Source organism: Furipterus horrens, unplaced genomic scaffold (assembly GCF_987537825.1).
Source record: "Furipterus horrens unplaced genomic scaffold, mFurHor1.1.pri manual_scaffold_1, whole genome shotgun sequence".
NCBI lineage: Eukaryota > Metazoa > Chordata > Mammalia > Chiroptera > Furipteridae > Furipterus > Furipterus horrens.
In genome coordinates this window covers 17,075,532-17,147,620 of record NW_028327171.1, presented here as the reverse complement: position 1 = coordinate 17,147,620, position 72,089 = coordinate 17,075,532, and positions in this window count along the sequence as shown.

The following is a 72,089-nucleotide window of genomic DNA, read 5'->3' as shown; positions in this document are numbered from 1 at the left end:
AACCAGACTGCGCATCTATCAAGCCTGCGTACTCAGCACTCTCCTCTATGGCAGTGAGACGTGGACCACCTACACAAGGCACGAAAGGAAACTCAACAGCTTCCACATGAGGTGCCTGCGACGCGTCCTGCATGTCGCCTGGCAGGATAAGGTCCCCAACACCGAGGTGCTGAAGCGAGCCAATACGAGCAGTTTGCATGCAGTTCTTAGTGAGAGACGCCTCAGGTGGCTCGGCCATGTCAAAAGAATGGATGCAGGCCGTATCCCCAAAGACCTCCTCTACGGCGAGCTAGCAGAAGGCAAGAGGATGACAGGGCGCCCAAAACTGCGGTTCAAAGACATCTGCAAAAAGGACATGACACAATGCTCCATCAATCTCAACACATGGGAAGTTCAAGCAGACGACCGCCTAGCCTGGAGGCTCGCGGTCAGGCAAGGTACGTCACGTGCAGAGGCTGCGCGCAACGAGGAGGCGGCCCAGAAAAGATCGAGGCGGAAGCAGCGTCAACAGCAGCAACAACAGCCATCTGCCTTCACCTGTAACAAGTGTGCCAGGGATTGTCACTCCCGAGTCGGACTGCACAGCCATTCTCGGTGGTGCAGATAGACTCTCAAGAAGCTACGCCATCGTCTCTCGAGACGGACGGCTGCCGACGACGAGTAATGAAGCTTTATTTCTTGCTCATGATCATGTCATTTATAGATTGATGGTAGGTCTGCTCCACGTCATGTACATTCCAGAATTCAAATGACAAAGCAGTCTCTGGTCATCTTTTGTTTTTTAGAAGCCAATTAGTTTAAATTGTTATATAAATATTAAAGTAACTGGGTCCTTAAAAAAATGATGAGAGACTGCTTTGTCATTTGTATCCTGGAATGTACATGACATGAAGCAGACCTATTGCCAACCTATAAATGACATGATCATGAGCAAGAAATAAAACTTCATTTTCCAGTCTGTTCTTTATTTCCATGCCACTGATTCTATTTTGCTCATTTGTTTGTTTTGCTCATTAGGTTCCACTTATAGGTGAGGTCATATGATACTTGTCTTTCACTGACTGGCTTCTTTCACTTAGAATAATATTCTCTTTAGAAGATGGAAAAGAGAACTGGAGAATCACACCCTCATGCACATATAATAATTGAAAACATATGGATATCCCAAGTTCAACATGATGGGCATAAGCAGTAACCCCCTGAGTGAGCCATGAAGGGAAGGAAATAAGAGTACTTGAGAACAATATTACACCCACCACAGTGCTTTAGCAATCATTTCACTTTAGTTTGCAAATAAGGAAATTAGCCAAGGAAAGCACAGGAGACTTGTCTAATAATACAACTATTTAAAGCTAATTGTCCTAACATGCGCATGTAATCACAGTCTTCTTCTTCTCAAGGTTAGTATATATAAACAGATATGCTTTCTTATATCTCCATCATGTGTTGTGATAGAGGGAGGAAGAGAATACAGGAATAAAACAGATGGCAAAAAATGTGTCTTTGGATATTGTTATTCAATAAATTACTGATAGTAGTATATCCACTTTGAATTTATTATATACTGAGTGAATCACCTCTACTTATTTTCATGTCTAAAATAATTATTCCTTGAGGAAGAATAAATTCTAATGAGTAATAAATATTTAGTGGGAAACCATATGCTCATAAGCAAAGTAGTGCTATAAACTCTAGAAGCCTTTCCCCAATTCTATCTAAGCTCAAGGGCAGACATATCTTTGAGCTTTTGTAGTTTTCCAAACCATAATGAGTTGACATATTTACTCATATTGTTGTTTAACTGTCTTGTGTGTGCCTTCCATGTGTTCAAAACAAATAGATTTTATATATCTATAAAGAAAAGACCAGGACTCCATTCAATTCTGAGCATAAAATTGGCAAAAAAATAAACACTTTCCAAATACCTTTTTATTTGCTAAAATTGTAGACTGGGCACTAAACAAAAATCATATCATACTGTGGTAAGCTGTAAACACTGTGGAAGGAAAAAATGAAATTACTCCTCTCAAAACAGCTCAATGTTTTTAAATGAATTTCGATATAAATTATTTGCTTGAAGTATAAGAAAATCAAATTCTAAGAAAAAAGAAAGATTGAAACTGTTTTTCATGAAAGGATAATGAATTGATGAAGTCTCATTAAAATAGGTTTAGAAATATAAATTTAACTCAGTTCTGCACAATTTAACTGTATGAATCTAGAGAGGTCTTTAACATACTTGTTTTAGTTTCCTCACTGAAGTAATCATGAAAATAAACAACATTATTTCTGCAGTAACTTTTACCTCACAAATGTATAATTTCTGCCTAAACTACTGAATAAAATCTTATCTTTTGGGAGAAAAAGACACTTAGCTTAAAACATAAAGCCACAGAATTCTTAGTCGTCTAAACAGTATAGCAATAAATAATTAAAAAAATTTTTAAATTTCAAAGTGGAAGTACCAACACATTTTTTTCTTGCTATGCAAGCAATATCACATAATTGTTTTGCAATGAAATCTTCAGGTGAAATAAATAATATGTTACAATCAATATAATGAAAAGCAGTGTTTTTATGATTGCTTATCTTAACTCTATTCTCTTTTACAATATTATATTCTAAGCTACCCATTATAAACACATAGTGAAATATCCAATATTAAGGTATAGTTTCTATATTTTGACAGATATATATTTAAACAGGAAGTATCTACCAGGCTAAAACTGTAGGACAGTAAAATCCATTACATTCCTTCTATCTCTCAAGAAAAATACTTTTTTGCAACCTCAGCTATTTCTGCCAATAACAGTTGAATAACAGTCTTGTGGGCAAGACAATACTTAGTTCATAATCAACAACTTAAGTCTGAAAAGCACTTAATGTCTACTAATTAGATTTTCATTTTTTCCCAGGTCCCAGTATCATTTTAGGTGCTGTATCTCAAAACAATAACAATTATCTAGAGAAGAGGGCCTGAGTTTACTTTCTAACTCTATGGTTTTCCATTGTGATTCACTGATGGAAGGCTCTGGAGTTCATTCGAGTATTCCTATTTGCAAAAAATTCTTTGAGTGTTGTTTGTTTACCTATTTTGTGCATTACAAAAGCAGTGTAGCTGCCTAGGGCATCTGGACCTACTGCGGAGCTTCCTCAGCTCAAAGAAGATGGCAGCCTTCCTGGTTACCTAGTACATGTGCCAGAGTAGCTCATTCAGACGTGGAATGCTGCCTACAAAATCCAAAGAGGCTCACTGAGCGCTTGCGTTTCTGTAGTAATGATGGTCAATGGACACTGCACGAATTTTTGCCTTCACTTTAGAGGGGATATCCTGACATGCTCTCAGCCACAGGTCCACTAGAAACATCCCTGAGAGTGTGAGTCCCTGAGTATCTTTTGTGTGTCTCAACTGCTAACACAATGTGTGTTACGAAAGGATCTAAGCTCCTTATTTTCCTTCTGTCATCAGCTCCGGTATCAACACAGTAGTGAAACAATGTGTTATTCTGTGTGGTGTCAAGAAGATCAATCATTTCAGTAGACTGTTGCCGAAGCAGAACTGACATCCAGCTGTGGTGTGGCACTGAAAGAACACTGTAGTTTGCCCGGAAAAGGTGAACTGCTTTGGGTCATTCTTCCAAACCATTATGGAGATAAAAAATATTGGTTGTATCAACAGTCATGCTGCTGGTCACAGGTTTTATTGATTTGCTTCAGTACATATACCGCACATGGAATGGCTGCTTAAATTGTAGTCACCCTCTGATTGTGATCATCTAGAATCATTCTCCAAGGTTTATCTGCTTCTTTTACAGGTGAGATAGTGAAAGAGGGGGTAGAAGTCACCAAACACTGACAATGAATTAAAATTGCTGGCATCTACTTAGTAACAAAGAAACACCATATTCTCTTTTACTCATCTTAAATCTAGTTACCTCTGTGATTTTTTAATAAAGAAGTAATGGTAAACTCACTAAGATATTATCATGCAGGTCTGAACACATGAATTTATCATGGAGCACATGAAATTTTTATAATCATGTTATGTACAATATATTACAAATACTTTGAGAAAAATATTTCCACTCAAATTACGATATTCTTGATCTCCTTATTTTAATGTGATAATGTTTTAAACACTGTAATTTTTAAGAAAATGAACATTAAAAATTAAAATAGAAACCTACCAGTTAATGATTGTGTTTATTGCCCTTCGATAGATTTATGAGAGTAATTAATATATAAATATTGGGACTGAAAGCATAATTTACAACTTTTTTAAAAATATTGTTTCTTTCTTTAATATTTCTAAATATTTAATTTTTATAGTCACAGATTAGAAGAAACTACTCAATTTAATTCTATAAAAGATCTAATTTCTAAGAAATAATGTCAATTACATACCTTATTAAATGTTCATTAGTATTAATAATGTTTTGTAAAATTACAGGAAAATATCTTTTTGGTGTTTTGAAATAGATTTATAATAAAGGGAGACTAAACTTCTCTACTAAGATCATAATGAACGGAACAAATATTGTAATTATTTTTATGCATCATTCACCCCAAATTCCAAATTTTCTTCATGCTATCTTTTTATGTTATGTTTCATATCATGTCATAGTCATGGAGTTTTCTTCTGTTTTGTAACCTACCTGGTGCTTGATTTCTAAATTATTCTGTTAACCCTGTAGTAACTTATGTTCGGAAATGTGCTCCTTCAATGATTTAATTTTTTGCAATAGTGCAATATTTTGCATATTTTTGATAGGCACCCTGCTGTTTATTTATTTTATTTTATTTTTCATTTTTTTCTCCATATATAACAATCTGCCCAAAGCAGGTTTTTATCTAGAGGGTTAATGGCTCCAGATACATCATAAAACAGTCAAATATCGGCTGAGATAGGAGTTCTGATCCCTGAAACATTAACTTGGAGTAACTCCACTTAAATAAGTGGGTTCTTTCTGTTTACACCAACTATTACTTTGATAGATTTTAAAAAGTCAGATCTAGTTTCCTGTCAAGATGGTAATACATGTAAACACGTTACTCACATCCTCCCACAACCACATCAAAATTACAACTAAACTACAGAACAACCATCTTTCCAAACCACATGAAATGTAGCTGAACAGAAGTCTTACTACTGAGGATATAAAGAAGTCCTACAACTAAAGACATTAGGTCACATCTAGACTGGTAGGAGGGGCAGAGACAAACCACAGGCTGGACCTGAACCCACATATGACAGATGAAAACTGGGAGGGGTATCTCAGTTGCTGATGTCTCTCTTGAAGTGTGAGGGCACCCAGCCTCAAACCAGGCCCCCTCCCAGCCCAGGATTCCAGTGCCAGAAAAGTCCCCATAACTTCTGGCTATAAAAACCAGTGGGGATTGTGGCTAAATGACATGGAGGCTTCTAGAGCCCCAGGCAGTTCTTCATCAATGGCCCCCATGCAGACTCACCCAGACTCCCTCTGAGCATTAGCACTGGGGCAGGAGCTTGAAAAGTGTCAGGGACATACAGGGAGGGACTGACCTATCTGATGGCCTCAGGGCGAGAGAAGAAAGGGCAGCTTTTTTTCAGACAAAAGTTCTGGCAGAGGCCATTGCTCCTTTGCTGAGCCCCAACACCCCCTCAAAGCTGGTCGGTAGGTGCCATATCTGAATTACTATCAATCAGGCTCATACTGTTTGCTCTGCCCTGGTGGTTCCTGAAGACTCCACTCTACTCAGCTTGCAGGCTCACCTTAGCTGTTTCCAGTGAATTTTACATACACATGGCCTAACCTGGCTCATGATGCAGACTAAGATCTCTCAAACAGGCAACATTTGTACTGGGCATAGCATGTACTTCCTGTTAATTGGTCCCATGATTGGCACTAAGGGCAGTTGGCCTCAGTACAAAGTTTGGTTTTTCCTGAGCACTTCCAAGTCTGGCACGAGTAGCAGCCACTGCATGTTTCATGTAGCCTCAGAGCCAATGCACCCAGTAGACAACTTCAGACGATGTTGAAGCACCACATAACCACCTTCACATTGACACATTCAAGGAGCAAACTCAGCGGAAGTCATAGCCCCACTGAAGTAAGTCCTGCTCTGTGAGGTGGGCCACTGCACAGCTGATCCTCCACAATGGTCACAGCCAGTCCTTGCAGCTGATCAGCTGGCAGGTAAATCTCTCCCTTACAATTTGGAACAGTGGTCAAGGCTCAACTACAACAGAAACATGTCCACAGACCACACCAGGGTGGGGGCATACGTCGGGTGATCAGCTTGGGTGAACGGGGAGGCTGTGACACTGGACTCTATAGGACACCTACAACAATAAGACCACTCTACCAAGCCTGGGAGACATAGCAAATCTACCTAATACATAAAAACAAGAACAGAAAAGCTGCCAAAATGAGAAGATAAAGAAACACGTCCCAAATGAAAGAACAGAACAAAACTCCAGAAAAAGAACTAAAAAAAAAAAAAAAAAATGGAGACAAAAAATTTACTAGATAAAGAGTTCAAAGCACTAGTTATAAAGATGCTCAATGAACTTAGGTGAAGAGTAGATGAACTTAGTGAGAACTTCAACGGACAGGAAACATATAACCAAAACTAGAAAGCATATAAAAGAACCAGTCAGAAATGAAGAGTGCATAGAATGAAATGAAGATCACATTACAGGGAATCAACAGTAGAGTAGATAAAGCAGAGGATCAAATCAAAGATATAAAGATAAGGAATCAGAAAACAAGCACTTAAAACAGCAAAAAGGAAAAAAAAATCCTCAAAAGGATGAGGATAGTATAAGGAGCTTTGGGGACAACTTCAAGGATACTAACATTTGAATCACAGGGGTGCCAGAAGGAGAAGAGAGAGAGCAAGAAATTGGAAACTTTTGTGGAAACATAATGACAGAAACTTTCCCTAACCTGATGAAGGAAATAGACACACACCTTCAAGAAGTTCAGAGTCCTAAACAAGATGAATCCAAAAGCCCCACACAAACACATCATAATGAAAATGGAAAAGGTGAAATACAAAGGGAGGATATTAAAAGCAGCGAAAAGAAAAGCAGTTAGTTATCTATAAGAGAGCTCCTATAAACCTGTCAGCTGATTTCTCATAAAAACTTTGCAGGCCAGAAAACATTAGCAAGAAATAATCAAGGTGATGAAAAGCAGGGACCCACAACCAAGACTACTCTACACAGCAAAACTATCATTCAGAATAGAAGGACAGCTAGAGAGCTTCCCAGACAAAAAGCTAAAGGAGTTCATCACCATCAGATCTGTATTACATGAAATGTTAATGGTTTTTCTTTAAGAAGAAGAAGAAGAAGAAGAAGAAGAAGAAGAAGAAGAAGAAGAAGAAGAAGAAAAATATGAATAATATAATGACAATAAATATATATCTATGGACAATTAAATCTAAAAAAATAAATAAATAAAACAGCATGCAGAACAGAAACAGCCTCATAGATGCAGAGAACATTTTGATAGTCTCCAGGTGGGTGGGGGTTTGCGGGAATGGGTGAAAAGGTGAAGGGATGAAGAAGTAAATTTGGGGGTGTAAAATACAAGCATAGGCGATATAATAAATAATATTGTAATAACTATGTATGGTGCCAGATTGGTGCCAGGTTTATCTGGATGATCACTTAATTATATAATGTCAAATCACTGGTTAAAAAAATTAATATAATATTATATGCCAACTGTATTGAAAAAATTATTTGAAGTCAAAATAAAGATGTTAAACACAACAAAAAGCATCAGGTTTATTATGTGATTCTTCTTTTCCAAAATATTGTTTACATTAATTAGGTCAGGGGTTGCTTTAGCATTCTGCAGGGAATCTGAAGATTTTGGATCAGTCACATCTCATGTCATTACACAGAAAAACATAAAAGCAATACACTCACTTAGAAATGACTCAAGATTATATTCAAAAAGTATTTTATCCTATAATTAATCCAGTGCTCTTTGGTACCACAAGTATAAAATCTTTGTATAATTTCTCATTCTTGCCTGAATATTTTTCTTCTCTCAACATCCCAAACTATTTTACTGTAACTTCTGAACTTACTTCTCTATATCTTATAAAATGTCCCATCCTCAGTGCCTGTGAAGATTCTTTCTCTACATATATAATGGCATGTCCTATTGCAAGAGCACCAGTTATTCTGAAGCTATTACAGATAAAGTAATGATTGTTTGCTTTATTACAGTCCCTGTTAATTAAAAACAAAATAAAACAAAAATTATATATACCTATATAAAGATTGGTGTAGATAGAAAGATGATAGATAGGTGATATAGATATAGTTATATATGCATTTATTCTAGTATGCCATACAAATTTATCACTGAAAAATATGAAACACTATTTCTTGATTATATTTCTTCCTTAAATTTGAAGCTGTCCTTCTTGCTTGCTAATCTATCTGTTTGGACCCCATTTCCATACACAGCAAATATATTCACCATTTCTCTTGCAACTGCATTTTCTCACTTATTCTAAAATACAAAAAAATCTTTTAACATTATCTGGACCTTTCTAAATATAAAATATTTATTTTTTATTCTTCTTGATATTCATATTTGTCACAATATTTTATTTAACTCCCATCTCCTTTCCTTACTTCCTACTAAATCCTATATCACTTACCAAAAACTACCACAATTTCACCTTCATTGCAGTATTTTTCCAGAGACTTTTAGTTCCCATGTTATTCAATTTCTCAGCAGATTTCATGCTTGTTAAGTGCCCTGTCTTTTCTGTGACACTCTATTCTTTATTTTGCAGGATCCAGTTTTCTCTTTTTCCTTATCTGGCTTCTTTGCTGGTTAATGCTATAACTAGCTAATATTAAAATTTGAGAATTCTTAAGGCTCATTAAAAGCTATCTGTTCTTCTGAAATTACAAACTTTCCCTGGAGAATCTGAAACACACACACACACACACACACACACACACACACACATACAACTACATTTTCCAATTCTGAAAACAAATTGCACATGCATTCCTGCATCAGCTCTCTGTTCATCTAACCTTTATAACCAACTACCTGACTGGCAGGTTTTCTTGAATGTGTTAGGGTTATCTTAAATAAACTCACTGTGTTCAGCTGGGAGTTGATGATCTTCCCAATATAAACCAGTCTGCTTTCTGCCCCATTGAATAGTGTGCTTTTCCATACAGTTTCGCATGCCAGAAGGGTAACACCTTTCATGCCATCATGCTTTCACTTGTCTCCTTCACGATGAACAGCAAATCATGACAATAGTACCCGTGAAATATCTCTGACCTTTGAACTTATCCATCTGCTCACTTTAGTCTAAGTATCATTATGTCTCTACCTGCACATTGCTATAGACTCTAATTAGCTAAGTGACATCTAAAATAGTTTTTGTCCAATATGTTCTTCATATTGTGACAAAAGTTCTCTTCCTAAAGTATGAATTATTCAAGCTGACATTCTGCATAAATCCTGTCAATTTATTCCTATTGTGCTTAGGATAAGTATGGAACATCTATATTTGGCCAGGAAAGTCCTATATTATTTGTATCCTCTCTGCTTCTCTCATAAATAGCATTACCCTCACATTCCTGCTCCAAGGGTCTCCTTAATTTCTCACAAGGTATCTCCACCCACCCAGTGCCTTTGTCAGTCATTTTCTCCCATTTTGCCTAATTAATGTCTACTCGTTTTTCACATCTCAATTCAAATTTTACTTTTTTAAAAAATATGATTTTTCTGACTACATTAGTTATCTGTTATGGGCTCATTATTTATAAAACTTATTTCTATTTAAATGTGAAGTTCCTTAAATTAACTATAAAATTTTAACTGTGCTTGTGATTTTACCATAAGCAAAATAAAAGTAAGTGACTGTACTAACTTTTGCTGTATCATAATTTCCTCATTCCCAGCTCAGTGCCTCACACATCAAGTGTACTTTATAAACACTTTTTCAATTAATAACTAACAAAATGAATAAATGAAAAGAAACTATTTTTTAAAGTTATCATTGTTTTACATGACATGTCCATGATTTTTTTTACATTCTTTGTATTCTTTAAAAGGTATGTGTCTACTAGTCTCTCACTTTTTCTAACCACGTGGTACAGTTGGAAATGGAGTTCTTCAATACGCCTAAATAGAGGAAAGCATAATTTGCTGTGAGACATACAGGTATCACACTATTCTTTTTCATCTATTCCATTGTTACCTGCTGTTAGAGACAAAGAGTCTTAGAAGCTTTTCTGAACTCCTTAGTGTGAACTTTATGCTCTGATTTAATATCTATTGAAATGAATTATTCCTCATGTTATTTAGTGAACACAGAGTGAGCCTGTGGGTAGCATAGTTTTGTTACTCTTCTAGGCTCTTAGAGAAGATCGGTTTTATGAAATAAGCTACAGATTTTACAGAGATTAATTCTTATGGAAGAGGAAGGAAATGAACACATAAGTGAAATAATGAGAAGTACTATTAAAAATCATAAAGCATTGTCATGGCCAACTAGCTCAGTGGGTTAGAGCTTAGTAGTCCAGATATGCCAAGGTCACAGGTTTAATCCCTTGTCAGGACACAAAAAAAAATCAACAAGTAAGTGGACGCATAAATAAGTAAAACAGCAAATTGATCTCTCTCTCTCTCCTTCTTTCTCTCTCTCTTTCTCTCTTTCTGTCTCTGTCTCACACATACAAACCAATAAAAATAAATAAATAAATAAACACAACATAAATAAAATTTTAATTAATGTAAGAAAAAAAAGTTTTTGGAAAGGTTATAATGAAAAAGATTATCCAGAATGTTTTTTCTAATAAACATATGCTGGATGCTGGAGCAGAGCCCTCATGAAGGGATATAATAAGCTATATCGATTTCAATGGAAAACTGACGATAGAAGTAGAATGATTCTGTGGTAGAGTGAATGGTAACAGTTAAAACCAGAACAATAGCCAAGACAATATTCTTTAGAAATGTTTAGTCAAGAAACAAGTATAAAGGATCCGTAGACTTGGACAACAGGGTGGGAATTGACTGTGGGAGCAGTGAGGGGCTGGCAGGGGGCAGGGGCGAACAACTGGGGGAAAATTAAGACAACTATAGTTGAACAACAATAAAATAAAATAAGTTTTAGAAAAGAACTGTGGAGGCCATAAGAAGAACTTTGCGTTTTTGTGTGTGTGTGTAAAATGGAAAGAAATTGGAGAATTTTGAAAAAATAAGTTACATATAATTTGTATTTTAAAAGGATAGTTTTGACTCTTGTATAGAATGGAAGTTACGGATTAAGTGTGAAATTGAGGAAATCAATTTGGGAGCTATTATGAGTCAAAGAGAGGACTATGGGCTTGCAGTAGAATGGTATTAATGAGTTATAAGAAGGGATTAAATACAGAGTATATTTTGAGAATAGAGCCAACAGGGTTTGCTGATGGATGGATTACAGGGGTGAAGAAGAGATTATAAAAACAACTTCATAATGTTAAGTAACCCATATATTATTTTATATTATCTTTCTTTTAAATATTTTTAAATTATTTTAGCATGCTTGGATATTTTTCTTTCTTCAAATGATCAAGTCTTGCATCTGTAATTTAATTAAGTGCAGTTTTCTAATTCTTGTCTTTTACTCATTATTTTTCTCTTTTCATCAAGATGTTATTGGGATTCTGATACTATTGTTAATCCTCCAAAGTTCTGGTTACTTTAAATAAATATTTGTATCTTTCGTGATTATCTGTATAACAAAACATTAATAATGAGTAGAGCATCTTAGCTCGAATACAGCCTCATTAAGCATGGCCTGTAATCAAAAATGTTTATTGGCTACTTTCACCATTTCTTTTTTTTTTTAAGTATATTTTATTGATTATATTGTTACAATAGTTCCAATTTTTTTCCCCTTTGCTCCCCTCCGCCCAGCACCCCCCTTCCCCTACAATCCCCTCTCCAAGTCCATGCCCATGGGTCGTACATACAAGCTCTCCCGCCTCACCCTTTCATATATTCTTCTTCTTCTTTTTTTAAAATTAATTAATTAATTAGTTAAATATTTTAACAATAAAAAATAACAATTCCTCCCTCTCAGACTTAAGACCCTTTACAATCTTATAAAGGACAATGGATGAAGGTCTCGAGCTCCTCTAGCTGCTTCAAGCTGGACATGGTCGTCGTCCTACCTACCCGTGGGTCAAGAAATCCCTAATAAGAGTGGGGATGTGGAGGGGAGGGTGGCCTTCCCACAAGGGGAAGGATCGTGCAGACTCCAGGTTGGTTGGCTGTCTCTGGACAACGGCATGCTTGGTTTGACAGGCTGGCATCCTTGTTGTATTCTGGGGGCAACAGGGTTAAAGGACATCATTTAATCCGTAACCACTAGATGACAAAAGACAGGTATTAATTTTTCAATGTCCCACATTAGGGAAAAGAAGGGCTTCTTTGGAGGAAGGTGTGCCAGGTACATCTCACCTGTCCAAAACCCTTTTGCCCATTATACTTATTTTGGACTGGGGGAAATATTTTAGGTTTCCCCCATCTCAGGCCTCTGGGCTTTTTCTGTCCAAGCCATTAGGATAGAAAAGAGAAACCAGTTTTAAAGTGAAGCCCACAGACCACCCCGTTCTTCACCAACCCAGCCACTTAGTTCAGCCAAACCATTGAGTCTCAGGAGGCAGCAATGCAGACAGGATTAAGTGAGGCCTATGCATACAGATAATCACTCAGGTAATGAGATTGTAGGCTTATGCCCTTTGAAAACAGAAAACACATGTTAATTTATGTAACATAACCCACATACAAGTCTCTAAATCTGTAGGACTGTCTTATCGGAAGGAAAATCCTTGTCCTTCTAATATTCACTGAACTTGCATTTCTATTCTTTATATTTTTATTCCCCCCCCACTAAAAAATTTTCTGTTTGTTTGTTTTTCCACTACAGTTGTCTCACTTTTTTTCCCCCTCTTGCTTCCCTGCACCCTGCCCCCCCCCACAGTCAGTCCCCACCCAGTTGTCCATGTCCATGGGTCATTCATACATGTTCTTTGACTAGACCCTTCCCCTTCTTACCCCTTCTCTCCCTCCCATCTCCCCCTTTGTTACTGTTAGTTTATTCCTTGTTTACATACCTCTGGTTCAATTTTGCTCATTTGTTTGTGTTGTTCATTAGTTTCCTGTAACAGGTGACAGCATAAGGTAATTTTCTTTTGTTGCCTGGCTTATTTCGCTAAGCATAATTCTCTCTAGTTCCAATCATGTTGTTGCAAATGGTAGAAGTTCCTTCTTTCTTTCAGTACTTATTCATTGTCATTTTCCCCCTTTGTACTCGTGTTCCTCTCTGTCTCTCTGTTTCTTCATCTTCTTAAAGCAGACCCTTTAGCATCTCTTGCAATGCTGGTTTGGTGGAGATGTATTCTTTTAGCCTTCTTTTGTCTTGGAAACTCCTTATTTCACCTTCCATTTTGAATGAAAGCCTTGCTGGGTAGAGTATTCTTGGTTGTAGGCCTTTGTTTTTCATTGCTTGGAATATTTTTTGCCATTCCCTTCTGGCTTGTAGTGTTTCTGCTGAGAAATCTGATGATAGCCTTATTGGAGCTCCCTTGTATGTTATTAGTTGTTTCTCTCTTGCTGCTTTTAGGATTCTCTCTTTGTCTTTGAATGTTGGCATTTTAATTATGATGTGTCTTGAAGTGGGCCTGTTGGGGTTCATCTTCATTGGGACCCTCTGTGCTTCCTGGACTTGCGTGACTCTTTCTCTCGTCATGTTAGGAAAGTTTTCTGTCATTAGTTTTTCAAAGAGGTTTTCTATCCCTTGCTCTTCTTCTTCTCCTTCTGGAATTCCTATGATACGGATATTATTACGTTTCATGTTGTCCTGCAGCTGTCTTAGAACCTCTTCAGTCTTGTTCAGTCTTTTTTCATTTTGTTGCATTGTCTGGGAGTTTTTGTGTAGGTTGTCCTCCAGCTCGCTGATCCGATCTTCTGCTTCCTCTAGCCTGTTTTTAATTCCTTCTACTGTGTTCTTCAATTCAGAGATCGTATTTTTCATTTCCTCCTGGCTCTTATTGATAGCTTCTATGTCCTTTTTCATGCTCACGTAATTTTCTGTGAGTTCCTTGTAGTTTTTCTGGAGTTCTTTGAAGTTTCCGCTGAGCTCATTCAGCTTCTCCATAATCCATGTTTTGAATTCCATATCTGATAGTTCGCTCCCCTCTATTTCATTTAGCACTCTTTCTGGGGATTCTACCTTTCCTTTTGATGGGAGGTTGTTTCTCTGTCTCCCCATTTTTTTTACTCCTATTGTTTGTTGGTGCTTCTTGGAATGATCTGCACTTCCTGGATCTGCCTCTGGTGGCGTCAGATCATGTACCAGTCTGGCCCTAGGCAGCCTGTTGGAGACTTCCAGGGATCTACTGCTGTTGTCTGTCTTCTTTGATTGTTAATCTATTCAATCTGTGATTAGCTGTCAGGCTTAAGGACTGTGGGTGTGGCAGCTTAATTCCTGTAGGCAGGGCTTTTGCTTCCCCTCAGGCTGACGCCACTTGGAGGGGAATGGTCTACCCGCAGTACTGGGGATGAGTCAGCACTGGGACCCAGTCAGCTGCTCCTCCAGTTCTTCCCTCAAAGCCACCGTGCCAAATTCTCCCCAAGTGTCTCCAGTCCTCTCTGCCTTCCCTCTGCTTGAGCCCAGGGTAAGTGGTGGCCAAAATATTTTCGTATGTGATCCACTTAAGAGCTCTTTTTCTCCTGCTGTTTCTCTCCGGCTAGCAAGAAAGCCTGTGGCTTTTCGCTTTTCACAGCTGATACTATTTTACTTTCCACTCTGTCGCTGTAGGCTGGGAAGCCCAGCTGGGGGTTTAGACCCTGCCCTTCTCAGGGGGAATCCCCGGCTGCTGAGCTGTTTCTCAGCCCCTTCAGCTGCCACCCGTGGGAGCCCAGCCAGCCCTTCCACGTCTCCGCACTCCCTACCGGTCACGTTGTGATGTAGCGGCCTTTTCTGTCTCTCCGTGGTTATAAGACTTCTCTCCAGCTGGTGTTCGGTTCGTTATTCCAGATGATTTCTCCAAAATTACATTGTAAATCCAGACTAGTTCTAGGAGGAAGTTAGTGTAGCTTCCACTTACTCCTCCGCCATCTTGTTTCTCCTCCTACTTTCACCATTTCAAATAAAAGGCAATCCAGGATATTACCTAAGCCATCACTGCCTGTCTGTTAATTAATGGGATCCTCAAACTGAAACCCAGGCTTAGGAAAATGGTTGGACAGTTAGAGATGAACTAATATTTAGTTATTTGATATACTATATTTGAGAAAAATTAATTGAGACTAATTAAATCTCTATTTTGAACTTGTTTGTCTGTGATGATACTACTTGCCATTTCATAACATGCCTTTCTGCCATTACCTCAGTGGAAAAACAGTCTTTAGTCTGCTGTGGGTTTTACTAATGTTCTTCTAGAATGTACATATACTGAATTGTGGTAGCATGTGCTGAAAATTAAGTATAATTCTATTTCTGAGTCAAAATATATCATGTAACTGTTATTAGAAAGGTAATATGGAAACCTTGAACCAAAACACATAAAATATGGTCATAAAAAGAGAGAGTCAATTATGGCTTTGCAAATGCTATTGTAAAGCAGGGAAATTTGTTGGTATAAAAAAACTAATTTGTTTCTATTACTGGCTAAGGTGTATGGTAATTTTATTTATGTTATCAAGGGTGAGCAAGCAATGGATATAAAAGAGATAAGAACAAATGAACCAATCTCAGTGTTATCTAATATATATCTGCCTTCCTCAGGAAGACATTAAGAGAAAGAGCACTGTTGTTATTCTACTGTGAAAATGAAATTATAAAATTTTAAAGCTGTGCCAATAGAAGCAAAGAGAAATGGAGAGATGGGTGAAAATGATCACTCTAAGCATCTGATTTCAGTAATTCAGTTCTCTCAAAGAAAATGTTTATTATAGGAAGTAAGTAGTACATACAAGGTACTAATTTATGTATGTGGGAACTAACTTTCCTCCAAAGTCCTCTATCAGAAAATATTTTTTGAGGTGGTATCCTATGGAAGAAATGCCTTTGGTTTCCTGATGAATGGTTACTAACAACAGATAAGATGTCATTAATTTTATTTTCCTAAAATTGATATTCTAATTAAGCTTGTTTAAGCATAAAATAATAGAAGGAATAACAAGTTAACATAACACCATGCATTATGAAAAAGTACAATTTAAGAATAATAGATAATTCTATTCTCTCATTAAAATGCAATGCTAATTTGTTACATTTTACATTAGCATTTATAGAAAGGTTTCAGACTTAAAGTTATATGTTTTTATAACAGGTCATTTTTTTAAATGGTCATATAACATTATATTTTAATTCCCAGTTATGCTCACTACTGAGAAAGGCCTCATGACTGAGTATAACCATATGGATAATGGCGAAGTCAATACTCATTGCTATAAATGTAAAGAGTATGAATTTTTATAGTTAAAATTATGTATTTATTATTTCATAAATATTTAAAAGTAGTTTAATAGTATAGTGTGTTGTAAAAATAAGCATCATCGTATAATGATACATTAAAATATTGGACATGGTCAAAAATTTCCAACCATGTACTTAAAAATTTAACTAACATGCTATGCAATTGGCATTAAGTTCCTGAAGTGTACTATCCACTACTCAGCATAGTACTAGACCAGCATCGGGTTCATATCTTATAACACAGCCATAGAGCATTCTTATTATCACAGAAGTTCTATGAGAGAGTACTCTTTTAAAATATTTTAAATATATAAAAATAACTTTCTGACTTTATATTATTTTGTTAGTTCTTTATTAAACATGTGAACCCCTATGGAAGTGTAATATTAGAGTATAATTTGCTTTTCAAACATAAAATGCAAATTCTCACAGAAATGACCTTTATTTATTTATTTTTTGTTAGCTGCTTTTCTGTAAGTTCAGAAACAAAGAAGGTAAAATTAAATCACTATTGACTAAATATCTTTTAGCAATGAGAGTCTCATTTCATCCTGTCTCTCAACTGCATTAAAACTGAAACCAATTAATGTAGGTTCAATAATAAAGAGAGTATAATATATTTTTTTCTATATGTTAAACTATTGAATACAAAACATGTAGCAATAGCAATGTACTGGTTTTATGGCCATAAAGAAAAAAAAAATTACTTACAATGTCCCAGTATTCGTTTACTCAGGTGAAAAATATGATCAATCATATCGGCTCCTCTGAGTTCAAAACTTTTTATAAGTATTCATTTATAAACTTTTAATTTTAAAAATATTAAATTAAGTCAGTGTTGTAAACATTCTTACAAAGTAAGAACTTAAACATCAATCAGACCCTTGCAACAGCATTATACTGTGTGGAATGAGCCCGTCAGAGAAATACAAGTTATGTGTGATATCATTCATATGCAGCATCTAATGAACAAAATAAACTAACAAACAAAATAGTAAAAAACTAATAAATAGAGAACAAACTGACAGCTGTGAGAGAGGAGGGGAGTTGTAGGGCTAGGTAAAGAAGGAGAAGGGAAGAGACTAAGCAAAACAAAACAAAACAAAACAAAACAAAAACAAACAAACAAAAAACCCTCATAGACAGACACCAGCATGATGATTACCAGAAGGGAAAGCTGTGGAGGGAGGAAGCAGAAGGTATAAGGAGGATAAACGGTTATGGAAGGAGACTTGACTTGGGGTGCTGTTATAGAATTATACACCAGAAACCTATATAATCTTATTACCAGTATTATCCCAATAAATTCAATAAATCAAAAAATACATAAATATTAAAAAATAAAGTACTCAGGAATAAAAGCTAATAGCATTTTAGTAACTGATTAAGAATTTACTTTAGAAATTTTTAGATTAAAAATGTTTTGCTTTCTAAATTTTAGCCATACATCTACAGTATCACCTGCGTTTCTGAATACCCATTGGTTCTTGAGCAATACTAACTGAATTATCATTTATAACTGAGTTGTGACCAGCAGTGGGTACAGTCTTTGGTCAGTTTTCCTTCAGGACGTAGACTGATGCTTTTATTCTCTATGAAAGCCAGCATGACCACCCAGCAGAGATTAAACCTTACTTTTTGTGAATAGCATATGATATTAACATTGGAAGCTCTTGAAAAGTATTTAAAACTTGTCATGTTTTCTGTCTTCATTGAGTGATGATTCATGAGGCAGTATTTATAATGTGTAATAAGTTTTATGAGTGAAAGCTGTTGAATAGTAATAGAGTACGAGCTATTCTTATTAAATAATAATTAGTTTGAGGTTTCCCTATTTTATCTCCTTCCTAAAAATCTTGGAAAATCAAGTGATAAAATATTTAAGACCTTTAAGAAAACAAATTAAGGAAAAAAAATATTTTCATTGCAGTATATTGATAGTTCTTGGTTTGTGTGCTGGGATGTTTCTCTTCCTGCAAGTGTCTTAAGAACTAAATGCTTATAGCAATGTATTTATTAATTGTTTTACTTAAATATTTTTTAACGCTACATAACACTATTTTTATAGCCCACTAAGTCTTTTTTTATAGAATTTATTGACCTCCTGGCAACATTGGAGTACAGCGATGCTGTCTGATAATAAGTTTTTGGTGGTTTTGTGGTTATTCTTAAAGTCGAATCATTTAAAAATATCTTCTGAAATTAAATCTTGTTTTTCTCTCTGAAGTCTGTATCTAGGATATATTTTATTGCTATTTTTTCCTTGGGTAGAAATGCTGACTTAAAAACAACTTATAAAAAGAGGGTATGTTCTTTCTCCAAACCCTAATAATATTGTGTATGTTTAATTTCTTGAAAGGTTGAACAAGGAAATTCTGGATTATAGGAACACTTGCCATCTGAAGACCACAGTATCCTATAAAAATAATTACACTGAGGAAACATCTAGTTCTTTCTATGACACTGGGTCTTGGGTCCACAGTACTCTGACTATGTCAGTAGGCCAAGTTTGGAAGATTCTATTCTGGGAAAGGTGAAGGGATTAAACAGTACAAACTGATAGTTGCGGAATAGCCACAAAGATACAGATTGCAGCATGGTGAATATAACCAATAACGTGGGTACAGTGGCAGGTGGGAGCTTGGTGCAACTGGGGGCCACACTGTAGAGCGCATGGATTTCCCATCACTTTGCTGTACACCTGAAACTGGTGCAGAGCAGTGTAAAATACAAATCGTGGTTGACAAATTAAAGAGGGAGGGAGGAAGGAAGGCAGGAAGGAAGAATGAAAGGAAGGAAGGAAGAAAGAAGAAACAAAGGAACGAAGGAAGGGAGAAGAGAGACAAAGACTAGTCTGGTCTAGATATGATTAGAACATCTCTTTAGAATATATAATTTTTTTTGTATCTGAGGAAAACATATAATGATACGCCACACAACTTATAACTGCCATAAAACTTTTCAAACATTTAAGTTACAAGAGATTTTATTATTATATAATATTTTTGTATAAGAAATGGAAACTGATCATTTAGTTAAACAATAATTTATACAATTGAAATTAATTACTCTAGCTCCACATATAATATATTGTGTGAATTTTCTTCCTGCTCAAAATTTATTTTGGCTTCTTATGAATGAAGATGATGATCATAATCATAATAATCATTGTATTTGAAAACAGTAAAATATTAAATTTTATTTCTATTAAATTAATATGATGAGAGAGAAGAAAACTAGAAATAAGTATTTATTTTTCCTTTTTGAATTGTTATTTTGTTGAGGTCATTAGTCTATCATGTAAGTCACTATATGTATTTAAGTTTTGAATAAATTGAACATTATTTGACATAACATCACGATGTGTGTGTCCATGCGTATGTGCATGTGTGTGTTTTCTAATTCCAATATACCACAGAGAAATAACTGTCAGGCATTGTAGCCAAATCTTTAGTGTGCACAAACTAGACAAGAATATTGTAAGTGAATAAACATAAAGTAAAAAAAAGATTAAAAGATGAAAGATATATTCAACTTAATCAAAAAGAATGAAAACAAGCAGTGTCATTTAAATTCAAAAGAATGACATTGATAAAGAATAAAATTGCATTTACGAACATCAGGGATGACAATATACACCAAAGTTAAGCTGGTGCTTGTCATTATTCCTTAAATATACACCAGCTAATAATATTAGATCAGTAAGAAATTCTTGTGATGTATTTTAACTTAATTTTCTTTGCATATTTCAGACAAACTAAAAATTCAAAATCAGAATAAAAGTATAAAACACCAAGAGTAGTCATAAAACAATTTAATATATTTTTATGAAGTAGTATGAAGTGCCAAGTGAATGATAAGTGAATATCTTATATCAAAATTCTATCCATTAATGGGCCAAGTGACCTAATTGTTTACAAATACTTGAAATAAGAAATGCATCAAATATCCTGGAACTTGAAACAGAGATTATTAGGATGACATTAAAACCACTAATTCAATAGTGAGATGACATTGTTATTGAGTATCATTTAAAGCTCATAGATCAGATTGAATTTGGCACAGTGATCTCACTATGACACACAATACTTGTAACGGAGAGCTCGGAAACTGTTTCTGATAGCTCACAGTCCTGCTTCCAAGAAACAGCATTAGTGATAGTAAAGATGATGTTGAGTCTGGCACTGGCAAAAATTATGTATATGGATTTCAAAAACCAATAAACTGAATCACTTTGGGCATGGAAAGATTATTAACATGAGTCCACAGAGCTTATATAGAAACCTTTACTGTGGTTGATTACTCATGATTATGTTAGTAAAAAGTAAACATGCTTGCAGAGTATTTAGAATATTCAGGGTAGTTAAATATGCAATATTCTTTATGCAAAAGAACATATTTTATGCAAATTGGATAAGAATTCAAAATATTTAACTGTATTTTCTACGGGTCAAGTATAGACTTTTAGAGGAGAGAATACAAGAATGTTTAATAAAATCTATAATTGCTTTAGGAATTATTATCTTTATTAATTGAAACATAATTTAGTAATTACCTATGCCATCCTTTTGAGGGGGTCTACCTCATAGCTACTCCTTGAAATATGAAAATAAAACATGTTATTTTGCATACTCTGACAAGGAAATATCAATTTTGTTATTCCACATTGTATTTAGCAATTCTTATCTAGAAGTATTTAATTTTAAGTCCTTCATTAATGCTTAATCATAACATTAATTACTTTACTCATTCACAAGACATTTGGGGCAGATTTTTTTTTTTTAAATGATTTAATGTGTTTTATTGATTAAATTATTACATTTGTGCCAATTTCCCTTCCCTCTGCTCCCCTCCACCCGGTGGCCCCCCTCCCTCCAGTTGTCCCCCCCTTTTAGATTATGTCCATTAGTTGTGCATACAGTTCCTCCCAACCTCTCTCCGTCTATTCCATTCCCTCCTACCTTGATCCCCAATTCCTATATCATCTCCCTCCCTTTCCCCATTCCCCCTCCCTGTTGACCTCCCCCCAATATGCTTCCCGTACCCACAGTTCCTCTTCCCCTCTCGTTGCCTATTTAGTTTGCCTTTGTTTCATCTCCCTAGCTTCTGTTTTTTTTTTAAACCAGTCCCTTTAACATCTCATATAACAGTGGTTTGGATCTAATGAACTCTTTCAGTTTTATTTTGTCCTGGAAACACTTTCTCTGTCCTTCTATTCTGAATGACAATTTCGCTGGATAGAGTATTCGTGGTTGTAGGTTTTGGATTTTCATTACTTTGAATATTTCTTGCCAGTTTCTTCTTGCCTGTAGGGTTTCCCTTGAGAAGTCAGCTGATAGTCTAATTGGGACCCCTTTGTACATAATTCTTTTCTTCTCTCTTGCTGCTTTTAAGATTCTCTCTTTATCTTTAATTTTTGACATTTTGATTATAATGTGTCTTGGAGTGGTTCTCCCTGGGTCCAGTCTCTTGGGAACTCTCCTTGCTTCCTGGACCTGCAGGTCTATTCCCTTCCCCAAGTCTGGGAAGTTCTCCTTTATTATATTTTCACTCAATTTTTCAAGTTCTAGTTCATCTTCCTCATTCTCTGGCAAACCAATGATTCTTATGTTGGGCCTTTTATAGCTGTCCCAGAGGTTTCTGATCCTTTCGTTGTTGCTTCCCATTTCCTCTCTCTGCATTGGTTGACTGCTTGTTCCTTCTCCAAATTCCAGTTTGTTGAAATGAACTCTGGATTTTATTTCCTTTCCTTCTATCTCGTATGTGGTTTTGTTCCTTTCGTTATGAAAGTTTTTCGCTTCTTTCATATCTTTTTCCTGCTCTTTTGTGAATTCTGTAAGCCACCTGATAACAATGGCCCAGAACTGAGCCTCTGACAGGTTTCTTATCTGTTCATCTGTCAGGTTCTCTATCTGCTGCCTGGTGAGTTGTGTTACCGGTATTTCTAAAGTTGCCTGCCTCATTTTGACAGATGCTTTTTGTTTTCTTGGGCTGGCTGTGGGGGCAGTGCCTGCGTACGCGTCACAAATTAGCGACCGGCGCCTGCTTGTCCGCGACCTATTTCGCAGCCCTGTGGTGCTTTCTGTGGGGGCGGGGGTCCAAGATGGATTCACACAGTTATTCAGCTAGGAGACCGGGATCCGTCCTCCCGCCCCCCTGGGCCTCACTGTTCAAGGCGATGCTGCGGCCGCTCTCCCCAGCTCTGGAGTCGCGCACCGCCAGGGACTTGGCCACCGGGACTCCTCGCCGGGGTCGCGCACCGCCAGGGACTTGGCCTCCGGGACTCCTCGCCGGGGTCGCGCACCGCCAGGGACTTGGCCACCGGGACTCCTAGCCGGGGTCGCGCACCGCCAGGGGCTTGGCCACCGGGACTCCTCGCTGCCCGCCGCTCCGGGTGCGACGGCAAACAGCACTGCCCACTTTAACTCTTACCTGCCCAAATGGCACCGTTGGTTTATAACTTCATATGTTGGGCTTCCGTGTAGTTTTATTTTCTGGAATTTCTAGTTATCCTTTGTTTTGAAGTAGTTGTATTCCTGTATAGTTGTAGAGGGAGACCTAGCGTGTCCGTCTAAGCCTCCATCTTGGCCGGAAGTCCTGGGGCAGATTTTTTGTAAAGGCATTTGTATGACACCGAAGCAGTCACGTAAATGGGTAAAGCAGCTCACTACCCTAGAAGGACTTGGGGAGGCTGAACTAAATTTCATATCAGAATTTTAGAACATGGCAGTGATGATAGAGGTGTTAATGTGAAATATACATATATTTTAATATTTAAAAACTATCATTGCATGGAATAATATTTGTTCAGTGATAACTATAGATTCAAGCACATGTTAAGCCCTTTGTGTCAATTATCTCACATAAGCCCTCATCCAATCTGTGTGGCAGTTTATTATAATCCCCATTTTAGTAAAGGAGCTAAAGTTTAAAGAGTTTATGTAATTTTCCCAGGGGTTTTCCAGTTTCAAATTCATACGCAGAATTTAATCCAACTAGTCTGACCCCTGATCCTGCAGTCTTATATCCTGTTACACATTATATTTATCAGAAAAGACTCTATTCGAAAGGCACTGATTATTTTAATCAGTATCTCTCAGTTGAGACGAAAATCCCATAACAAATGTTAAAAAGAAGTATTTTTTAAAAACTTATTTGGATATACAGCAAAATACTTTTCTGTCCAGATTAAGCATTTTAGATGCACTCATTCAATCATTCAACATATAATCAAGATAAAATTTGTAATATTGATCAGAATTAACCATAATTCTAGAGCCCATAAGATATTGTTAGAGATATAACATGTCTCTAAAAGTAGCAATGTTTTTGATATCAGACATTTAAAAAATCTGATGTGTACCACTTGATATGGAAAAGATACTAAAAAGAGAGACCCATGATGGTAGAAGAGAGGAATATGGAGAAAAAATATCCTGCAAAAATATTATCGAGACTAAATTGGAAGGATAGCTTACAAGTAAAAAGATAAAAATGACAGAAAAAATAGCATTTCAGGTGCAAAGATCCCATGAGGGCAAAAAGTCTGGCACATGTATTGGCACATATGACAGTTTCACATGTCCTTCAATGTGCCTGAGTAGTGAGATGAAAGACAGTGTATTTAATGCTAATAGACCACAGAAATGAGTTAAACATCTGGCTGAAGACCAAGGGGAATCAAATATCAGATAACTTTTATCAAGGCATGGAGATGGTAGTGGTGGTCAGAGACCACTATTTGAATAAGTAAGCTAAATTTTTAGTGTCACTTGGGTATCTTTAATGTTCACATAATTAAAGATATGTTGAGTAGAGTTCACTCTGCTTTGCTGTTTATGAAATCCCAGACAGAACTGGTTCTACTGAATGAAAGAAGTTCAATGGTATGTTTTTCAGATAAATAAGACAGAGCTCATATTTTTAAAATATATTCAAATAGACATTGGATGAACCGTGAATATTAAAGCTTACAAAAGATGCCTGCATTGGATGATAGTGCATGAAATATGTATATGTGTACATAAACATTAAATATGCATAAGTATATATACATATATAATATTTATATGTGTATATAAACATAGATATGCCAATATATACCAATAAGATATACATTGGTTCTATTTCTCTGGAGAAACTTGACTAATATAGAACAATATATTGGCTTTACTTAAATTCTGTGTTATTGAAAGAGGCTCATGTAGACAGCCCCAGGACCTGTCTCATTTATTATGTAGTTCAGCAACTTAGCCAAAGATAGTTCATACTTTCTTGACCTTCCCTATACAGGGTATACAAAACTTAACCTGGTGGGAACAGTTTTAAAATCAGAGGACAGTTATGCAACTGTCTGATTTCAATCCTCAGTTTCTCTACTGAGGCTGCAGCCACTCACTTGATATATAACATGAAATGTTCCTTTACGTGCCTTCATGAGCAATAGAAATGGTATTGAAATCTATCACCTATTGCCAAATGTTACTTGTCAGTTATAGAACTTTTTAAAAGAGAGTGTTATCTTTCATAATATTATGAAATTAAAGATTGTGTTACACAAAATAAATTGTTTTACTTCCATGAACTATGCCATATTTAATGACATCCTAGTAAGGACACAAAAGCAGATGTTAACATGCAATATCATAAACTTTTTCTTAGAGGCAAGTTGCTAGTTCCTTTCAGTATGTATAAAGGATGATGGTATAGTTATTGTTGGTTCAGTTAGAATTGCAAAAAAAAGTTAAAAATTATATTTATGTATTCTAAAGATTAAAATAAACTTGTGGCATTGCCCTTTTATGGCTTGGGTATCTGTATTTTAAATGTATATAAATGTGAGGTTTTGAGGTTGTTTTTGCACCTTACTTTCCTGTAATAAATTAAATTTATAACATTATTTGAAAAAATTATAAACTACTATGAATAATTTTAAAACCTAATCTATATGTTTTTGTAAGAAATTGTACATGGATATAAAAGAATATTAGAGGAATCACACATAATATATGTAGTGCATAAATAAAAGGAAAGACATTTGATTGAAAATTCTGTATTCTCCACTATACTTACCTATATGATATACAATTTAAGCAAATTTGTTTTCAATTTATATGTTCTACTATTTATCTTTATAGTAAAATTTTCTTTAATCAAGAATAGTTAATACAATTACAATGACTTACATTTTTAATTTATTCACTGCATTAATGATAAACAAATACTTATTAACTGTTCAGAAAAGGTCTTCAAGAAGCCAGATTGAAAACTATTATAAAATTCTAAAAGCATAGAACTAGAATTGGAAGTTCTTAATTATTTAATACAGATCAAGTGACCTTACTCAAACTAGAAGTGCTTATTTGACACTCTGTTCACTGGAGAATTCTTGGTACGTTTGTCTAGTCTGCCAGATGACTGACAAGGGCTGCTTTTTGTTAAGGGACTTCCAAGATGAACTTTGAGTTCTCTCCTTAGTTCTGAAGAAGGAAAAAAGATGGCCATGTTTGGTCAATTCTAATAATTAGGCCATTGTCAGTTAAGAGAAATAGAATTTCTAATGAGAATTTTTAGATAATAGCTAATGAAAGTTAATTTGGTGGTGTGAAAGTTATCCCAATGCAATTTTTAAGGATCACAGATGTGAGTCATAGTAAACTAGCTAGTGGATAGACAGTGAAAAGATGGTGCATAAAATTGGAGCTGGGGAAATTTAGTGGAGAATAGAGTCCAAATGGCCAAATTTTCAAATAAATAACCATATCAGAGCAACTTAATACTATTTTAGCGGTAAGCAAAATCATAATTGTATAACAGCAGCTTCCTAACACTAAATTGGTGGATAACTTTATATATATTTTAACTTTTATGAAGAAAATTGAAACATCTAAAGTTGACACCAACAATAGTGCTGGCCAAATGGAATTATCTTCACCCAAGTTGAGAAGGAACCAGAAAGTGTGTTGCTATGGCTTTAGAAGTTGAAACCATAGTCATTGCTGCTTTCTCTACAGCATTACTCCACAGGAGACTGAAGAAATCTCCTTGAAATAGTTTGATATTCATAACAAATGACTTAAGGAAGTAATCCATGCTTTGCCCTTTCATACCTTCTTTGAGAGCTGTTACAATAATTGATTTCAAAGCAAATATTAGTGAGGACATTTTATGATACTGTATAGTTAAGTTGGCTGCACCATTTCTTAAACACCTCCAAGTATGCGCATGAGACCGAGTATGTTTACAGTGTGTATGCAAAAGAAGAAGAAGTTTCTGTACTTTTGTTGACGTAAGATATTTAAAGCAACTCCAACCCTTCTTCCTTTCCAGATGCACCACCTTTTGGTATCTCAACACATTACTTCACTAATGAAATTAAGAGTGAATGAAAAGGCAAGAAAATTGATTATAATGATAGTATTCTAAAGATCTACGTTTTTTTGTTGAAAAAAATATATATACATATATTTACTTTATAAAAATACGTATTTCAGGGGTCAATTGAAAAGCCCATATGTTTTTAGCAGTAATTATTACATGTAAAATTGTCAGTAAAGCTTTTTGGTTAGATTTTTAAAAAGTAATTAAGCCTGAATCTCTAATTTAAATTTATATAAATTAACTAGATATCACCAAGGAAAAAATACATCGTGTAAATACCTTCCAAAATTTAAAAAGCATTTAGCATTCATTTGTTCATAAAGTGAAAACTGAGTTTAAATTTTATTTATATTCACAGATTCCTGAGAAAAACACATCTCTCTACATAGGGGAACTTAGGGAAATACTAGGGTTAGTCATCAGGCAGAGAAAAAGAGGGGGAGTCATGGGCAGATGTCTGTAGTGTGGATTTTGTGGGACAGGGAGAAAGAGGCAGGACACGCAGATTTAGGACTGGCTGATTGAATAATTTTTGCAAGTGATAGGGCCTAGGAGCTACCTCTGAGAATACCTGGCTCTGGGGTGTGAAGTGTGAATGCACAGGGACCCAGAGTGTGAGGGACGCCCAGGGAAGTGGTCGGGCGCATGGACTTATCAGCCTCTAGCAAGGGCTCAAAATGGGTCAAGGTAGCACACACAAAAATAAACAAAAAACTATATTACAAAAGTATTGCAAGTCTCTTTTCCTTCATTTTGTTTTTTTCTGTGATTGTGTAATTATACCTCAACCACTGATTTAATAGGAATTCACCTGATAATAAGAATGCCAAGAACCCTTTCATTTGTGTATTGGTCAATTTGATACTCGTATTCATGAAATAGCTGTTCAAACAATTTGCTCACTTTTCCTTAAGGCTTCCTTTTATAATAACTTTTAAGGTAGCATAGTATAATGTAATAGAGAAATAGATATAGAAAAATTGTGCAAGTCTTCTCTACAGGAAAGCACAAGATATTAGTGAGAGTAATTGAACGAAACTACATAAACAAAATACCTGACACTTCTCATCTAATTAATCTATGCTTTCAGTAAAATTTCAATAGACATTTCAGTCGACAAATGAACTCTAAAACTTATGTGGAGGTATACACAGGTAATAATAGGGAAATATTACTGAATAAAAAAAAGAGTTGAATAAGTGAGAAAATGTGATATTGGTGTTAGAATAGACAACAAAACAACAGGGGAAGTGAGGTGCAAAAATATCCTTATGTACTTGACCATGAAATTTACTACAAAGTGATTACTTTCGTAAAATGAGAGAAATGTTTCTCATAAATAATGCTAGAATAATTACATTTCCATATAGAAAAAAATGAACCTTGATGTCTATTTTAAAGAATATACAAAAATCAATTCCAGATTCATCGTAATATAATATGAAAGATAAAAAGTAAGTTCTCAGATAATAAAAAGAACATGTTTACTGTCCTAAATTGCACATCTAGCCACAAGTAAAAAAATTGTATATATTATAGATATTTATAGTAGATTTGGATCAAGATATAACACACATAATTAACTAAATTACTGTATTCAATGTATATTACAATTGCCTATATGACAAGGTTTTTAAAACTTAGTAATCAGAAAAATATTTCTAAATTTGAGGATGTGTAAGTTTATGAGCATTTCATAGGTACAATGTATGAGTAGATACTGCTCTGAACAATGAAACCTGAATGTTTCTTTGGGCTTCGTCAGGTACAGGGGTATCAGCAGAGGGGGAGCAGAAACAGAAACAGGCTTAGATGTATACATGTGGGAGATCAAGAGGCTAACTGTATTAGTGAATTTTGAGTCAATACAGTATCATTAAAATGCTTTATATAGTAGCCTTTTATTGCTTCATTTGATTTCAGAGTTATTACTGCAGACATACTGTTGAAAATGGCTTGGAGTGGAGCGGTAGGCAGAATTCTAAGAGGGCTCCTAAAATCAGCGCTCACTGGTGTACTTTGTACGGTCCCCTTCTCTTGAGTGCAGGTGGAACCTGTTGATTCTTGGAGCCAGCAGCTATGCAAAGTTGAGGGCTTTTGCAGTATCCCTAGTAAACTGACTTGGACTTAATAAAAAGGGAGATTCTCCCATGTGGGACTGATTTAATCAGGTTAGACCTCTAAAGAAGAGTTCAGGACTTTCTGGAGTGAGACATTTACAGAGCACGGAGACCATCTTTCTGGCTTTGAAGAAATACACTCTCACATCAACAGGGGGTCAGTGATGGGGTCTCAGAGTAAAGACCCCAAAAGCAGTCTGCGGAGCTGGCAGTGGACTCTGCAGGAAAAAAAAAAAAAAAAAAAAAACAACGCAGAAAAAATAGCTCTATGAGGTCTGGAGCAGAGGGCCCAGTTACTCTATACACAGGCTCCTGACTCTGAGCAGTGTGAGAAAATGAAGGAATGTTGTTTTAATTATCTAAATTCACGGTGACTTCTTTATAGCAACACAAAACTATTAAAATTAGTTTATAAATAGAGACAAGATAGGAGAGAAGAGAGATTATTGTGAACTCAAGAAATAGAATAGCTAATGTTACTCAAAAAAGAACTCTAAATCTATACTAATAGGGTAGATAGATCTTATTACTTACATCTTGAACCTGGTACTTGAGCATGTTTCTGTCATCTGCTTTCTATTCTCAAATCTTCAGTTTTTTGACTTGGAATGGCTGCAGTGGAAATCCACGAAGTTTGAATTGCTCTTTATAGCTACAGAGGCCGTGGTGGTTTTATGTCTGCAAAAAAATGATAAACCAGTTTAGATGTAGACATTTTCCACTGCAAATAAAACCTTACAACTTTTTAGATAACCTTTTATTGACTATCAGTGTTCCACACATACCTCAAATGTAAGCATGGGTATTTTGATTTTGATCATGAAAGTAGAATGAATTGCCCTAGGTGTCTTCTGAATCTTTGCTCTCTGAGCAAGAATGATACACTTCCACATTTCTAAAGTTTTTACATTGAGTTGAAGCATCACTCAGTATCAAAGGCCAAATAATCGCTTTCCTCATATAGACCTTTTTCGAGATGGATACGTTTATATAAAACTTTAAGTTTTCCTAAAATGTCTACTAGTTTAAAGTTTTAGTAGAAATGATATTGGAATGTAGCCAGGAAAATAAATTTTGTATACTATACTTGTACTTCTAAATAATTATATAGACTATGGAAATTTGCTGACTCCTTGATATTTACTTTAGTTGGCAGATTAAATTTGTAATGTGATATTCCAAAGTCCAAGGTAGTGTCAGTCTAAACTTACTCATAAAGTGAGAATAAATGTGGTTATATATATATAATTACTTAGTTCTAAAATATATAATTTCACTAATATAGTATTAATACATAATGCTATATAATCACATCTGACTTTTATTTTTATGGTGCTCACTTATGAAGAACACTTTCATTTATGTGATTCTAACTACTCTTGCTTTTCATATTTTGCCTGGAAAAATTATCATAGATGACTGTTATAAAAGACACATATTAAAGTGACCTCAGTGAGTAAAAATATTTTCCCATTGACTATGGGCATTACTTGTGACTCAATTCTAATAAGAAAAATATTGAAGGGGTTTGCAGATGATATTAAGTTCCCAAATTATCTTTTAGTTACTCAAAAAAAGAGATCATCCAGTGTAGGACTGACCTTTACAGGTGAGCCTTTTAAAAGTAGTTCAAGCATCTTTCCAATTAGAGAATCAAATGCAATTAAACCTTTTCACTATTGCTAGTTTTAAAAAAGCAAGTTACCAAGGACTACAGCAGCATGGAAATTCTCCAACCAAAGAAAACTTAGAAATGGCTCTTTCTCTAGTTAAGCCTCCAGGTGGGAATACAGCTTTGTTGAGAACTTGATTTTATCCTCGGTGAGACCTTGAACAGTAAATCAGCTAGGTCATGAACTGACTTATGGCCCACAGAACCCGAGAACACGAACGGGTGTTGCTTCACATCACTGAGTTGGTGGTAAACTTGTTACTCAGCAACAGAAAGTAAATACAACCATTCCCAGGGCTATCCTATTTCTTGATCACCTTGCAGATATCCTCAGAATGTTATAGACACCTCTACTATGAACCCATGGACACATCAAACTGATTATTTCTCAAACTCAGTTTTACCTGTGCTTTTACTTTGAATGCCATCAAACCAACCAAACATCTGAGTTCATTCTGCCCTTTTCCTCTCATTAATCATGCCCCCTCTATCATGTCCATGGCTTTTGTGGCTCTTCTCTCAAAAACGTCGCTTGAGTCCTTCTTTGTTATATTTCTTATCCTGCTCAAGTTGGCCCCTTTATTCCTCCATCAATGAAATCTTTCAGTTATTTATAACATAAGATCACACACACACTTATAACTAGTACAGTCATAATGTGCTTGTAAAATGTCAGATGCTCTTATATAATCTCTTCAGGTTAGCTTTTCCGTGATTCTCTACCCACCGAGAATTTAGTAACAATATATGGACAAGAAGACATTGGTGTGTGTCTTCCAAAGTGACCTTTCATAGACCAACTCACTCCCAGTTCAGTATTTCTTTCAACTTTTATTTCTGCCTTGTATAGTATATATTATATTTATTATGAATCATATGGTGACATGGCTGTTTCTCCTACTAGACCGTAACCCTCAAGAGCAAAGTATATGTCTTAATCTTCTTTGTATTTCAACATTTGTTCTGTGGTAAACATATCATAAAAACTTCATAAATGTTGTTTATATGAATAAGTAAATACAAGAGTACTATTATTATAAGACAGAGACATTATTTTCAATTGTGCATAATGGTTTTAAGTCATGTTGCAAGAAAATAATTTGCTCTATAGCTGGTATTATAAATGGCCATCAAGTTTGTCAACATAGGAATCAAAAACAATGTTCCTTATATTTATAATTTTGCAATGGTTTTTATGGAATTGGGTGGAATGGTTTTCAGGGCTTCTGAAAATACCTGTAAAGTATTACATCATTTGTTTCTCATTTTCCTAGCAACAGTAATTTTAAGAATGTGTTACAAAAAATTGAAAATTATAACAGTTTAATTTCTTAAGACTATGTAGGAAACTATACTTAATACATAATAATCACCATTTTAGCATTTCATAAGTGAATATTTTAGTTCACCATTTTGAGCAACTTTTTAATTTCAGTTTTCTAAAGAGTATTTTAAACTTAACCCCCCTCCCCCAAAAAACCCTGTGAAAATGTCTCTCTTCTATCTGATATCAATTTCTCTATAATCCTTCTTTTTAAAAACTATTTCACACAGGCTTTTATTCCTAAACATTCAATTAGCATTCTCATATCCAGATCAAAGTGACCTCCACAATTCAATTTTCCATTTTCAACTTACTTAACACAGATGAATTCTTCCTCATTGATTGGGTTTCACAAGGCTTCTTGCTTTTCCTCGTAACTACCAGTTGTTTCTCTTCAGGATCTTTGGTTTCCTCCCTTTTGCCCTTAACACTTAAGTTCACAAGGACTTACAGTTTGGAAATATTCTCTATAAAGATCAGAGGATCACTTTCCTAATTCATACTTTTAATACTATATAGATTATAGTAATTCCCTGAATAATCCCCAGTTCAGAACCCTCTTCCAAATTCTGGAGTACTGCATCTGGCTACCAATTGTATATGTCTGCGAGGCATCTCAATTTCTGCATCCAAACTTGATAACACTCTTCCAATTTCTCAGAAAAAAAAATCTAAGTCCTCCTATACCTTTTTTCTTCTCAAACACTACTTCCAATATGTTATACTTTATAAAAGATATAGAAAAATATACTGTAATATATTTGTAAGATATAAAATTATATATAACTATTTTTGAACTAGTGGCTAGAAAAATATATGCATAACCTTCATGCAAACATATTTACTTTCTAGGAACTCCAGAAATACTAAGAAAATGATAGCATCTTAAAATGTGGTCATATGAAAAAATGGGGAAACAGGATGATATGTTGAAAATGAAATTAGAGCCCCTCTGTCCGTCAAGTATAATCAAGTACACTCATACATATTTCTAAGGATAAAACATCAAAATTATTGCAAGCAGACACATTCTTCTAAAGAAAGAAATGGAAAGACTTGTTTCTGATGAAGCCATCTAGTCAAAGGCATCAACCATCTACTATTAGTTGTAGTTCCCTTCTGGTAGTTGAAAATGCCCAGAAAATATACCTCCACTGAGAGTAATCACCTGGCTAATTTTTGCACACCCATGAAGCGTACAGTACACTGTTGGTTCATTCAGAAATATTAAGTCACTCAGGATTCACTATACATTTCAAAAAAGACCTGAATTTGAAAGGCAGTGAAAAATAAATAAAAAATAAACTCATAGAAATTTAAGAAAATACATGAATAAGGAAACTAAAGAAAGTATTCTCTTTTTAAAGTTTAGGTAGAGAATTTTATCCATGAAACAAATATAAAATAAATATCTAGAGGGTTAAAAACCTAATGGGAATTAAAATAAGAATGCAATAAAGAAAAATTTAATAGACTTAGAAGATCAAAGAACTATCTGGTAAAGGAATTTTCTATAAAAGATGGAAAATTTGGCCCTATCCAGCTAGTTCAGGGGGTTAGTGTTTTCCCAATACAACAAGGCTGTGGATCAATCCCCAGCCAGGGTACATACAGCCAATGAATGCATAAGTGGAACAACAAATTCTCTATCTCTCTCTTCTTTTCTCTTTCTCATACTCTCTCAAATTAATTTCATAAAAAGATAGAAAATTTGAACTACAATATAAAGCAACTAAGAATTCAGTGATTTAATTCATAAAGTCTAATACCCTACTAATAGTTTAAACCTTGGAATCCTGTGGTGAAAATGAGGAGAAAAATATTATTGAACAAATAATTTAGGAAATTTTCTCAAGTACATACCAAGACATATCATTTTGAACTGTTAAAATAACATGGGTAAAGGGAGCTATCACACCTTTACAGAGAGAATATAAAGGCAGTGGGGGATTACGTGCAATGAAATAGTTAGTAGATCAACATGGAGCTTCTCAATAGGGAAACAAGAGTTTATAACAGTGTGTTCAAAATCCCAAGGAAAATTATTCCAAGAGCAAGAAAATAAGAAATTAAACAACTTATTCTCTGTGGTCTATAAACTGGAGAATTGTCCTCCAGAAACTGGAGAGGAATTCACAAAAAAATACATAGAAAACTAAAAAATTAAGCGAGGAGTTTTCTTACTCCAAGAAAATAAAAATCATCGTGTCAGAAGGGAACTGTGATCATAGCATAACTGTAAAAAAATACAAAACAAAAACTGAACTTTCATTCTCATAAAAATATACTTGTGCAGTGATGTAAACCTTGAACTTGAATGGCTCTAACAGAAGCAGTAGAGAACCATCCTGGAGTATTGAGAGGCAGAGAGAAGTGCATGTGAAGATCAGCAGTTAGGGAGATGTAATAAACGTCAATGTTCATTTTAGGAAATAGGCAATATGAAAAAAATGAACATTTAAGAAAACGAATTAGACTTCCGGCCAAGATGGAGGCTTAGACGGACACGCTAGGTCTCCCTCTACAACCAGATAGGAATACAACTACTTCAAAACAAAGGATAACTAGAAATTCCAGAAAATAAAGCTACACGGAAGCCCAACACATGAAGTTATAAACCAGCGGTGCCATTTGGGCAGGTAAGAGTTAAAGAAGGCAAAGCTGTCTGCGGAGCGGCGGCGGGGGCGGGGCGGCGAAAAAGCCCGGAGGCTTGGCGCGACTCCAATCAAGCCCCTGCCGGTGCGCGACTCCGGGCGCTGGGGAGAGCAGTCGCAGCATCGCCTTGAACAGTGAGGCCCAGGGGGGCGGGAGGACGGATCCCGGTCTCCTAGCGGAATAACTGTGTGAATCCATTTTGGACCCCCGCCCCCAAAGAAAGAAAGCACCACAGGGCTGCGAAATAGGTCGCAGACAGGCGCCGGGCGCTGACTTGTGACGCCAAAGGGCGCCGGTCGCTGGGTCATTACGAGTACACAGGCACCGCCCCGACAGCCAGCCCAGGAAAACAAAACGCATCTGTCAAAATGAGGCAGACAACTATAGAGATCCCGGTGGTGCAGCTCACCAGACAGCAGATAGAGAACCTGACAGATGAACAGATAAGAAACCTGTCAGAGGCTCAGTTCTGGGCCATTGTTATCAGGTGGATTACAGAATTCACAAAAGAGCAGGAAAAAGATATGAAAGAAGCGAAAAACTTTCATAACGAAAGGAACAAAACCACGTACGAGACAGATGGTGAGGAATCCAGAGTTCATTTCAACAAACTGGAATATGGAGAAGGAACAAGCAGTCAACCAATGCAGCGAGAGGAAATAGGAAGCAACAATGAGACGATCAGAAACCTCTGGGACAGCTATAAAAGGCCCAACATAAGAATCATTGGTTTGCCAGAGAATGAGGAAGATGAACTAGAACTTGAAAAATTGAGTGAAAACATAATAAAGGAGAACTTCCCAGACTTGGGGAAGGGAATAGACCTGCAGGTCCAGGAAGCAAGGAGAGTTCCCAAGAGACTGGACCCAGGGAGAACCACCCCAAGACACATTATAATCAAAATGTCAAAAATTAAAGATAAAGAGAGAATCTTAAAAGCAGCAAGAGAGAAGAAAAGAATTATGTACAAAGGGGTCCCAATTAGACTATCAGCTGACTTCTCAAGGGAAACCCTACAAGCAAGAAGGAACTGGCAAGAAATATTCAAAGTAATGAAAATCCAAAACCTACAACCACGAATACTCTATCCAGCGAAATTGTCATTCAGAATAGAAGGACAGAGAAAGTGTTTCCAGGACAAAATAAAACTGAAAGAGTTCATTAGATCCAAACCACTGTTATATGAGAAGTTAAAGGGACTGGTTTAAATAACAGAAGCTAGGGAGATGAAACAAAGGCAAACTAAACAGGCAACGAGAGTGGAAAAGGAACTGTGGGTAAGGGAAGCATAGTGGGGGGAGGTCAACAGGGAGGGGGAGTGGGGAGAGGGAGGGAGATGATATAGGAATTGGGGATCATGGTAGGAGGGAATGGAATAGACAGAGAGAGGTTGGGAGGAACTGTATGCACAACTAATGGACATAATCTAAAAGGGGGGGACAACTGGAGGGAGGGGGCCACCGGGTGGAGGGGAGCAGAGGGAAGGGAAATTGGCACAAATGTAATATTTTAATCAATAAAACACATTAAATCTGAAAAAAAAAAAAAAAAAAAAAAAAAAAAGAAAACGAATTATAAGAATGACCTTTCGAAATATACAGGTAAATTAGCGCAAAGGGGGGCAGGGAGGAATCAAAAACGTTTAAATTGGTTGCTTCTTGGAACTGAATCAAGGCTTTTTCTACTGTAGTGACCTGTTTCTGTTTTAAGCCTTTAAGGATGATTAGATTATTCTATGATGTAATATGCAACTTTGATAAAAATAATACTAAAATTGTATAACATTTTGCTTTTTACCTTTTGTTGACAAATAGAATGTATATTGCCTCTTATTTTGAGGACCATCATTTTACCAGCTTCTTTCCTAGTACCTTTCCTAATTCTAGCACTGTTTCTTCTATAGGTACTTGAGGTTTAATGCAACATTATCACTGTTGTTTTCCCAGTTGTTTTCTGAAAGGCACAATGTTCTAACTTCACAGCTGTGGCAGTTGTAAAAGCCTGTGATCTAAACTTTAATTGCCAGGTAAAACAAAGAGGGGAACGTGTCGGAAGAGAGATTCAATACACACTAGTATTTTCATTATTTTTTTTGGTGACCAAAGTGTTTGATGAAAACTTCTAAGTCATTATTAATAGCTACATTCATTATTCATATAATGACTAAGTGTGATTCAGAAACCTAGAGCTCAAAAGAACAATAATTAGACACAGGAAGAAAATAAATTTTTATGGAATTTGTGCACAACAAAGTTTGAGAAATATAATAACATTGATAGAAATTTCCTGCTGCTTACAGTCTGGAGTATATTTTAGAGCAGCAATTTTCAAGCAGAGTGCTACAAGAATTTTTAAAACATGCAATACCTGACTATAAATTCAGGGCACTACCCTCTTTTTCCTTAGATTGTCAAATTAAAAAAAAAATAGTAACAACAGCCAACAAAGCAATAGCCATCCAGTGTGAACAAATCAGAATTATACCTACATTCATCAAACTGGCAAAAAAATACAATGTATATTTTTGGTGTGCTGAAGGATTTTAGTAGTTTATGTGTGCTATGAGAAGAAAAAGTTTAAAAACATCTCTTTAAGTAATATGCAGGCAGGAAGAATGTTCATTTGAGTAGAACAAGAAAGTATCTACTTTAACCTCTTTTGTAGGTGAGGAAATAGAGAAAATAATTCATTTTATATGGAAGTCAGAAAGAGTACCGTGTGTAGGTGCCTAACTTCTCAGTAGAAGCAGCCATAGTTCAAACTTTGTTGCCACATGCAACCTGTCTGTCACAGACAGTGATACTGAAACTTCTTGAATATCAGTTTTGTCATCTTAAAATTGTGTATCATAATACTTATTTTATGGTATTATTGAAATTATTAAATTAAATAATAAAATAATAACTATAATATTTAGTATGTTACATATAAAGAAGCTTACCAGCGTTTCCCATTTTAAAAAATGGCAAAACCCCTTAATGCCTAACCCTTGTTTTTGTTGCTCCTTTTAAATGAAATAATTGAGCCCCGAGGTTCTTCCATATGTTCTAGGAACTGGCATTTCCACAGAGCCTTATCATTATGACACTTTACAAAAATCCTGTCAGTCTTTCAGTTATCTTGATGTATTATGGAAGGTTACAAAAATAAATGTACATGACCACACAAAGGGAAAAATGAAAGGATCAAAGGAGAAATATATTTCTACCTAATGAAACATCTGACAAAAAAAGTAAATATTTTATTTTTGGTTATGTATTCGTTGATTATTTTCAACAAATATATACTGGGCTTCTCATTTTTAACTAAAGTCATGGTTGATTTAAAAAAAAAAAAGATGAATAGTTTTCTTTACCCTTTATTCCTCATAAGGTTTGTAGTCTAATTGGAAGACACATTAGTGGTGGGTTACTCTCTCCAGATTAGCAAATAGTCTCCTTGGAAGAAGCATTTTCCCTTAGTAAATAATCCCTCCTTTGAGTACTTTAACAATATACTTAATGGCATTTATGAGAATATTACAGTTAAGACAAATGTAAGGTTTAAAAATACATATAAAGAAGTCATTACATCATGATTATTTATAGAAGTAAAATAATATATATTATAGTTACCAACTGAAATTAGTAAATTTATAGTATGATTTAATAAACCTTCAAATATGTTACACTGTCTTTGTCCACTATCACTATTAATGATATTAGGTCAAATTAAAATCAGTGACCTGGTAGTGGTGGTATCTACCATATTTCTCCACTGTAAAGTTTCTATATTCCTATTTATAGTTATTAAATAATTTGTGGAATATCTTTATTAATTATGGAAATGTCTTGTTTGCTGTCAAAATTTTACTCAATTGCTCTCAATAACTATTGAAATTTTTCTAATTCCTTTGTTACTGAATTTACTCTTTTTATACTATATTTGTAAATCTATTTTTAATTGAAATTCTTTTGTAAGGAAATATGGAGCTGGAACAAACTTTCTTCTTCCCTCAAGATTCCTCTGGCTGGTCTCATAATGAAATAAACTTGAGGCAGATTAGCAAGAAAAAATAACCAAATTTAAAACATACATATGTATGGAAACCCCACATCCATGGGAGAGTCAGAGACCCCCCTGTAACATGTAAAAAAAGTTTAGCAATAGAAAGGAACCTTGGGTATATAAGACATCCTGAGCTAAGGATGAGGGGAGGTGCCTCAGGCACTTTACAATATCATTGCAGGATAACAAGAAGGGCAGACATTAATAAACAGGAGTTTGACCTGTGCTATAGACAGGTCAAAAGAAGTTACCTCTGATAATCTCTTAAGGGTAAGGCCTCTAATTCAAATTCTTCTTGGTAGTTGAAAGGGATGTAGGCAATGGGGGTGATTTCTCAGTTAAAGTTGTCTTTAGCTCAAAACAATCTGCATAACACAGAGCCACATCTTGGGGTGACTTATTTTGGGTGCTCACAAAGAAACTTTTAATCTCTCTCTATATGTGTATATGTATGTATATTGAGATCAACTCATCTGACATCTATCAGTTTTTTATTCAATGGGACATTCAGTTTTCCTTAGTATGGCTGGTGAGTGCTCTTGCAGCTGACTTTTTGATGCTTTTGAGAATTCTCCATAATTCTCCATGCTCCTGACCCAGAAAAGATGTAAGAATATCATCTGGTATTTTGCATCTACCAGTCCTGGAATCAACAATTTGCTTAAAAAAGTCTTGGTAGCTTTTAGTGGAGAATGGCCTCTAATGCATCTGATGTTAGGTATTATTACATCATTATTCCTCTTAAGTAATATGAGAATTTTATGTGTCTCTTAAGATGTTCCCGTTATTTTTGGATGTCGTCATTTTGACTGATATGATTTGGTGTGAATGTCTTTACCCTGCTTGCAGGTCAGTGTTCTTGAGTTCATGTGCATTCTCTCTCTCTCTCTCTTTTTTTTTTAGGAATCCATATATATTCTTAAAACACATACACTCACATACATATATACACATATATTTATATATCTTAGAATAATTGATATAGTCTCCCAAAATATTAAGTGTTTCTTCATTTTTTATTACCCTCTCTCCTATATATTGTGTAATTCTATTTTTTATATTGTCTTATAGATAATTGAGTTTCTGTTAGTTCTCTTTATTTTCTTTTCTATTTTACATATTGTATAAGTTCTATTGATCTATCTTCAAACTCACTGATGGATTTTGTTTTTCCTGCTGTTTAGCCCATTAGGGAGATTTTTAGTTTTACATTGTTTCATTTAATTTTCATAAAATTCTCTTTTTCTCTTTCACAGTTTCAATTTTACTGTTCATATTCCCCAAATGTTCAATCATTGTGACAAAATTTTGTTTCTGGATCTTGAATATATGTACAATAGCTGCTCTAAATCCCTTCTCTGATTAATTCCATATGTATGTCTTTTTGAGAATCATTTATGTTGGCTTTCAATTCTTCACATATCAGGTCATTATTTTATTGCATGTTGGGCTATGTAAATATATTGTAGGTTTCTGGTTACAATTATAGTTCAAGCAGCAAGATTAAACTGGTCTTATTTCAACTCCAAACTCTATTTCCTTTATAATAGGAAGCCACTAAATATCTGCCCCTTCCAGCTTCTTCTTGCTGTTTTATTTCTCAGGCTCTGTGGTAGCTCATTAATGCTTAACTAGATCAGTGTCGAATCATAAATTTTTCAGGTTTTATATATAAAATTTCCCCCTTATTCCAAGTGCAACTTCTTTATTTGCAGTATTTTTCCCCTTAATTTTCAAACCTCAGTACACTATCCTCAAAATATTGTGCTGTCCTCCTACACCATAGTGATAGAAGAGAACCTTCCGGCATCATCCTGAAATCATGTAAATTTTACCAGGTGCTCTTCCTACCTTTCAGGAGTTATGTTTCTCAAGATTATTCTGTTTCAGGTTAACAATTAAAACAATTTTTTTGTTAAAATAATAGTTTATACATTTTTTATAGGTGTTATCTATGGGCCACTTTTTCTACACAAGCTTTTTTGTCATTACTGAAAGGTGGTATCTCAAATTTGGTTTTAAATTTGAAGAGGTTTTAAATTAAAATTTATACTGACACAAAATAGAAAATTATAAGAATTGTGGTTGAATAAATAATCCTGTCTCTCTCAATGCAAGCACACAAACCACAAAATTTTTCAGGTAATATTCTCCCAAAATTCTAGGTTTCCACAGACAAACTGAAAATTACTTATGTATACCAAATAATGAATATATCTGAGAGGTAGCATATACTACCAAGAATGTATGCACATATGTGGCCAGAACAATTGACCACCAAGTTTCATTACAATCTTCAGGGAAAATTCCAAAGGATATCTTTTCAAATGCATAAAATTTATATTTATTTGAGGGTGCTTTCTTTTTTTTTTTTTTTTTTTTTTTTAGATTTAATGTGTTTTATTGATTAAAATATTACATTTGTGCCACTTTCCCTTCCCTCTGCTCCCCTCCACCCGGTGGCCCCCTCCCTCCAGTTGTCCCCCCCTTTTAGATTATGTCCATTAGTTGTGCTTACAGTTCCTCCCAACCTCTCTCCGTCTATTCCATTCCCTCCTACCATGATCCCCAATTCCTATATCATCTCCCTCCCTCTCCCCACTCCCCCTCCCTGTTGGCCTCCCCCCAATATGCTTCCCGTACCCACAGTTCCTTTTCCACTCTCGTTGCCTGTTTCGTTTGCCTTTGTTTCATCTCCCTAGCTTCTGTTTTTTAAACCAGTCCCTTTAACTTCTCATATAACAGTGGTTTGGATCTAATGAACTCTTTCAGTTTTATTTTGTCCTGGAAACACTTTCTCTGTCCTTCTATTCTGAATGACAATTTTGCTGGATAGAGTATTCGTGGTTGTAGGTTTTGGATTTTCATTACTTTGAATATTTCTTGCCAGTCCCTTTTTGTCTGTAGGGTTTCCCTTGAGAAGTCAGCTGATGGTCTAATTGGGACCCCTTTGTACATAATTCTTTTCTTCTCTCTTGCTGCTTTTAAGATTCTCTCTTTATCTTTAATTTTTGACATTTTGATTATAATGTGTCTTGGAGTGGTTCTCCCTGGGTCCAGTCTCTTGGGAACTCTCCTTGCTTCCTGGACCTGCAAGTCTATTCCCTTCCCCAAGTCTGGGAAGTTCTCCTTTATTATATTTTCACTCAATTTTTCAAGTTCTAGTTCATCTTCCTCATTCTCTGGCAAACCAATGATTCTTATGTTGGGCCTTTTATAGCTGTCCCAGAGGTTTCTGATCCTCTCATTGTTGCTTGCCATTTCCTCTCGCTGCATTGGTTGACTGCTTGTTCCTTCTCCACATTCCAGTTTGTTGAAATGGACTCTGGATTCCTCACCATCTGTCTCGTATGTGGTTTTGTTCCTTTCGTTATGAAAGTTTTTCGCTTCTTTCATATCTTTTTCCTGCTCTTTTGTGAATTCTGTAAGCCACCTGATAACAATGGCCCAGAACTGAGCCTCTGACAGGTTTCTTATCTGTTCATCTGTCAGGTTCTCTATCTGCTGTCTGGTGAGCTGCACCACCGGGATCTCTATATTTGTCTGCCACATTTTGACAGATGCGTTTTGTTTTCCTGGGCCGGCTGTCGGGGGCAGGGGGCAGTGCCTGCGTACGCGTCACAAATCGGCGACCGCCGGCGCCTGCCTGTGGTGCTTTCTGTGGGGGCGGGGGTCCAAGATGGATTCACACAGTTATTCAGCTAGGAGACCGGGATCCGTCCTCCCGCCCCCCTGGGCCTCACTGTTCAAGGCGATGCTGCGGCTGCTCCCCAGCGCCGGAGTCCCGCAGGCCAGGGGCTTGATTGGAGTCGCGCACGCCAGGGGCTTGAATGCCTCCAGGATTTTTCGCCGCCCCGCCCCGCCGCTCCGCAAGCAGCTTTGCCTTCTTTAACTCTTACCTGCCCAAGTGGCACCGCTGGTTTATAACTTCATATGTTGGGCTTCCGTGTAGCTTTATTTTCTGGAATTTCTAGTTATCCTTTGTTTTGAAGTAGTTGTATTCCACTATAGTTGTAGAGGGAGACCTAGCGTGTCCGTCTAAGCCTCCATCTTGGCCGGAAGTCCGAGGGTGCTTTCAAGCACATGGATTACTATTCACAACACTCAGACTATAAGTTTAGCAATCAAAATTATTGTAGTTATTTTAGCACTGTTATGAGTTTTTTATTTTACAACAAAGCACCATGGAAACATATTTTAGTTCCTATGTATACTAGACTATATTAATAATTTTGCAGGTATTATTTTACTCCATTTACACCAAACATTTATGACACCAACGTTAAATCTGATTATAAAAAATATGAAAGCTAGGCTATCAAGAGATCTTAAGTATTAAGGAGAAGGAGGTACTAAAATTATGATCCACAAATCAAATCCTAGTCTGTCTGTCTGTGAAAGCACATTCTTTCAAATATTATATCACCCTTCATTTCCCAGAGAAGGAAAATGTTTTTCAAGTCAATTAAATATCTTGACAAGGTATACAGTCATTCTACTATAGATGCTGTACTTGAAATCAGTTCTTATAATGGTTGAACTCAACCATTTTTGTACTATATCTTAAAATATAAAGGAGGAGAAAGATACCATTAGGACATCTAGTACAAGCCTAAAATTTCACTTGCTTAACTAAATAAAGATCTTTTTTTTTCCCCTCTAATTTTCCTAAAATCTAATGTGAATCAGTAGCTTTTATTTTTGGTTAAAATGAGAACCAATGGTATCATTAGTGGTATCACTATGAGGGTGATATTCAAGCAGAGACTTTATGGAAGTAAGGGGGTGAGCCATGCATATAATTTGGAAAAGCAGCCTAGAGAAAGGGACCAGTATTTAAACTGTTCTTAGCACATTGAAGAATAAAGAGGAGGCCATTGTTCTTGATACAGAGGGAGAATATTATAGAAGGTAAGATAGGAGAGGTAAACCTTGCGGGTCTTTGAAAGTCATTGCCTTTACTCTAAAGGAGATGGAATTCTTATTCTTCAGTCTTCCACAACTGACACCAGTACCTATCAGCAAGACTTACATAATGGAACGTGTAATTATATGTTCATCTTTATTCTCTTTGCTTGAACGGATTCTGAGTATGGTCATTAGCATGTGCGCAATAAATATGTTGTGTTTTTGATGCATAATCTGGAAAGGCATGTTCATTGCATCTTTCTTGGTAATGTTAACAGACTGAAGAGGTCTGTTTGCCCACAAGCATGAAAACCCATTCTAACATGAACAGAATTGTATAGCAAAAAACAAAACAAAAAAATAAAACATAGAGGTTTATTAGTTAAGGAAATAGCGCCAAGTTCAGAGTGACAGGTGAACTACTGCTCAAAGACCTGGATGCCCAATGGCTTCTAGGGAATGGGTTATATAGGGAGGAATCAATAATCATGGTGGTTAAAGGATTGGGGGACCTAGGCTCTACTGCCTGGTTGGGGCCTGAGTAGGGAGTAGTTGATCATTGTATCAGGTTCTGATGTCAGCCATGACATTGTTCTGCTGGTTTCCTGAGAATTGTGTTGTTTTCAGAAATCTGCTGCGTATATTTTTAAGTAAGTAAAAAAAAAAATATATATTTTCTTTTCACCAAATTCTGTCTCTGGAGTTATTGCCTATGGGTGGCAGATGGTGGGGCCCTACTAATTATTTGTTTAAAATATTATTGAATTAGTGTAACTAAAAAGAATCCCTAATACTGTTACTGAACAGAAATTAGGGTTCGGCTGCCAGACGCGCATAGCGAAATTCCAGAGGTACAGGTTTGCTGAAAAAGGAAAGAGGTTTTTTTTTATTCAAAAACTGCACAAGCCCCTGCCTCAGAGCGCATCCCTTCCAGAGCAGGCCCAGAAAAAACCCCGGCGCCCTGGGCCAAAGCTGTCAACGGCTGCCCCAAGCGTTCCGTGTCTCCCATTTGCAAACACTGCTCCGTAGGAACCGCAGGCAGCTGCCGCACAACCATCTCGGGAGTGAAGCGTGTTCCCAGTTGCAGTACAAGTTCTGGCTTCATCCTTGAGAGAGAGAGAGAGAAGCGGAGAAGGGAGAGTGGGAGGGAGGGACCGGGGCCACTGCCGGCCACTGCTGCCTGCCCACGTGGCTTCCTGAGACCTCCAGGGCCCACCGGTCCCATGAGGACCCTGGCCAGGCCGTTGTGTGGATACCAAAGGAAGAGAGGCATGTCTCCCTTCCCTGCACTTACATCTCCCATCCCAAACGTCCATGCACTCCCGCAACCAACCCTGTCCTTTTCCCAGGCTAGACTGACAGATCAGCATCTTTCCTGCCGCCATGTTGACCTTTAGGGTACAGGTGACACTGTGTCCTGTGGTTCCCCCTTGATCAGAAACCAGAAGTGGGTAGGAAGGCTTTTCCCTTTGTCCACTGCTCTCATAGCCTGCCGCCTGCCCACGGAAGGCCTCCTGCACAGCTTTGCCAGGGTTGGGTGATCTGTTGTCAGGCGCTGCGCTAGCGCGTGGCTTCACCCGCGCTGCCCAACTCCTTTCCGGTGTCCCCTCCCTCACTCCAGACACCATGCGAGTATCAATACCACGTCTGCTTCTTTTCAAGTACTTGTACTTTTGATATTCATTTTACAAACAAGTTCCCTGGATAAACTTTAGTGAAAGAAACAGCTAACAAATTGCTGCCAAATATAATATAGATTCTATCAATGATGCATTCGATTTGAGATCACATAGACTGCTGAACAGCTTTCAAATGAAATCCTGTAGAGAAATATATATCAATGCAAATAAACTACAATTTATTTTATTATAGTGAATTGCATACTATATTTTCTAAACCAAAGCTTATAAGAAGGCAATACTGTTTCAATAAAAAAAATATTTTTTTAGAAAATAAAATCCATTTCTACCTGGGACCTATTTTGTTTAAGTATAGGTCTCAAAGAAATATTTTTTAATGGCATCATTGGTTTAGGATTAATGTAGAAATATTTTTCAACTTTGTGATACTTTCTTCAAGGCTTGGCTGTATTTTTTTCTTATAGATTGGTTTCAGAAATTAATAGCTACTGAAGTTTATGATAGAAGAGCTAGAAATGTTTCCCTCTTCTGCATCTGCTTATCCAAAAACATCTCTGGGTTTTGTTTTACAGATGAATAAACTGTAATCACCAAATAATTCATTCTGTAGAATTTTTCAATATGCTTCCTTCTGTCACCTCCTTCAGAAAGTGGATGTTACTGAGCAAAAGGTGTTTCTCACACTTTCCAGAGCAGTGTTATTCAAAGTATTATTTTGTGTCCCTAAAGATTTTCGTGGAGTAGACAGGCATATAGACTATTAAGAGGATAGGGCAGAAACATCATTTAGGGGAATGTTGCAATTGCAGGGAAGTAAAAAGTACTGTATATGGAATAATAGTAATAGAGAAAAAATAGACTTTGACAAATTTGGAAAGAGCCTGGCCAGTTCTCTGAGTACAGTAGGAGAAAATTGACATGACTCAGATTTGTTTGGGCAACTTAAGGACTATTCATGATGTTAAGTGAAATTGGGGATAAATAAGAAAGAGTTTAGGAGGGTAGAATGGACCTTTCTGTACATATGTGTTCTTCTGTAGACTATTTGGCTTGAGAATGTGCTGGTGCCTTTATTAGCATAGCAGCTGGCCCAGAAAATCCAAGGTACCTCAATTTAAAAACAAAAAACTGAAGCCTGCTTAGATGAAGTTGCATATGTAAAACTGCAAAAATGTTTCCAATACTCCTGAATAGAAACATTCTGAGCACTACGGGAATGAATCCATGTTTTAACAAAATATCCACCATGGAGAAGTCTGACCCACCGTTCTTAGTCCAAGCTGTGTGATAAACAATGTGGTTTGTGGATGTTGTAATCACTCTACTAATTCTCTTATTTTAAGGCTCTGTCCAGTAAATCTTCATCTTTCACATGTCTTGTCCACTTTTTTGCACACCTGTTTTTAATTTTCATTTATATATGCCCAATTTCAATCTCTTTACTGCATGAAACTTTCAGGTTTTTATTAGTATTCTGAGTCCCTAACGTTGATTGCGTTAATTAGAAGAAAAATCTTGAGGTTTGGACAACCTGACTCTACACTTTCAAATAGGGAAACTGAACAGTCATTGAAATTTGCTAAAAAGAATTTCAGGTAAGAATACACATAAAAATCCTAGCTCAGAAAACTGGGCTGTTCTGTGAATTATCTTGATTTCCTAGGGAGTTATATATTCCAGCTCTATAAAATCTTCAACAATAAAGGGTTCTCACCTTTAAAACATATAATGATGGTGTTTTCTCACTAGCATGTAATGTGCATTCATATTTTCTAGCATTAAGAATTTAGCTTATGTTGTTGTTACTAATATTATTTGCTCTAAAATGAACTTTTTAAACTCCTGGACTTTAATCATAGCTATATTTTCAATGTCTACTACAATGTATGGCAAAAAAATGGTTAAGAAATTACTATTTTATTCATATTACTTGAATCCAATAATTTTTCTCTTTTAAAAGACTCTGAAAAACTGACATTAAGAGAAAATTTCAGTTAAATTTTAAGTAATACAGTCCTGAATATTCATTGATACTTGTCAAAAACTAAAGAAAATAATGCCATGTTCAAGTATTTATAGCTTTTTATCAAGACTAAGTCAAAAATTAAATATCCCTCTGTCCTCATTCCATCATTTTCTTTCCTTATATTATTCTGTTGTGAATCTGATTTGAATATTATAAAATTTATATTTTAGCATATGGTCTTGGTAGGGTAACTCAGTTGGTTGTTTCCGTATGCCAAGGTTGCTCTTTAAAAATCAATTAAAATTTTTAAATTTATTTTAGCATATGATATGAGTATTAACAACCTTTTTTATTTTGTATGTGTCTTCACTAAATATTATGAGAGACCACTATGTATGTACAAAGTTAAATAGGAATATATAATTTTGGAAGATGTTTTAACTTTATCCAAATTTATGATAAAACTAGTTTTAAAATAAGTATTGTTTTCTAATAATGCATACATTTAATATTTGACAATTACATTTAAATGTTTCAATAAGGATTACATTCTGTGTATATAATATTTGTTAGATATATTGCTTTCTATTAGCCATAAATCAAGATTTATATTTTATGGTGTCTTTAATTTTATTTAATATATATGTCCTTCTTTCTATTCTCTCCCCCCAAAATAAACAGAAATCATACTTATGGCATAATAGGATGGTAAAACTGGAATACTGCATTTTAAAAACACATATTTATAAGCACAGAGAAGGAAAACTCTGACTCCAAAAAACCTCCGCTGCCTTGCGGCATACCTCTTCAGGGGAAAGGCTAAGGGAGTAAACCCCGACAGAAAATCCGGAGCCGGAGTCCCTAAGGCGGTTTGACGTTGTAGTCAATACAGGCAACTCCTGCGGCGCACCTGAAGCCAAGCTGTATTGACTCCGTCTTTCCCTTGGACCCTTCAGCTGCGAAGAGAGGGGGGGTCTGCTGCATGGGCAACAGCAGACCCTCCATATCACCCTGCCCAGGCTCTGTAGCTTCAGCTTCACTGGAGAGGACACTCCAGCGTCATCGCAAGATGTCGATTCAACACGGGAGGAGACAGATACCGTGTCACTCCCGAGTTGGACTGCACAGCCATTCTCGGCGGTGCAGATAGACTCTTAAGAAGCTACACCATCGTCTCTCGAGACGGACGGCTGCCGACGACGACGATTTATAAGCACAAAAACTAAATACTACTATATAATTGTGAACAGCAGAACTCCACACTTTCTAAGGCTAATTATTGATTTATCTCATTGTTCTTGTTCATACCCATTATGTCAAAAGGGTAAATTGTAGTTTGCTTCTGGGATATTTACCAGACACAAAAGCATTCTTCCTAATTTTTTGTTGCTTTAGATGAAATCTTAAGGCTAACACATGTAAAGATAAATAATTCTAATTTTTACTACCTAAGTCTATCCCAATTACAAATTAAATAAACACAAAAACAAGTAAAATGCACAGTAAATGGGGAGGACTAGAAAGTGAAATTTAAAAAGTTACAATGTTCTCCTATCCCAGTCTTCTAAATTTCAATTGGGTGCTCCAAGATATTGCCATATTTTATATTGTTCACATCTTTTCAAATCCCCAAAACATTTATTTTGTAAGCTGGAACATGTTCATTATTTTTAGTTTATGGTTAAATTAATATTATGCATTTTAAGGTTTGGAAGTAAAAAAGGAAAAAAATATATAGAACATGCATATAACTTTGATTTCTTGGGAAGATTAAGGAGGTATAACTCATAAGACCAATCCAAGTTGTTAACTAAATTACAAGCTGTTTAAATTAACCAAGCATTTCCCCCTACGTTCAAAAAAAAAAAAATCAAGGAAGTCTAAATACTGCTATAAAAAATTGTACAGTGAAACCATCACACATACGATTTTACTGAAACATATTCTCCTTCCTAAGTGGAGATAACCTCCTTCTGAGAATAAATATCTGAACAGAAATCCCATTCTTGATTATCCGCAGAAGCTACAAAGCACTTACGGGCCTATTCAACCATAAGATAGGCAGGATTTTTGGGAAGTCCATTCCTGAAATGTATCTTCATTTCCCAATGTGTTTATTGCCAATGTTATTTTAGCTGTTAGAGTATCTTAAAGACACAAAAGCAGTTGGCTGGATGTTCTAAAGATGATGGCAATAGCCTGCAGCTTACATCACCACTGTAGGGTCCATGGACAGAGCTGCAATAAAGCAGAACATTGCAAATACAGCTTATATAAAACTTAATACCCTCAGCTTGGAAGATACTTTTAAACAGATGCTAAAATTATTTTACAAGCAAGCATTTTCACTATAAAATCACTGTAATGGAGAAATAAAACAGGGGTATAGTATAATGAAGAAAGAGATTCTCCCAAACAGTTCTATTTAAGCATCTAAATAACAACTAGGGTTATCTTGGTGAAATTTATGAAATTTCTTTACATGAGGATTTTATTTACAGTATAGCTTTCTGGTATAGATAATTACCTTGTAAATTTAATGTTTCATGAAGCTCTCATGTTTACATAATACTTAAATGAGTATTTCCTCTCCCAGATATATGTGCCTGTGAATGTATATATGTACCATACCTACAATCACATGTGAATATGTTTGTTAGCAGTTATTTTATATAGAATACAGTTGCTTATTATTGACTGGAGATTATTCACAGGGGAGAACTGGCTGTATTGGAAGAATAAAAGTTTGTCACGTTAATTAGCAAACCTATTTCTGTGATTAGTGAATAAAGGTAAGATTCCAAATCCAGACTTGCCTGGAACCAAATTGGCTGGGTATTCTCCCAAGGAATTGCTGCTTTCTTATAACTTCCCTTAAAAGAAGGGAACTTGAAGGGAAACAATAACCCTGCAGTAACATGAACCCACATTGTACATATAGCAGGGTTCCTTAGTCACTGGACTGATTTCTGGGGGCAATGGAGGCCCAGTGAAAAAAAAGCTGCTCTCTCAGCTCTGAATCATGAACCACAGGACTGACACACAAAACAATTGTAAATGTGTCTCTTTAAGTCACTCTTATAGGAGGCTACTTTATTTGTTAGAGTGGCACCAATTGTACCATTCTTGTGAAGTTCCCATAATAGTCATGTCATCTGCATAATTTAATTAATATATTTATTATTAAAATGCACAAATATATCTAAACTAGATTAAAATGATCAAATGTATAGTTAAATATTCAATATATATCCATGACTAACATTCTGTTGCAAAATTGCACAGAAAGTTTAACATTAAAAACAAATAACCATCTACTTTGGCTATTACATGCAATGCTAAAGTAAAGTTATTGTTTTAACTGCTTTGATTGAGTGTCAGTGAAAAATTTCAGTGTACTCCTGAGCAAAGAAATTTAATCCCCAATTTATTTTGGTTTACATATGTCCCCCATTACCCAAGGGAATTACTTATCTTGACACGGGTCCCCTCAGCTGGCTTGCTCCCTCCCCTCAAAACCAAGTAAAACAAACCCACTATCACTCTGTTATTAGCTCTTTTATACAAAATAAAAGAAATTAAGTGTTTAAAAAAGCCAAAAACAAACAAAAAAACACTATTGCGTATGTTGATTTGTAATTGTATTTCAGGATTTACAAATGCTTTCATTATAAAGATCTTTTTCAAGACAGACTTGAATTCTCTGAGTGATAGCGACATTAAGAGGAGGCTTGAGTTTTTCAAGTCAATGAACTACGTGTATTGCAGTGTTTATGTAACAGCATTTCTGTGTCAAGACATTGCTAAGCATTTGTCAGGTTATTCTCCAGAGTGTACTATCCAAACTTGAATCTCGTGGAAAGGTAAATATAACTGAAGTGTTTGGAACGGTGATGGGAAATCAGTGCCTGGAAAGAGCACTTAGCTATGTTTTTAACCATAAGTGTCAAAGAGCAGGGCCGTCAATGTTTCTCTCTGTTTCTGGGAGGTGTTCTGAATTTGAACACTTTTCTTTTTGTTTCCTCTTGGGTTTTGCAATGAGAAGAGCTGGGTAGTGAACTGGCAGGACTGACCTTCCTGCATTTACTGCCTTAACAGAGTTCCTTCTTTGAGTAGTAAAACCTTTGTAGGGTTTCCCATTACATTCATGTGCAATTATATTCTATTTTTTAAAAGTTCTTATACCCTATTAGTTAAGGTTGTTCCACGTTTGTCAAGGAGTTGCTAAGTGAAATATATCATACTTCTGAGTGTGGGAGAAGCTCTGTAGCAGATTCTTCTGGAATTAATTCTGCTCTAGTTTTTTTCTGCTATGCAGGCTAGTGCTTCTGGCCTTTCAGATCTTGGACAACAATGGAAAATCATGCCTTCCAACAGTAAACCCTTAAAAATGTTACCTGATATTTGCCTAAAATACATCATTGATAGGTTCTACTATTATATTTATGTTTTTTTTGTTGTTGTTGTTAATTCAATAAATATTTTCTAAGAACTTATTTTAGCTATTTACCCTTTTACATTTCACAGTTACAAAGATTATATGACCCATTACCCTCAGGAGTTACAAATACATATGAAGAAGCCATGTGTTTGCTTACTTTACTGATTATCAGGAGATCAAATAATTGCTCCCATATTTGAACTCCATCAAAAGTCAGACCCATTACCCAAGTTCTTATGGAGATAAAAGAAGGAAATATTGAGAGTAAGCAAACACAAGCTTCTCACCAAAGTGTCAAGTGAATAATCTTGCAATTTTCATTCCAATTTTTCATTCTTTACTAATTAAATAGCAGCTTGTGCATGGAGTATGTGGTGAATGGAATAAGTTGATTTTTCACAAGCTTACTAGCCCATGGCTTTAAACATACACTCATGTGCACTTACACACATGATCACACAGATTACTACAGACTGCAGGAACTAGTGCCTGTGCTCATTGAAGATAGATAGTTAGCATTAATTCTCTCAGAATCCCTGTTAACAGGCTAACCAGGCTTTGCATTTTTGTTAAAGCACATCATCACTCAGAAATAAGCCTGTCTGCTTACTCACTCTGTTCCTATATTCTCATCTTCAAACTGCTTTGTGCTTTTCTTCCCATGAACCAATATTCTCTTTTCTCTAAAAGTTGTGTTCTGTATTTATTTATTTAAATTTTTAAAAATTTTAGAGTAGTTTTAGCCGTACAACAGAACTGAAGGAAAGTAGAGGTTTCTCATATATCACCTGCCCCAGCAAATGCATAGCCTCTCCTATCACCAACAACACACCTGTTTAAAAAAAATATCAAGAATGAAATTACATTAACAGCATTAGATTTCACATGTGAGTGAAATCATATGGTATTTGTTTTTCTCTGACTGGCTTATTTCACTTAATATAATGTTCTCCAGGCCCACCCATACTGTCTTCTTTTTTATGGCCAAGTAGTATTCCATTGTGCAAATGTCCCACAGTTGTTTTATCCACTCATCTATTGATGAGCCCTTGAGTTGTTTTCATATCTTGGCAATCGTAAATAACGCTGCAATGAACACAAGGGTGCTAATGTTATTTTCAAATTAGTGTTTTTGGTTCTTTCAGATATATTCCCAGAAATGGGATTGCTGGGTCAAAGGCAGATCTATTTTTAAGTTTTAGGTATCTTCATACTGCTTTCCACAGTGACTGCACCAGTCTGTATTCCCACCAACATTGCAAAAAGGGTTACCCTTTCTGTACATCCTCACCAGCACTTGTTGTTTATTGATTTATTTATGATAGCCATTCTGAAAGGCCTGGGATGATATCTCATTGTGGCTTTAATTTGCATCTGATTATAGCATCTTTTCCTATGCCCATTGACTATCTCTATGTCCTCGTTGGATAAGTGTCCCATGCCGTTTCAACTCCTTAGGATAGATACCAAGGAGCATGACTGCTGGATTGTATAAGATTAGATCAGTTAGGTTCTGATCTATCCCAGAGTGTTTGGCTGTGACTAACTACCGATAGAGCTTCTGAATATAAATCACACAATATTGTGCCCCTCCCTTATGACAGGATTCCTGCTGCAGCTGCTGTCCATACTGAACCTCTAGTAATTCATCAATTACACTTCAGGTTTCCCTATGCCATTACTGCTTCTCACATCAGTTTCTTCTTATGAATTCCTGCTCTGATGAGCCACATCTTCTCTCCTTGCCGGTCTGTTTCTCCAATCTGGGGGTGTGAGCAGGTGGTGATTCACCCTGTGTCCTCCCTTTTCTTGCAGATCCAATAAGAGGTGTTGATTTTTCAGTCTAGTCAGTCTATTTTTTAGTCTGTGCAATTATTTACTTGTTCTTAAGATAGAGTGCTGACCTCTGAGCTCCCTCATGAAAAATCAAAAAGCAAAGTCCTGATCCCAATCCCGATCACTTTAGTTCTAATTAAATGCTTGTGTTCTCTCCCTCTCTCCATATATATATATATATATATATATATAATTTACCCAGGCTGATTTGGCTCAGTGGATTGAGCGTCGGCCTGCGAGCTAAGTGTCGCTGGTTCGATCTTCCAGTCAGGGCACATCAGAGAAGGAAAACTCTGACTCCAAAAAACCTCCACTGCCTTGAGGCATACCTCTTCAGGGGAAAGGCTAAGGGAGTAAACCCCGACAGAAAATCCGGAGCCGGAGTCCCTAAGGCGGTTTGACATTGTAGTCAACACCGGCAACTCCTGCGGCGCACCTGAAGCCAAGCTGTATTGACTCCGTCTTTCCCTTGGATCCCTCAGCTGAGAAGAGAGGGGGGGGTCTGCTGCATGGGCAACAGCAGACCCTCCATATCACCCTGCCCAGGCTCTGTAGCTTCAGCTTCACTGGAGAGGACACTCCAGCGTCATCGCAAGATATCGATTCAACACGGGAGGAGACAGATACCGTGTCACTCCCGAGTCGGACTGCACAACCATTCTCGGTGGTGCAGATAGACTCTTAAGAAGCTACACCATCATTTCTCGAGACGGATGGCTGCCGACGACGACGATATATATATATATATATATATATATATATATATATATATATATATATAATGATTTTCTATGGAGGTCACAGTTGCCATTGTAGCTTGTTCAATTGCCAATTGTAAAATAATCCATATGCATCATGGAAGATGGCATTATTGCCATTTAAAAAAATTTATATCTATATATAAAAAAATCTACCATCTTCTGAGGCTCATATCTCTGGCTTTCCAAATATTTATCTTTTCTCATTTTTTAAACTCCTGGGAATCTAAAAGAGAGCATCAATTTTGACTCATTCTCCTCTCTATCCAAAATAGCTGTGCATAATTTTGTCGGGAAAAGGAAAAAGAAACACTAGGTGGACAGAAAAATTGTCATCCAGCTGAACCAACTCATGTAGGAATATACAAAATACATTTAGGTACACACCCCAAACATCTACCTGCTACCTGGGCTTATCACATGCATATGAGACATACCCTTCCACGTCTGGTTTATACTTTCCATCCCACTTTATATAATTCCCCATTCACCTTCCACAATGCATCAAAAGCTACATATATTTAGTGCCTATGTTAATAAATGAACTTCAGGTCTTTCCAAGGTAAAATGGCCTATTGATTGTAGTGTTTATATATTTCTTTACCATATGGCAAATGTGAACCTGTGCTACTATTAGATGTTTTTTTTTTTTTAATGTAACAGGCAAATTTTGGAGTGTTGCACCTTCAACTTCATGTTTTTTTTTCTGTAAACCCTGTGCTTTTCATAGTGTGATTTTGCATAGCGTACTGATTTTTAAGAATTCATATGCCACATTGTAACAGAATTGAATATATCTCAGTTGGTAATTTTTTTTTCTGAAAATGGAACTAGTAAGATATTCTGAGGGGAAATGTTACACTGCTATATGTTTCTGACTTTGAACTTCAAGTTGAACATTATGTTAATTTCAGATCCTTCTATTCTTTTTCCTTGTCAGTGGTCTTTTTCTATTCTAAGAGGTTAAAATTAAATCTTTCTCTCCACTTTAGCATTTCATATAGCAAAGTAAATAATTCAGAGACAACATACTTTAGGGATAGTGAAAAACAGACAGCAAGCCAGATACGTGTGTGATTAGGGCACATGAAAACAAAAACCATGGGCTTTGGCTCTGGAGAAGGCTTCATGAAAGTCAGTAGGAAATCCTTTAGTTCTCTGGCTTGGGTGATTGGATAAATGGTGCTATAATTGATTAATATACACAATCTAAGGGGAGAGGCTGCTATTTGAAAACTTGATAAATGTCGTTTTCATTTTGAGGGGCATTTCATTTTGAGGGACATATGGATCAGCATATAGGAAAAGATGGAGATTGAGAGAAGAGCTGAAAAGAAATTTAGCTTGAATATCAGTTTTAATATTGGAGATGTTTAAACACTGGAGGAAAGACATCAGTATGAAGGACACATGTGAGGAATCAGAAAGAAAAAAAATCTACAGAAGAGGAAGTATTCTGGACAGGAAAAGTGAGGAGGATCCAGATAGATGGCATTACTTGGGTAGGACGAGAGACTTTCTCCACCTAAGATGTGGGATAGTGAAGATTCCAGCACAACTGCTCATGGCAGAGGAAGAAACCATGTGCAATTGTTAGACCTGACACAGTCTCGTTTTTTGAACTTAACTAATTACTAACTGATCACATTTAGAAGAAATTATCTATTATTTTCTTCATTAGATTTAAAACAAAACAAAACAAAAAAATCATGGAACTCTCGTTTATTTCCTAATCACAATCCCTGCAAGCCAGTCAAGCAGCACTGAAAATGCTAGATGGCCGTCCCCCGCCACTGCCTTACAATTCATGCATTGTTCAAAATGACAAAAATCGTTTGGTTAAATAAAACTAACCTTGAAGATTACTTTAATATGACCAGCCATTTATTTGAATTACTTTTTCTATTATTTATCCCGTTTTTTTATAACGTCAAAATTCACAAGTTCATGAAGAATGAAGACGTGTAATAGAGCCCCACGGTCAGGACTTAATTCTTTCCTTCCTCTTTCCATAATCTCCGTTTCTGTAATATGAAATAACAACTAAATTATTTAGGAAAAAAAATGAGTTCTTATAAAAAACAGCTTATACTACAAATGTAGACATTTATTTATGGACTGGAACATAATTCTCTTGATGCAGAATAGTATTGTGATCTTAAACAGTAATTTTGCAAAATAATTGTTTTAGTCAAGATACAAAATATCCATTTTTCAGCCCAGCTGACATAAAATTTAAGAGAAAATTATTTAAAGCAATAAGTAATCATTTATTAAAGGAAAATAGTTGTATATATCTAGAATGTGCTTATTTTTTTAAGAAGGAGATAAACATGAGTATTTAATTTAGTATTTATAACAAATTCTGTTGGTATTTGTAAATGATATTACTATTTCCTCATAATAAAATTACATAAGAATCTGTGTGTAATACCTTAGCAAGCCCATGACAGAATTCTTCAAAGAAAACCTGTGTTGCTCATACTTGACATAGCTGTAAAATTGTGCCATATGTTTCTTACGTACGACAAGCATTTGTGGGATGTAGGTAATGCAACTTGCTAGACAATGTTGAAGAAGGGGGAGATAGCTTACACTTCTGAACAAGCGTGCCAATGACTAAGTGATTTTATTATAAAAGAATACTCTAGTTGAAATTGTACATTAAAGATACAGAGTGACTGTAAAAGACAAAATTATATAACTTTGTGTATTTGATAAATAAAATTGAGGCCTCAATTCTACGAAGAAAACAAAATACAGAGTAATTGTGAATCAGGTTTATGTGGATCACTGCTTTCCCCACTTTTCTACTTCTTTATTCTAAAATGAAATCAGAGGAGAGTAGAAAATTCTAAACTGATAAAAACGTCTTCATGCTTTTAGTATATGCTACAAAATCATAACTTTCTATCAAATCTATATATAAGTTGTGACACCCTTTCTTAGCAGGAAACTCCCACTGGAATATAAAGGTAGGGAACACAATGATAGAGAACAAAAATAATATAGCAAAAGAATGAAGAAACAGGTTAATATATTAATTATTTTAGTCATTAAATAGATCTGAATAATACATATTTTACATCATCATACCTGGTTGATTTTGAAATGAGTAGTTACAGATTATGCAGTTTGTACACTCTACTATCAGTGAAGACTTGGAAAGTATTTGAACCATAATTTTTGACATATATAGTTAAAATTATGAAAAAGTAGAGATAAGCAATATTATATATAAATACATAAAATATCCATTTAAAATAACAAAATAAACAATATTAATTTAATTGAATAAATATCAATTAGAAAATCTGAACTATTAGTGTTATATTGTAAATTTGTATAATTTTGTTAAACACTGTATATACAGTGGTAGACTATAAAGTAGTGCAGCTAACCATCTTTAAAGTTTCTTTTCATTTAAAATTTGTTTTCATTTGAAAGTTAAACTATGTCTGAGGCATTATCAAAGATGTTTAATTTACAGGCAAGAAGAATGTCAAATGCCTTGCAACTGGATGTCTTTCCGATAAGACAGTCCTACAGATTTAGAGACTTGTATGTGGGTTATGTTACATAAATTAACATGTGTTTTCTGTTTTCAAAGGGCATAAGCCTACGATCTCATTACCTGAGTGATTGTCTGTACGTAAAGGCCTCACTTAATCTTCTCTGCATTGCTGCCTCCTGAGACTCAATGGTTTGGCTGAACTAAGTGGCTGGGTTGGTGAAGAACGGGGTGGTCTGTGGGCTTCACTTTAAAACTGGTTTCTCTTTTCTATCCTAATGGCTTGGACAGAAAGAGCCCAGAGGCCTGAGAGGGGGGAAACCTAAAATATTTCTCTCAGTCCAAACTAAGTATAATGGGCAAAAGGGTTTTGGACAGGTGAGATGTACCTGGCATACCTTCCTCCAAAGAAGTCCTTTTCCCTAATGTGGGACATTGAAAAATTAATACCTGTCTTTTGTCATCTAGTGGTTACGGATTGAATGATGTCTTTTAACCCTGTTGCCCCCAGAATACAACAAGGATGCCAGCCTGTTAAACCAAGCATGCTGTTGTCCAGAGACAGCCAACCAACCTGGAGTCTGCACGATCCTTTCCCTTGTGGGAAGGCCACCCTCCCCTCCACACCCCCACTCTTATTAGGGATTTCTTGACCCAAGGGTAGGTAGGATGACGACCATGTCCAGCTTGAAGCAGCTAGAGGAGCTCGAGACCTTCGTCCATTGTCCTTTATAAGATTGTAAAGGGTCTTAAGTCTGAGAGGGAGGGATTGTTATTTTTTTATTGTTAAAATATTTAACTAATTAATTAATTATTAAAAAAAAAGAAGAAGAATATATGAAAGGGTGAGGCAGGAGAGCTTGTATGTATGACCCATGGGCATGGACTTGGGGAGGGGATTGTTGGGGAAGGGGGGTGCTGGGCGGAGGGGAGCAAAGGGGAAGAAATTGGAACTATTGTAACAATATAATCAATAAAATATACTTAAAAAAACACTGTATATACAAATATTGATATGTATATTTAAATATTTGATACAAATGGTGCATGATGTGACAATTTGAAAGTGTTAGATATAATTTTAATATCTAAAGGACAAATATATATGTATATAGTTACTGTCTCTAGTAATTTAAATAATAACTGATTGTTATCACCTGCAAGGAAACTTTAAAATGTATTCCCACTAAAATTGTTGCAATGTATTGAAAATTATGTAAACGTAAGTAATGTACACAAAATGGGTGAAAAAGGGCAGCATTATAGACCAATTCAAGCAATTAAAGATATTTGAATATACAAAAATATGCTAGGCACATGGAATTCACAATTTTTAAAAACAGATATAGAACCAGGTAGGGTACATTGAGCGGCTACCTTAAGAGGTACTAGAAATGTGCCATGTCCACAAATAAGAACCAAGTAAGATCAGAATAAAATCAAATAGCGACAGTGATAGTATTTTAATCGATGGACTAATTTATATTCTGTATCAACAGCTGTAATTAAAATCCCCTGCATACAAGCTGGTTTTTAAAAGTGTATTAAACAAAATAGCAGTTTATTTCTCTGAATATACTTCCTTTGAAGGAGTAGGCGTTCCTGGCTGGAATGGAAGGCACTGTGTGGGTGTCATAGACTGTACTGTCCTAGCTGCCACTGTGAATTCCTCAGGTGCTCCTTTCGTTTCAAGTTACCACATCATCCCACAGGGCTTCAGGACCGCTTATCATATACTCCAGGTTACATGCATCAGGTATGCATGGGAAGTATCACCCCCTCCCTTTGGGAAATGCTTCTTGGAATTACACACGATATTCACTTCAATTGTATTAATAAAATTTAATAGTATAACCCAGGTAGTTTCAAGAAATTTTTAAACATGTGATGTTATAATTGGGAAGATAGGGTTTTATTTCTAAATACAGTAGATTCTCGTTATTTGTGTTAGTTTTATTGTATAAATCACCCAAACCCTGAATTGGCAAATGCTCCTGGGGAGGAAACAGGGTTAAGTTCCTGGGAGTGTCTGGTTGCAACACTATTATCAAATCTATCAATATGTTTGTGTGTGTTTCCACTTAAAGACACCTTTAGTATATATTGTTGATTCATTACTGTTGAACTGATGGACAGTTTAGTATAACTGAGGCCTGGGGAAGGCATATCTGACACACCTAGGTTGTCTTAAAGCACATCATAGCCTTCTAGCACAGGCCAAAACCAGGCAGCACTTCAGCACTACATTTTGAGACATTTTAAACAGTGGGAATCACCAACAAAGCACAGAAATGCAAAAACAAACAAACAAACAAATAAACATGGCACTACACAGACCACAAACAGGACTCACATTTACAGTATGAGGGGTGAAACAAGTTTTTGTGACCAGACATATGCCATAGGACCTCAACTCTTGTTTATATCAATTAGCTTGTGGTAAAATTGGTTCATTGTACATTCTTTTGCTTAAAGTCACAGTTTCCAAGAATCTATTGAAGAAATTCGATGATGACTTACTATATTACTATTATGCAATGATAGCCGAAATACCTCATGTGAAAGTTAAGCTCACCCTCAACACTTGTGAAAAATAAGGATGGGGAGTATCAGAGATAGATGCAAGGAAACTCGAGAGACCAGAGATGATTCCTACTGCAAGAAGTGCCATATTCAGAGACCACATACAAAACCACAAAGCTTGAATTTGGTGGCTAACCTTGCTGACACCCACACACACAAATACAATGTTTCATCCTGTGTGTAATAAAATCAATTTTCCACACAACAGGGGAAAATTAATTAGTATAAAAGTTGTCTCAAAGTTTTATTAAAATATATAAACCCCTTTAAGGTAGAAAAGTTAATTATTTGTACATTTTCACAAATCTTTATTTTATTTTCATTTTTTTCAAAGACTCTTAATTCACTAGGAGGGACTAAGCCAGTGAAGGAATATTAGCACAAGTTAAACCTCTTCATTCCTCAAGTAAGGAAGCTAAGATCCAGAGCAGTAAAAAACTTTTCTATCCAGAATCCAGCTAATGACATAGAAAATCTTGAGTTTAAGTACAAGGCCTCTGTTAATGTGTTTAGGTCCTAACAAAGATACAAAGAAAGGTTTCCAGTTCATGACATGCCCATCTCTACTTCTTATGCCTGGCTCCAGCCTGCTCTCTGCCTCTTTTTCTGAGCATGAACTTGGACAAAAAAATTCATATCACCAGGTCCTATTCACAGCCTCTGAAGAGCTTGTGTCACCCTGGAATAACCTCTTTGGTCATTTTGTAGGCCCAGAGGTGTGCATACCAGTGAGGCTCTTGGAAGAGAAGACAGAGGTCCAGAGAGTAGGCTTGGCTCATTGGGCAGAGGTTTCCAGTCTCAGATCATAGTTTGGAAAAGGGGGCCAGACCTGTGTGAGTGCATCACCTCAGGGCAGTGACCACTAGGATGGGTCATGTCTGACATTTCTAAGTCACTGGTCCAAGAATCAAGGCCCTCTTACTTAAGTCACAAGATAGCGCTTCCTTAGTGTCTTAGTTCACATGAACTTTCAGATCATTTCTAACTTCATTATAAAATTGTTTACTTGTTTCATGTTTGCCTACTTTCTTTATTTGGAAATAGAAGATATAAATTTATCTTGTAGATGCACTGCTTCTTACAGTTTTCTAAAGAGGTATTTCATCTTTTATTGAATGGCTGTCTTATTCTAATATTTATTTTTCTTTAGGGTAATAAAGTGTTACATTGATCACATGATATGTAATGTGTTTCCAATATTAAATGAAGCAATCAATAAATTTGTATGAAAATTAAACATTTTGCTTAATAATACATGAAAAAGTTAAAAGACAAAATGAGTTGAAAATAGGTGCAATAAATTATTAAGCTTATTATAAGCTCACATATTTTAGAAGGCTTGTAAATGGACAATAAAACATTTAAATAAAAAAACATAAACCAAAATTAAACAGAAAGGCAAAATAAATTAATAGTAAAATATGGAATAATATATACAAATGCCTGAAAATTTTATGATATATTCAGACTTACTAATAAGAACATGGGAGACAGAGGGAAAGAAAGGAGGAAGTACACCTTTATATTTTTCAAACTGATAAATTTCTGAACTATGGTAATGTACAATGCTAGCAAGTGAAATTGGCATTGATAAATGCTAGAAATATAAATTGATATAACCTTTCTGGAAACCAACTCACAAACTGGAGTTTCTTTATGGCCATTCCACTCATTCCCTGTCTAGAAGTCTAAGCTAAGCATTTAAGTATAGTTTTTAAATATATATACAATATATGATGGATAAAAATATGTAAATACCCAGATACTGTACATTAAGTAAAATGATGAATCTATATTAAGTAAAATGTGGACTCTACTTAAAAACGGGGCATCTCCCCCCAAAAAATATTCTGAACCCACCAAATATTTCCAGCTTGAAAGGAGGTTTATCTTTTGTCATACATTTTAGGGAATCATTGAACACTGAAATTTTAAACTTAAATTTTAATAATATTCAGAAAGAGGGAGTGGAGTACAAAGCTCCCTGGACTCCCCTTTCCTCACTTTAACACTGAACCAGGGCAGACACCACTTCCCTATCCAAGCTATAGACCTCAATGAAACTCATGTTTTTCAAAACTGTACAGTGGATTGAGCGTCGGCCTGCGAGCTAAGTGTCGCTGGTTCGATCTTCCAGTCAGGGTACATCAGAGAAGGAAAACTCTGACTCCAAAAAACCTCCGCTGCCTTGCGGCATACCTCTTCAGGGGAAAGGCTAAGGGAGTAAACCCCGACAGAAAATCCGGAGCCGGAGTCCCTAAGGCGGTTTGACGTTGTAGTCAACACCGGCAACTCCTGCGGCGCACCTGAAGCCAAGCTGTATTGACTCCGTCTTTCCCTTGGACCCTTCAGCTGCGAAGAGAGGGGGGGTCTGCTGCATGGGCAACAGCAGACCCTCCATATCACCCTGCCCAGGCTCTGTAGCTTCAGCTTCACTGGAGAGGACACTCCAGCGTCATTGCAAGATGTCGATTCAACACGGGAGGAGACAGATACCGTGTCACTCCCGAGTCGGACTGCACAGCCATTCTCGGCGGTGCAGATAGACTCTTGTGAAGCTACACCATCGTCTCTCGAGACGGACGGCTGCCGACGACGACGACTCTACATGTGTGTGAGACAGGGCATGTGTTTCTGTGTGCACATAGTATTTCACTGGTGTCCTAGCGCCCAAAAGTCTCTGAAACAGGCCTCGTATGAGTCTCCTTGTCCATTCACAGCGATGCTCTTGATGGAGACTTTTCCCTCCTGGAGTCAGGTCTCTGTCGAAGCAGGTGTCTTGAAATGCAAACACAAACCTGGGAGGCTTCCTTTTGTAGATACATTCAGCGACTTTTCTTTTACCTAAGTGCACTTGAAGTTTGCTTCAGGGCAGCTCCGCTTCTCCCTGGTCTGCCACCTCAAGTGTCACATTTTTTGAAGAGCAACTCACCTGCCCTCAGGGGATCTTAACTCATGGAAACACACAGCACCTAAACAACTTTCTCTGAATAAACCTTTACTCCATCTCTTTGAAGTAGCAGTAGATTATTACTGGCTGATGGAGTTCTAAAATTTCCTCATATGTCCTGCCTATATGGTCTAACACCTCTTTAGGATGGTATATGGGAACACTTGCCCAAATAATAATATTATTTTTAGCTCATTGGGACTTAGCAAAACTAGGACATGTCAAAGGGGGTATTAATTATTGCTTCGGATCCAATTTCTGATCTCTTGATATGGCATATATGTCTACTCTCTCATTTCTTCAATATGTAGAGGGTACTTTGAAAAGTGTTATAGTTCTTGTCTTTTGAGGTCTTTTCTGGAACAAAGACACTTAGAGGCTTGCAATGAATTATTGCTGGATGATCCAGGTTTAACATTTCTTAGGGTGCTCTACAGTCTTAGAATGCCCTTCATGTATTTTCAATCAGACCTTTAAGATATTGGCGAACTTACCACAATGTTATATTGTTGTTGGTCTCTGGGGCCTCTGGTAAAACCAAAAGAAAATTTGTCCCATTTTAACATCATGTTTCTACTATATATTTGCAGTTGTAGGTACTAATGTCAAATTAGGCACATAGATAATTATATACATAAACATAATCATATACAAATGGAACAGCATGGAAGAATATGAATGCTGCCAGAGCTGCTCTTGACCAGACCAAGCAAACTGCAGGCCTTCATCTGGTGCACCAGCAGATTGAACCACATTTTCTCCAGAGGTGTGATACCTATCCAAGTCAAGAATATGATTAAGACAAAAGCCCATGGTTCCATTCCTGTCACCTTCGTTTCCATCTGTCAATATTCAAGGCACAGTCCCATTGTTCTAAGAGTTCCCCGACACGTTATTTTTCACCAATGGATTCTACTTTATTGCTACTGTCTCAGCCTCAGCCCTCTGTCCCCTCTGAGTTCTCCAAAGTAGGGAACCATAATCATAGAATTCTCTGTATTCTTAACTTTATTAGTTTTCACTAATAATTGCATTAACCGAACACATGTTCTCTCTCTGGAGAACTTATCATATTCCTTATCACAAAATTCTTGAATAATCATTTATTCTGTACTTCTTTTTGCTCTCATGGTCCAGAGGTGGAGGGTGATATTCACTTTTTTAAGACTATTTTGCTCTTCAAATATTTTCTATCTCTCTGTTTCCATTGCTTCTATTTTTTCCTTGAACACTTTGGCACCTGGTTCACAATCACTTTCTCTCCCCGTGGGTGCTCTTGCATCACTCTGAGTGGGTGTAGATGTCCATAAAGAAATTCCAGAAAAGTGGCCAAGTTCTTGGTTTTATGATTTTTTTTATGCCCAATGACCTTTTCAACCCTCACTCAGCAAGCCACTTCTGCAACTGCAATTTTGACCTTCCCCTTACCTCTAAGGCAAGTATTCCAATTCTAGACACCACCGATTCAGTGATTCCCAGCTGTGACCACATCCCCATTTACTGTCCAGCTTCTTGGTCAGAAACTCTGGGTCAGCATCTGAGACTTTTATGAATTTTTCTCCATATAACTCTTTATTTTTTTTAAACTCAACATTATCCAGCTTGGGTTCCATGGTCTATGATTTTAAGAATATTCTTGCTAATATTCCAAACTCCCTTGTTCCTCTTTTATTCTTATTGAGCCTATGAAGCAAAACAGCAACCTTGAATGACCTGAACTCATAATGCCGCATGCTGTTAAGAAGCCCAGCAGCTGGGCAGTGCTAGATAATTTCAACATGAGGTCAAATTAGCCTCCAAAAGCATATTATCTTCCCTCACAAGGAAGCATTTTGGGCCACCCATCTATCTCACTCTCCACAAAAATTTTAAAAAGGTTTTATTTATTTACAGTGAGAGGGGAGGGGAGAGAGTAAGAGAGGGAGATAGCCATTGATAGGTTGCCTCTTGCAGGTACCCAACCAGAGATCTGGCCCACAACCCAGGCCAGTGACCTGACTGGGAATCAAAGCTACAGCCTTCTGGTTCACAGGCTGGTGCTCAACCCACTCAGCCACACAAGCAAGGGCTCCACAAATTTTTTTTTACCCTCACCCAAGGAAATGCCCATTGATTTTAAAGAAAAGGGAATAAGGTAGAGAGAGAGAGAGGGAGAGAAACATCAATTGGTTACCTCTCGCATATGCCCCAACTACTGGGAACCAAACCCACAACCCAAGCATGTAGCCTTACCAGGAATCAAACCTGACACCTTTCAGCTGATGGGACCATGCTCTGACTGACTGAGTCACTTGGCCAGGGCTCTCCACAAAATATTTGTCTTCTCTTCTCTCTTCAAAGTTTGATGCCTGCAGATATCCTTCACTCCAACAGGTGTCTTTGCCACTTGCTTGTCAAAGAAAAGAGAAATCGTAAGATTAGGCTAGAGATATTTTAATACTACAAAATATAAACATGCTTACATCTACAGTCTCATCTTTCCTAAGGTCAACTCCCTTATCTATACATTGGAGTTCGTGTACTTTTCTGGGTCTTCAGGTAGATTTCATTATTGATTTTCCCTAATTTATCTTGTGAACTCAATCTTTAATTCTCAACTAAAAACTCACCATTGTTTTTCATTAATGTATCTAGTGTTTTACTCAAAATGGTAAATGCACTGGACAACAATGTTCCTTTCCTTATATAACTATAGAATAGGAAAAAAACTCAGAGATGCAAATTTGCATGTTGGAAAGTACCTTGGTCCCGGAAACAACCAGTTAAGCATAGATACTGACTTGCTCTCTAATGGATGGTGAAGTGGACAAGAGAGAAACTCTTTTTGTTCTTTTGAATCCTTGATACTGTGACTAATCACTTACAATGTTAAAATAGCTAGCATTACTTTCACTAAAATACGAATAGTCACCTTGAAGTACTATTATGGTTATATGTACAAAACACATCAAGACAGTCGATATTAATACATTTTTATACATACTATATTTTCAATAATTCAGGGAATACAATGGTGTTAATTATTATAATATAAACATATTTCTTCCTTTAAAGCTACTTGACTATGAAATATAAATGTTTCTACATATGAAAAATAAAAGAGAATTTGGTTGACAACCTCTATTTATTTTGTAAAATGTGATTTTCTTAATTAACTTTGACTACCCCAATCTAGTATCCATCTATCCTTCCTTTTTATATATTTGAATACCGTTACTGCTTAAGGTAAGCAAAATAAAACCACTTTTACCAGAAAAATAATAGAATATTCTCACCAATTTCAAACTTTACCGTAATAAATTTCTAAATGTATTTCAAGAAACATAACAGTCTTTACAATTTAGTTTCCCCGTGACTTTACTTTGCATTCTAAATTTTTAAATTTCTATTTCAGCTTCATTGAGAAATAATAATGAAATTAAATATAATTAAAGTGCAATGTGAGGATTTAATATACAATGTGAAATGATTATCACATCCAAGTTAATTAATACATCTATTACTTTATATACTTAACACTTTTATTGTCTGTGTGGTGAGAACACTCAGGTTCTACTCTCAAAGTTTCTGCTGCATAGTACCATATTATTAACTCCATTCACCATGTTCTACATCATGTCCTGATAACTTATGTATATAGAACTCCCCAATTTCTCCAACCCCTGCCCTGGGAGCCACACTTTTATTCTCTGTTTTTTGGGATTAGCTTTTTTTTGGAAGAGTTCACCACTAAATAATATAATTCAGTACTTGTATTTCTTTGTCTGGCTTACTTCAAGGAGCATCAGGCTCTCCAGATTCACCTATCTCGCCGAAATGGCGGGATTGCCTTCTTTTTATGCCTGAGACATATTTCATCATATACATTCTATTATGTTCTATTTTACATATTCATTACATATAATTGATATTGACTGAATCCCTCTAAATATTTAACACGTTTTCAACTGTTAAAGTGTTGACAGACTCCTTGATTTTACTTTTGTATTTTTCAACTTTTTTAATTTTTAAACTAATTTTCTGATATATTAAATATCTTGTATTTTTTTAGTAAGATGGGCTCAATAAGAAAAAAGCTTATCTCTGTCCATATATATGTATATATACATATATACCCACAGAACACACACAAGTACACACACTCACATATAGTCACATTTTCTTTATTCATTCATCCATCAGTAGACAGGGGTTCCTTTGTCCAGATCCTCACCCAATGCTTGTTATGTCTTGTCTTTTTTGTTTCAGGACCCAAGCACAGGGCGCAGGGCAATGTGTGCAGCACAGCCCTAGTGATGGTGGGTAAAGACTGTGACTTGGAACTCAGGGAGAGGGGCATGGTGCAACAGTGTGGTCCAGGTGAAAGGCAATGGCAGCTCAAATCTAGAACTTAGTACTCAGGAGGGGGAGGCATGTGCCCAATGGCGGTGAATCAAAGCTATAACCTAGTTTGTCATATATGGCCTATACTATGTTCAAGTATATTCCCTCTGACAGTTTTTATCATAAATTGGTGCTGGATTTTATTAAATCCTTTTTCTGCATCTATACACATGATCATGTGGGTTTTATCCTTCATTTTGTTTATGTGGTATATCGCAGTTGTTGATTTGTGAATGTTGTACCAACATTGCACTCCTGGAATAAATCCACTTGATCATGATGTATGCTATTTTTGATGTCCTCTTTCACCTCTCATTCAATATAGCACTGGGAGTCACAGTCATAGCAATCAGACAAGAAGAATAAATAAAAGGCATCCAAATTGGAAAGGAAGAGTAAAACTGTCTTTATTTGCAGATGACATGATACTGTACATAGAGAATGCTAAAGATTCCACCAAGAAGCTACCATAACTGATAAATGAATTGAGTAAAGTAACAGGATACAAAATTAGTATCCAGAAATCAGTTGCAATTTTACATCCAAAAATGAAATATGAGAAAGAGAAATTAAGAAAATAATCCCATTCACAATTGCTTCAAACAGAATGAAATACCTAGGAATTAACCTAACCAAGGATGAAAAAGACCTATACTCAGAAAATTATAAGACACTGAAAAGAGAAACTGAAGAAGATACAAATAAGTGAAAGCACAGACTATATTTATTGGATAGGAGGAATTAACATCATTAAAATGTCCATACCATCCAAAGTAAGCTATATATCTAATGTAATTCCTATCTAGATACCAATGATGTATTTCACAGAACTAGAACAAAAATTTATATGAGACAATCTTGAGAAAACATAACAAAGTTGGAGGAATCACACTAATACCAAAGTATACCATAAGGCCATAGTAATCAAAACAATATGGTACTGGCATAAAAATAGGTGCAGAAATCAGTGGCACAGCATAGAGAGAACAGAAATAAATCCACATTTTATAGTCAATTAATATTTGATAGAGGACACAAGTACATATAGTGAGCTAAAGGTAGATTATTCAATAAACGGTGTTGGAAAAATTGGACAGACAAGTGCAGGAAAAAAAAAAAAAAACTACCCCACCTAGTAACGCCACACACAAGAATAAATATAAGATGGATTAAATACTTTAATATTAGACTTCAAACTATAAAAATCCTAGAAGAAAACATAGGCAGTAAATCTTAGACATTGCTAATAAGATTACATCAAAAGTTTTTGCACAGCAAAGAAAACCATCAACAAAATAAAAAGACAGCCCACTGAGAGAACATATTTGCAGACATATCCAAAACTTATAAAGAACTTATAAAACAGAACACAAACACAAAATTCAGTTAAAAAAAGGACCTGAACAGACATTTCTCCAAAGAAGACACACAGATGGCCAATAGACATATGAAAAGATACTCAATATCACTAATCACCAGAGAAATGCAAATTAAAACCACAGTGAGATACCGTCTCACACCAGTCAGAATGGCCATCATCAATAAATCAACAGTCAGCAAGTGTTGGTGAGGATGTTGGTGGGAATGCAGACTGGTGCAGCAACTATGGAAAGCAGTATGGAGATACCTCAAAAAATTAAAAATGGATCTTCCTTATGAACCAGCAATTCCACTTCTGGAAATTTTTCAAAAGAAAACTGAAACACTAATCCAAAAGAATGTAAACACCCCTATGTTTATTGCAGCATTATTTACAATCACCAAGATTTGGAAGCAGCCCAAGTGTCCTTCAGTAGATGAGTGGATAAAACAACTATGGAGCCTTTACACAATGGAATACTACTTGTCGATAAAAAAATGAAGAAAGTTTTACCCTTTGCAATAGTATGAATGAACCTGGAGAACATTATGCTAAGTGCAGTAAGCCAGTCAGTGGAAGAAATATATCATATGATTCAGTCATATGTGGAATCTGACAAACAAACCAAACTAACAAGCAAAATAAAGACAAACTCATAGATAGAGAGCAGGCTGACAGCTCTGGAAGTGGGTAGGGGGTGGAGAGGTCGAGGAAAAAGAACTAATGGAAAAGAACGACAAGTGGTGATGTGGAGGGGAGGAGAGTATAAGGGGAATAAATATTTAATGTTAAAAATACAAAAAATAAAAGCTGACATCTGGGTCTCAGTGCGAGGGGCACAGTGCAGTGGCAGCTATACGCCGCTAAAGGGCAAGCAAGGTGTGGGAGACAACTTGGGCTGGTAAGAGCAAGTGTCACCACAGGCAACAGTTCAATCCCTAGGGAGGAGACAGCAATAGGGACTCCTGGCAGCTAAGTCAGCTGGGGTCAGCCTCAGAGACTACCGAGTCCTCCTAGCCAGGTCTGCAGGTGTCCACAGTGGTCAGGACGAGTGCTGAAGTCTTCTATTTTAGTTTATTTTTCTGTCCCAGTGGAGTGCACGCCGTCGGAGGGGACCCCTCTTGCACTGAGCATCTCCACCCTGGAGGATGGGCGGCCTGGCACAGGTAAGACGCTTCCCATACTTTTCCATATGATCGTCTTTGGTTTCTGTGCCCCAGGTTTCTGCTGTTGCTTCGGTGTAGTCCAGAGCTTTTCCAGATCTGATGTTTTCAATTTGTAGTCATTTCTTCATAGTTTTTGTTGTTTTTGTGGAAGAGGTCTTGAGACTTCCTGCCATCTGTTGACATCATCTAATATGTCATAAACTTAGTGTTATGTAATGTGATATATGTTCTTATTGTGAATAAACTAAGTAGCCCAATTATAAGTGAGTGAAAAAAAACTGGAATTCCTAAGTAATCTCTTGAATACAGGAAATGATAGAAGGGGTATCATTAAGTCATCAAATTCATACTAAAATGCTTTGCTGTTGCGAGTTCATATTCAAATACTAGCTATAACCAAAGACTGTCAATTCACAACAAAAACAAATACCTAAATCTTAGTGCAACTCAAATGGCATCACATATGTGCAGTTTATTTTTAATTTGGCTCCATTTGCACTCAGGTACCTCCCTTCTCTGACTTTCCCTGCGTTCTGCATGCCTAAGCCTTTGGACTGGACTAGATAGGTTCATTCTCTTGGTTCAGTGTGCAGCAAATAGGACACAATTTGTTTTCCTTTGTTTCCACGCTATTCCTATGCTGGTGCAAATGTTGTACTTTTGGATCGAGGTTTGATGATGACTTCCTGCATTTGATAGTTTCTAAAGGTACCTCAGCATCCTTTAATTCCTCCCATACAGATATCTAAGCAAAGTTAGAGAGAATATATGTCTTATTCCTAAGTCCCAGCCCCAGCATTGGGCCCAGTAGATACTTAGATATTCTAAACAACTACGTGTTAATTAAATTTATATGAAAACTTGAAGTCATATAACATTTTACTTACACCTACATAAGATCTTTGGCTTTTTATACCTTCATAGGTCATGATAGGTATGTTTGAACATCGATTTCTCAAATAAAGAAATAGGCATGGAGATTTTTAAACTTTTCCAAAATGACATAGCTAAGTGTTAGAATCCTGAATCCATTCACCTTATTCTTTAACCTGTTCAAATGCAAGGTACTACAGCATGCATCTCCTTAATGCATTTTCCAATGTCATATTTATTGAGTGCTACTTATATGTAATTGCTCATTTATTTACTTATATTATTGTTCTTAATGATTAAGACAACTCCAAAAATGTGTGTATATATATATTTTTTATCATCAGCATTGTATTAAATATTATTATTATTTTATACACAAGGAAAGTGAGGCAGAAAAAGTTAAACTCCAATACTGTACTCTACAAAAAAAAAATTGATGAAAAACATAGTAGCTATTTTAAGAAGATATTTTATTTGCTATTAGCAATAATGAAAAATGAAACAACATAAAAACAAAAGAGAAAAGAGAACGAGATACACAAAATCCAGCTCACTTATTTTCAAAATAATAAATAAGCATGACTAATTTTTCAGGTCCATTGATATTATATTACAGAAAATCACAAATTAAAAAATATGAAAAATTTTTTTCAGAGACATAAAACATTGCTGCTGGGTGTTTTTTTTTTATTTTTTTTATTTTTTTTTTAATTAAGGTTGACAGATAATGCTTATTCATGATTTTTCTTCCCTCATAAATTCAGTTCACACACAGGTTCCAAGTATCTTGATCCTGGATATGCCTCAAGGCAACTTTGATTAATATCCATGCCTGCTATTAACAGCTATGGTTTTTCCATCTCTTGAAATCTGATTTTTCCATTCCACGTTTTTAGAACAGGTTAGTGTTTGTTGGCCTCTTTGATTAGGCTTTCACTCTTCTTCCAATTAGCTGTGCATATAGAATAGAGAGGGAGAGTCACTTGGTATTCATCACGGAGGAG